Source organism: Lagopus muta, chromosome 5, assembly GCF_023343835.1.
Source record: "Lagopus muta isolate bLagMut1 chromosome 5, bLagMut1 primary, whole genome shotgun sequence".
Classification (NCBI taxonomy): Eukaryota; Metazoa; Chordata; class Aves; order Galliformes; family Phasianidae; genus Lagopus; species Lagopus muta.
In genome coordinates, this window is record NC_064437.1 from 33,445,678 (window position 1) to 33,509,309 (window position 63,632).

Consider the following 63,632-nt stretch of genomic DNA (forward strand, 5'->3'; position numbering starts at 1 on the left):
ATGGCCTGGGTTGCAAAGGACTACAGTGACCATCTGGTTCCAATCCCCTGCTATGTGCAGGGTCACCAACCACCAAACCAGACTGCCCAGAGCCACATCCAGCCTCAAAGTGCAAACTGGGCTGTCTAAAATGAATTGTCCCCCTACATTCACGCTACAACTAGCAATTGCTATTCTTGCTAATGTAAAATAATGGTTTAAAAAAAAAAAAAAAATCTTGTCTTTATAGTATGGCACAGTGAATCAATCTGCAGCCTTAGTGCTTGTCTCCATCAGCAAACCTGCTAGTGTATATTTGATTTATGTAAGAAAGCTCAGTTCCAAAGAAATCTAGGACATTTTTAAAACAAAGAGGCAAGACAGAAGTATGCAATCTTCCATCAACAAATGCTACTGAATGCATTATCTGGCACTGAACATAAAGACAGTCACAATGCTTTTGAGGGTTTAAAAAAAAAAAAAAAAAAAAAAAAAAAGATCAGACATTTGTTTTACTTCTCTTTCTTCAAGATCCATATGCAGAGGCAGTGAAAAAGACCGTGTAATTTAACTTTCGTAAGCTTTTGTCATAGAATAAAAGAATCTGAGCCACAGAAGCAAGAGGTCATGCCCCTGCGATTGCCCCCAAATCCAGAGGCTCAACCTCTCCATCTGAGCATAGCAGCTAATAGTACAGCAATCTGTAGGTGATGCTTGGTGAAAAATGGTATTGTTCACATGCACCAAGAAACAGCCATAGGTCCCAGCTTGGTGCACTCAGAGCAGCTTTGGTGTACCTTTGAGGAGCAGCGTGAACTTCAAGTCACCATAGAAGGCTGCAAACTAAGGACCTCCTCAGACTTTGTGTTCTGTTTTCCAGGAATGGAAACACAGACCTTCCATATATTTAGAGATAAGAGCCCAAAGTTCATTGTGCTATTTAAAAAATGTTCAGGTCACAGCTTCTGTCACCATCACTAGGAGATACATCAGAGGCCTTATGAATCACCCACAGTACTGTTTTAATTATAGTGTTAAAAAGCTATTATTTGATATCATGTTAGATCAAAACAGTAGTAGACCAAATCCTTCCCTTGATTGCATTTCTAGCCAGGATTTTTCCATCCTGAAAAACACTTTCAAAGCAAAATCAAGACAACAAAGCAAAAGCTCATCAGCTACAGGTGATGTATATTTGCTGTAGAGACCTGTATTTTACATTATTCACATGTCTTTTTGTGCTTATCTATATAGTCTGTGCACCAGGTTTTGCATGCTCATTATCTGCCAGTTCCACTCATCATATAGGCAGCTGAAAGTGTGACTCAGATGCACATCCCACCTTTGTTATGGTGAAATTTTTCCTCCAAAATTCACCACCTTCTGTTTTTCTGCAAACAACCTCAGAGCCACCTCGGCACACCGCTTTGCTTCAAAGCAATTATCCGAGCTTCTTTTATTCAGTGTGACCCAACGCATTCACACACAAATTATTTCCATTTCAACTGTAACATGTTGGTTGTTCCTACGGCTATAAAAATATGTTGTCCTCATACTACACATCCCAAGCAACAGCATCATCCTTTGGTACCATGCCATCATTTTCATCCATTGAATTATGGCAAGCCTCAGAAAATACAACGCATACAAATTGCTAGCACGGCCATTTCTGTGCTAATGCCTCTTATCAAATTTATCACCACCAGCTAATGATTCTCTGGCATCATTTACATGTTTATTTCTTTTTTCAACAGGCTTTCAATGAAGCTGTAAAGGTTTCTGTTTCCGTTATTAGACAAAAGAAAAATCTTTCCCAACGCTCACAAAATTAATGCAGTTTATTGCTGGTAATTCCAACTAACACTTCTGTAGAAGTACAATTACACAGTTTGTTTTCTTTTCAAATAGATTTTTCCCTCCTCCATCAGATACCAAATATGCTAGTAGACTTGAATATTTTGGGGGGTTAATATCAACAACAGATTCCCTTCTTCCCCCCTCCTCCCTCAATTCACAGTGCAATCAGTTCACTTTCCAGTAAGTATTTTCTTTATTGAGGTCTCTTCCCCCCCCGGGATCTTCATTAACCAAACCTTCCTTTTGCCTCCCCAGATGAGGCTCAGTATCTAAATGGAGATCAGTGATGAGTGGCATCTCTGAGGAGTCAGTGCTGAGACCAGTGCTCTTTAATATCCTCAATGATAAATAGTAGGATTGAGCACACCCTCAGCAGTTTGCAGAAGGCAACAAGCTGTGTAGTGCAGCTGACACACCCGAGGGATGGGATGACATGCAGAGAGACTTAAGCTGGGCAGAGGGCCCAAGAGAAGCTCAGGAGGTTCAACAAATCCAAGCGCAAAGGTCCCTACCTGGCCTACTGCAGTCCCCACCATCAAACCAGGCTGAGGGACAAATGGACTCCCTGTGCCTGGATTTCAAGCCCAAGTCTCTTTGCAAAAACTTGATGCTCTGTGTCTGCTGGGGTGTTGTCAGACACTACAGACATCTGAACATGATCCACGTATCTGGTGTATTACCAGCTTCAAAATCAGGTTGGACACAGTGATATTTGGCCATTCTGTGGTGACAATGCATTTGGGGGTGACTGAATGACTTTCCCATCTCTTCTGAATGAAAGCTAAGAAAGTCCTAACCACAAGCCACTGAAATGCTCAAAATTCTTAGAATTCAGTACGTTTCTATTCCCATTTAAGGAAAAAGAGCCATCACTCTCCAACTTCAGAACTCTTTCCTCCACCTTCCACATTATTCAAAAAATAGGACAAGTTCAGTATTTCGTAGATGTGATGAAAATCACTTCAGATCACACTTCATAATATTGTCTAAAACACTACTATTATTCTTAACATGGAAGAAGGGCAGGCTTTATTCTTGTTTTTAATACAGCATGTAAGACCAAGTTGACCTGGGAGGGAGCAGTAGTGGTGTTTCAGGGACAAATCAGGGACCTTTAATATCATACAGATTAACACTGTTCTGTCCGAACGCCATGCACATGCTGAAGGGTTTTATTTGTTGCTATGGTTTTGCTCCCTCACATACCCATGCAATGCATTCACACTCTTAGAGGCAGAACCTCCCCTAACCACAGCACTGCTGCTTTGAGAGACACTGAATCTGTGTTTCTCCACACCAATCTGAGTTGCAGAGGTTAAGCAGCCTATTGAAATGATGTTTCATCAATCATTTTGTTTCTCTACCCAATAATGAGAATTTAAGTACTTATTTAATTGGGGGTAAAAAGATTATGAACTGCAATTCTTTGGTGACAGGAAGAATTAAACACTGAGTCTGTTTCTCTCTGAAGAATTACTGTGCAACTATGTCTGCCATACTGCATATTACTCATCTGTACACTTGATGTTATCTGTCCCTTAGATTACACATTACAGATAACAATAGTAGCAGTAAGAAGCTTTACAGCATGTAGTTCCAAAGCTTACTTAACAGTTTATTGTTTTTAAGTTATCTACGTGTATCTGCACTGTGTAATCTGAAAACCAGCAAGCACCTGAAAAACATGAGATATCCGTCTTGCCATTTCTATGATTTAAACAGCTTTGCTCCCCGGGTTCCTAGCAAGTGAATGCATTTCTCTAACATGAAGAGCTTACATGAATCATACAAAAAAAAAACAAAAAAAAAAAACAAAAAAAAAACAAAAAAAAAACAAAAAAAAAACAAAAAAAAAACAAAAAAAAAACAAAAAAAAAAACAAAAAAAAAACAAAAAAAAACCAAAAACAAAGCGGACCACTTGCTGTGCAAAGTTTCAGTGATCCTAAAGAAGCCCAACAAGAATCTACACTTCTGTGGGCAAACCTGCAATCACGCAACAGCCATCTTACCATAGGCTACATGAACAAGGCAGCTAGCCTGCAGTGATAAGGTACCTTAAAACAAGTGAGTTTTCATTTATTCCTAACACTTTATTTGTTGATAATACAAATGTCAGTTCAAAGATAAAAACCAACTGCCAGGACATTCCATAACACACTTAGTCCTAATGGCTGTATTCCACCTCCTGTTGGGTTTGGACCACACTTAGTAAAATAAATGCTTTCTAATAAGTTGGTTCCAGCCATTAAAACATCATTATAAACATTAATGTATAACAGCTTATGCTATTAAATCTTCTCTTAAATGGAGAATTCATTTTACTACATAGCAATGCAAACAAGCACCACCAACGTTGCTATTTCAGATGCTAATGATTCATTACCACGCTCTTTTCAGAAATTACTTTGCAGCCATTTCTTCTGGGGTTTTCCCACCTTTATACTGTCTAGAGGTGGCAGAAATCATCATTGCAGAAGCACTTATTAACTGACTCAAAATAGTCAGTCACAACATCCCACTGACACACCACCTCTCCAGCCCTGCCTGCGGGGATCTCCCTCATTGCACCACAGCCTTCTAACCTCCCCCATGTCACCAGCCAAAAACATCCACCAACCACCCCAAAGAGGGCTTGATCTTATCCCAACACATTTCAGCACATTACTGATGCCATTTCCTGAGGAACATCTGATATTCTGTCTGCCCTTCCACGTTTCTGATCTTATTCATTGCCCACGTTGGCAGTCCCCTTGACATTTCTTCATTTCCTCCACTACAGATAAGACATTTTTCTTAGTATTTGTCTTGAGACAGACATCACAGACAGCTGGTGCATGAAACAGAGCTGAAGGAAGTCCCAAGTTTCAAACAAGCAGCTAGATTATTCATTACGTATTAGCAATTTCTTATCTGCTCTGAGGATATGGCATCAAAGTTTTCAACCAAAAAAAAAAAAAGTTTCTTATTAGCCTTTAAGTAAAATTTTTCTTCTGTATTATCACAGCGAGTGACTGAAAGTGAAGGAATTTAATAAGCACCTCCAAACTGAGGTCAGGTTCCTTGCTGAGCTCTTAATTGGAATAGAGTAGATCCCGCAGATGATCAAACTCTACACTCAGGATGCATGCATTTTGCCACTTCTGATGCATTTCACCACTTGATATAGGCAAAGTATTTTCACTAAGTTTCAAATTTATCTGTTTCCCAACATCCAGAAGGCTTTTTCTGAACACAACTTTACCTCCTCCCTGGCTGATCCTCACTCTCTCCCCTACTGTTTAATGCATGCCTAGTATGTCTTGCACAACTCAAACCAAACATCCAGCCATGAACCGAGTCCCTGTTTGGGGAATTTCTGCTGTGAGTAGAAATTCTCACCTGCAGTCATCATCAAATTGCACCATTATTTATTTGCTTCCTGAAATACAAACTTGAGATCAGTACAAGTTCGAAACCAGCTGGATGAGGAGAAATCAGAGATGACATGAGCTAAGTCTGGCTTTCTTCCACCAGCTTCTTACCCTTTTGTCCCCTGATCCTTAATCAGAAAGAATGGTTTCTCCAGATCCTACAACTGAGGAAAAGGACCTGAGAAGGTCCTTTTCTCCAACATAGTACGGGGATGAGACAATGTCTGACCATGGAACCATTTTGCCTGCCTGAGCCAGTACTTGAATTCTGTCATCCACTTTTGAGTGCATTTGTTGACCACATCCGAATGCCACTTGTGTCTCATGAAAAAATGCTACCATTCATCCAAACACAACAGTCTTCAGGTCAAGTACATCTCAGCCCAAGCAACTCAGCTATGGTAGTTATGTGGTAGTCACCATATCAACATGCCCTTAAGGGCATGTCACCATATCAACATGCCCTCAAGGAAGAAAAATTCTAAGATTGAAGGAAATTAGAAAATATTGCTGTTAATGCTTCATGTAAAAAAAAAAAAAAAAAAAAAAAAAAAAAAAGAAGTGCACAGGAAAAAACATAAGCAGCCCTTATTTCAGAATTAGACTATGCCTCAAGGACATTTTGCAGAGGCACCAGGAGAGGGCAGAGAGGCTCAGAGAACATACTGGACACATCCTTGCTCATACCTTAGACTTGCAGCTCCTCAGTTGCAGGGAAAGAACAACAGGGACAAGAGGAGCCGAGCTACCCTAGCTCTGATCCCATACTGCATGGAAACTAACACTCCAACAGCACAGTTTGAGGAGTGAACTTTAAGCATTCTTGATCTGATATATGCCCTTAAGCAAACCATATGGCATCTTCTTCACTAGTGCTCCCTCAAGTACTTCTCTGGCAGAAGTGCCTATAGTACACGATTGAGAAGAAAATATTGACAAAGTGACTTTCCTGCATAAAATTAAAAGCCAAGCAAAAACAGAATTGCATCTCCTGCAGTTTTTAAGACAAGGTTGAGGTAATCCACAGTCTTCTTTTATCAAGCCCGTACATTTTCAAAGAATACACATGCTGCTGTCCTCGTCTTGCTCCGGGCAACAAATATGCAATTGCATTGTGTCAGATTGCTGCGGAAGGCTCCAGGTACGCTGTGGCAGAGAAGCTTCAAGTCTTCCTTTTGCCTCTGCTCTGAACCATTACCATGCTGCCAGCACAACAGGAGGTTTGGGGATGCCGCTTTCATCCTCCAGCACCTCACAACAGGAACCTGCATATAACAGCCACCTTTCTGTTGTCATCTTTCAAGCAGCATCCATTTCTAATTTGCCCTGTCAAGATCATTAGTAGCAGATTTGCTAACATAGTGCTTTCCCCATTTGTTGCTGTGCAAAGGAGGCACCAGATTCAATGCTTATTTCTGCTTTATCTGGACTTCACACACCTGACTTTTCCACCTTACTTGGAACACATGCAGACATCCATTACTCTGGGATATGGTTTGCTGAATGAATTCAGCTGCACGTGGGCTGAGTTTATTTACTTACTGACTCCTGACAGCACACAGTGTTTGTTACTGGCTCTGTATACACGTGGCTGACAGCCATTTGTGCTGCTATGTGCACTAAGATCCTGTTTTAATCCTCATTTTTAAGGTCTCAACAGGTAACAATGATACGAACTAGCTCTACTGAGCCGTGCTCCTCTTTTTGATACTTAGCAACCTTTTCTTATTTACATAAGGCAGCAACTGCAGGGCTTTACTTTTCAGACCTGGATTAACCATTCATTAATATGGCAGAGTCCAAGTCACTCAGCACAAAGTTCTTTTTATTTTACATGTCAAACTGAGAAGAAATCACTTCCTGCATTGCGGAGGTTCTCTCAGAACAGCACCATTGGATAACCATTAAATCACAGCTAATAGAGGCTTTACAGGAAGCTTTTTTGTACATGAATGCAACACTGAAAAGTAATTGACCTCCACTGAGCTAGCAAATTCTGCACAGGTAAGAGATGTTTTACCAAGACAGACTTGATAGCTGCCAGAATATCCTTTTGCAAAGGGAAAACAACAGAAATAACCACAATAACATGGAACAGAGACCAAAGCATTGTGGGGATCCTCAGTGCGACAGCAGATGAGATGACAGGCTGGCTCTGCAGTGCTGCACCACCGCAGTGAAATTCCATATCACTGTGACAATGTGGGACATGCAGTCCCTGCAATCTTGCCCTAGAGATGCCTTTGGAATACCAAGCACCAGCTGGATCTCTTCCATTGCCACCTCCTCCCAAAAGATGGATGCTCCCTGGGGAGCACTCCACAGTTAATAGGCAACTTGAACATTTTTGTTGCAATGAAATGATCTTTCTCCCCTACTACTTTAGCCCACCCGTGCTCTGCTGGGCCCAATGCTGTAAGGAAAGATATGCTGTAAAGTAAGCCACTAGTTACAACACTGTGCTTCCTCAGAAAACTTCATTTTCCTCTTGTTTTTCTTAGCTCTTTTCCTCAAGAAAATGAAGCGAGCTGAAGTTTTCCCCATGTGTTCCTTTCCTTATTAGCTCACTTCTTTCAGTGAGGAGATGGCTTCACTTACCAACTCCCTCTGAGCACCCCCACTATCACTTTGTGCTTTACTTGCTTCCTATAGAATCATACTCTTAAATTATTGTGTTATTTTAGTGTTTACATCTCTACTATGTTTTCTCCTTTTTAAGGCATCCATCCTCCTTCCCTCAACACTTGCCTCTACTCCAGAAAAGACCTAAAAGCAGAAAGAAATATGTGTTTTACAAAGGGACCAGAGTGACTGAAGCTGCTTAAAGGAAATCAATGTCTCTGCAGCCATCAGAAATATCACACTAGTTATAGTCGCCCAGTGCAAAGCAATTGGATTTTTCCTGCTGAGCAGCTGCTTTACTGCAGACTTTCATGGACAGTACCTCCATGTGAGGAGCTGCACAAGAATATATTCTTGGCAGCAGAAGGAGGGAGCACGTGGTAAGGGAGGGCTATAGACTGCCAGCATTTGTTCAGTTTCAGCAATACAGCACAGTATTAGCTACATCACGCCTATACAGTATAATTAGAAGAGTCCAAAAGCTGGAGCCTGGCAGAAAGCTGCTGAAATTCTTCACAGAAATGTTCACTAGAGAAGAGTGAGAAGAATACCAGTCTCCACTAGATGCAGCAACAATTGCCCTACAGGTGTCAAAAACGTGAGCTTGTTCCTCTGTTATAAGGTTATTCCATCAGTTTGCTTTCTCACACCTCCTGCAAGAGCTGTACTAATTGCTACATAGAAAACTCAATGAAATGCTATCCTCTTTCCCCCCAACAAGAGCATCCTGATTGACTCGAGCAGCTGTGAAACCTTGGGTTACCCATGTACCTGCCCTTAAGGTTGGACAATCCTATAGTATCCATTGGAATGAGTTTGTACCAGAAGTAACTAAAATATTGCATTAATTAGTAAAATAAATAACCGTAGCAAGATGGAAATCTTAGAGTGACTCTCGCATCTTCAAGCTTTTTGCCACTACCTAACGTCTGATTCATCAGTGATAAAGGCATCATGGCTGCTAGATTGCACTGCAAGCTAAGGCCTTGGGGAAATTTCTGAAGATGTAGAAAGAAGCTGGAAAAATGGAGTCATTTCTCATGCAAACATTTTTCCTTTAGCAGTAAATGATGTTGCTTTGCAGATATCTTTTACAGAGTGGGCAGAAGCCCTACTCGACAATCTTCAAGAAAGTGCAAAACAGCAGCAACTGTCTTTTCTGACACAAGGCAAAAATGTACTAGAGATGGAATTCATCTTCTGACAGTCATAGCCTGCTCCTTGGAAGAAAAAAGATGACAAATGAAAAAAAGCAGCTGCCTGCAGGCTTTAACAAGGCATCAAAATAGATAATGAGAAGTGAAGGTAAGATGGAGAAGAATGAAGTAAGAAGGAATCTGGGGATAAGAGGATGTCTGTAGGAAGCAAGTTCTCCACTATTCAATCGTTCCACTCCCAGTGATACCTGAAGAGTCACGATGATAAGATGAAATCCCTGGTGACTGGAAAAAAAGGCAATGTCACATACATTTTTAAGAAGGGTAGGAAGGATGACCCAGAGGAAAAAAAGCAGGTGACTGCCAAAGAGAGAAGCAGTAGGATTAAGCAGCAGCTTATATACCTGTAGGAGAATAGGGAGAAACATAGGTGACCTGCAGGTTGCCAGCCTGAATGACAGGAACAATAGCTGCACTGTCACCTTTGCTAGGGGTGGGAGGGTCGGGCAGTCAGCCTCATCTCTTCAATTTAACCCAGCACAAAAGTACCTAAGGAGAAGGTAGAGAGAGACAAAACTGCAGAGGACAACAGAAGTGCAAATAATCCACCTCTGGAGGTCAGCTGAAGCCAGACATTATTTGCTTCACTATCCTTGCTGTCAGAAACTCTTCCCCAGCATCTTTCTCTAGTGGCTCCTTCTGTAGCTCAAATCCATCACATATCTTCCCTCTCCTAAAAGCCAGTTCCCACACTCCTACCCTCTCACACTGTGGGCCAATTATGCTGGTGAGAAAGTGGGGCAGGAACCTGCACAATTTCATCATGTCTGCAAGGCACAGCAGACGTTCTACAAGCTAATTGCAGCTATAGCCTACCCAGTGATACAGAAGCAAAACAAAACAAAACACAGTGTATCTACAGATGCTTTCATTCTCCAATAGTGATTTTGCATCACAGCAGTTTCAGTAGCACAGCCTCCTGAGAATCATTCAAATACCTCAGTGCCATCTGAGCAGGCTGTCCATACATCTAGACTGAAATGAACTAATATAATAACCATCACTGATCAGACTTTTACACCAAGTCTCTACAGACCTGCACAGAAAAATTTACCGCTGAACTGTAGTGCCATGCTACTTTAACACCACATTTTATTTCGGGTTCCTTTTTCAATCCCTCAGCATAACCCTGTACAGAAATAATCTTGACGAGAACGTTTAAGACAAGGTTTTCAACTCACAGATGTGATCCCACTTATTTAGCTGGGAAGATCAGTGCCAAACAAGCCTTCCCTATGAAGGATTTGAATTCAAAATAAAAACCATTAAAGATGGCATGGCCATCAGAGGAAGCCAAGGAGTCAAGAGAAAGTACTCTGCCTCTCTCATCTTGCTCTGAATTAATACTGAATAATTGGGCAGCAGCTTTCAGTACTTAACAGGGCTAGTTATCTCTTCAGAAGGAAAGCAATGTTCCCAGCTACCCTGGTATCAACTCCCTAAGAGCAACATTGTGGTTATGGGTTCCTGGTGACAGAAGTTAGGAAAGCCCTCAGGAGACCAAAGGAGAGCAGGTAAGGTGACTCTAGCAGATAGATATTGGACAAGCAATAGGAAAAGAGCTTTGCACGTGAAGATGAAGAGAGATGCATGGATTGCCTGGATTTGGGTGCTGCCAGGTACAACCACACTCCATAGATCAAAACCGTTCAATTAGAGACCATTCAGCTACATCCAGCTAAGGCATCTTATACCAAAAAACATGATATCACATTCTCACACCTAGGCCAGCACATCCATCACAATAAGCAACAATTTAACTTGCATAGATTTGTCAGCATCCATCCTAGTTCTAGTCACAAATCTGTGCTCAGATGAATCATCAGCAAAGCAACACAAGAGGTGAGTGCAAGCCAGCACTACTGGGTTTTATTCCCAGCCCTGCCACTGCCTCGCTGCATGACTTCCAGCAGTCAATAAATCTAACTGTGCTTTAATTTAATGATCTATAAAGTGGATATATTGCTCAGTTAGCTTCACTGTCACCCAGTGAAGTCAGTTAATATTCAAAAAATATTTGAAGTATATCCTATTACCTGTCAATCTTCTGCATGAGTATTTAAGCTGGAATTCTACCTATGATATTTCCCAGAACAACAAACACTGTCCTTCCTGAACACAACTAAACCTGATTTAGATTAAAAAGACTTAAATAAGGCCAAAAGAATTAAGAGGATTGCCACAAGGCACAACCACACGGATATGGAGCACCATCTAGTGTCACACAAAGCCCCTCTGTTTCTCATTCCTGTGTCCCTTCAGAGCAACACTGCCTTTTTCTTTTACGTCCTGTGAGCACCTATAAAAACAGATCAGAACCTGATCATTTTGTGTGCCTTCTTAACAAGTGTTTTCTTTGACTCTACCTTTGTGAATATTTTGAAAGGCAAAGTTGCTGGGTTAATTGCTCAGTTTGTTTGGCAAAGAAAAATTGCACTGAGAAGTTTTTGGTTGTTTTCAGGGCTTTTTTTGGCAACACACAAGGGTAGCACTTCAGATGGGAACTGCCAACACCTCTGCAGAAGCTCTCAAAGGTCCTGTGGAAGAACCACAGGACCTTTATCTCCTCTTGGGGGTGGCAGCTCTGTCCACAAGATGATGACAGAAGCAGTTGGGAACTGCCCAAGGAATATGTATATTCTCAGCCCCTGGGGCCTGAAAATCAAATGCAACTCTTTTTAACGTGCTTTTATCAAACACCCATTCCTGAAGCTCAGTGCAATGGCTTCTGTTTATGCAACAGAATGAATGGGCTGAACTAGGAGTTCCGCTGTAGAAAAACTGACCAGTCCCTGAAAACATCAGCCAGACTATCAGCAAAATGCCAGTTCACTTTCTCTGCTGATTTACTTCATTGCTCAGCAGTCCAGGAGCACTCCTGAAGCACATCCTGGCAGCTCAGCCCCCTCGTTCCTGATTAGATCCCCTCCACTTCAGCTCTGCTAACACCTCTGCTGAGCTAACCAATAAACGCCTTGAGGAAAGCAAGCTGAAACAGACAACGCCTGTGGCTGGAAATAAAGAAAAACATATACTATTCAGCCAAAGTACAATGCTAATAAGTTCAGCACAATTAATTTTACAAGGATTTTCAATTGACTTTTTGCTTTGCTTTAATATTAAGCTCTCTTTCATATAGGGCATTAAGAAAAAATTAGTGTTCAGCAGCCATCTCTGCTTCCAGGGAGATCATTCTTGCTCTCCATTATTTTAACAGGCTCTCATAAAAGCTAACAAAATGAGACCAGACAGTACTGAGGTCTGCTGACATGACACGACGCTCCTGCACACCCTTCTTACACTAAGGCAGATGCATGGAGTCCATTTGACACAAATCACTTCTTTTCAAAACCAGTTTCTCTTGATTTGTCACATCTGCAATGTCAAAACGTCCGTCCCCGTCATTATTACCTCCTTACAGATTAATTGTTCTGCCAGTCATCAGTTCCTCAGTATGCTTCTCATTACCCGCTGCTCTCCCTTATATGCAGCATGGAACAAGGAAGCCCTGACACTTCTCATCTGAGACTCCTTCTACAACCACTATAGGTGGAAAAGACGAACGAAGGATTCTCTGCTGTCCCCTACCTCGAAAAAATCTGTAATAAATAATATTCATTGAAGTCATCACTGAAGGAAATCCAATGAGCTATGCTGCGTAACAGTGCTTCAGCCTCAGGTTTCACCTTTCAGCACTCCACCAAGAGAAATAGTTCTAAAACCAGGACTGCCCCCAAAGCAGGATCCTAAATTTTTGAGATGAGTTCAGATGTCAGTGGGTCCTGCAGGAAAGCATCCTACAAATAAAGCTCTGTCTTAATACCACAGCATCAACATGCAGCTTTCTGTGTTGGTTAAAACAAAGAAATAAAGTAGCTAATGTTCTTATTCCCATCTCCACTGTGCATTTGGTTCCTGAATTTCTTCTCTGATTGTTTAGGTCCCTTCCAACTCTATGGATTCTATGATTCTACAACTGGCATTTATACATCCTCAATTTTGCTCTAAGAGGCATTGAGGGGCATTGTCATTGGCATGTTCTGAAGGGTGGGAGAAACAGTTATATTAGTTTAAGGCAGATAAGCACAAAACTGGAATTTCAAGAGCTTTCTAACTAACCCGTGCAAGATTCAGGCAAGGTGTGATAAGGACAAAGCATATATGGCACATACATCAGTGGCTTCTAAGCAGTGTAAAGCCAATGTCAATTTGCAGTTTGAAAATGGCTCTTCAAGGATGCATTTCAAACATAAAGAGAGTTCTCTATTAGCTGCCTACACCAAATCTCTGCACAGGAACAGAGGGGAACGCATGTACCCCAGCAGAAACCACAGCATATGGTCTAAAGCAGGTCTGAACCCTCCAAAAGCATATGGTTGCACAGGACTCTCACTTCCTATAACCAAAAGCAGCACCAAATCAACACCAACCACACAAAGTGGCCAACAAAGCAAGGATGTCAGAAAACAAGCAAAGCAATGCACCCAGGACAACCAAATAGTTGACTAGTTGCTGCCTTTAAATATCTCATTAAATGCTCGATTGTAGTTCTTCTTCTTACAGCTACAAGCCCTATGTTCTGCAGAACTGAAGACAGATTCCCTGATATTATTCCTTCCATTAAGTGGCACGTGATAGTCCGCAGGCCTAATGCTACAGGCACTAAGGTACAGACAGACTGCAAACCAAGGCAAAACACACTGCAGAAGCAGGAGGTACTGTATGTATTCAAGTTCCTAAGGAACCATGTGAGATTGCCTGCAAGGTAACATCTTGCTATCATCCCCCCCCCCCCAACAAGAATTTTAAGACCAAAAACAGATATTTCACATCCACTAGCACCAGCTCCAAGTGACAAATAACACTACAGATGAGACCCATGCTGCAACACTCCCAGGACACTAACAACCTCAAACCCAACAGGTCCCCAAAGGGGTACAAACATTAAGTACAACAATGCATGCATCTGATGCATGTTGTTCAGGAAGCATTTTTACTGCTTTTGATAGACTCAGGTTTATAATAAACATCTGGTAGAGGAAAGACCAATTTCACTTCTCTCTAGAGGGCCACCCTATAATTTTGGATTCAATCTCTCTCTGCATTTCATGTGCAGACAGGATTCCACATTGTATTAAAAAGCAGCAGTGGATGTGTAACAGACTCAGCTAAATCTGATCTGTTAACTATGATGTCTGTTAACAGGTAACTAGCCTACAAGCATGACAGGTTCATAATACTGAAACAAAACAGGAAATTCTGACAAACACATTCCAGACTGCCACAGTTTAATTATTATATAAAATGTAACACTTCAGCTTACATTTAATGCCCAGTGACTCTCCAGCTACCTGGTGAAGCCTTGGTATAAACATGTCTTGAGGTCACTACTGGTGAGCAATGCAACAATCCCAAATTACACTTAGAAATCTCAATGCTGTTTCACAACATCCTAAACTTAATACAATCCAGTTAGGGAGTTCATTTTCTTTAGACCACAATACTTTTTAGGGAACCCTTCAAGTCTTGCAGGCATAGTTTATTATCATTATATTAAAGCTAAACATTTGGTCTTTGGGAAAAAAAAAAAAAATAAACCTTCCTGTTAGCAGTCCTGCAACCACGAGGCATGGGGATAGAGGTTGAGTAAGCAGCTTAAGGGCATGCCCTCCTATCCCAGCTACAGCAAGGACAGTGCTGCTGCTAATCCCTACACTTGCAAGAGCTTCTCCCTAAAAAAATCATTTTGTGTTAAGATCGTGGCATATTTAAGTGAATAGCAGACGAATCCCTAATAACACACATAATACACACACAGCACACATTCAGCGCTGTTTGTGGCATTGTTTGCCAAGTACCAGTTCAGAGGATTTTCTATAATTCTCTCCAGCCTGTAGAGCAAAACCTGCTATCTCCATGCTTGCAGTAATGGCTTTAAAGCCACAAGTTCACCCCTAAAATGAAAACCAGCTGGATTCAGACCCTGAAGCTATAACCTTGCTGTGAAGTTCAAGAAACAAATCTTAAAATAGAATTCTAGAATGGCCTGGGTTGAAAAGGACCACAATGCTCATCTGGTTCCAACCCCCTGCTATGTGCAGGGTTGCCAACCAGCAGACCAGGCTGCCCAGAGCCACATCCAGCCTGGCCTTGAATGCCTCCAGGGGTGGGGCATCCACAACCTCCTTGGGCAACCTGTTCCAGTGCCTCACCACCCTCTGGGTGAAAATAATTCCATTGCTTTTGGTTACAGTTTTCCTACACAGATTGCTGCCCACATTTCCACACTGATTAAAAAAAAAAAAAAAGGCAGAAAGACAACAAGGAAAAAAAAAAGCAAGCCCACACAAAGGCATAGCACATGGCCTTTCCTTAATACACCACCACACAGACTGACTCAGAATCAGCAGGTGAAGCCCACAGGGGCAGGCACAGGACTGCATTTCCCTGCTAATCAACAGCAGGTGCCATGGCAAATCCCGCACAACCCTTTCACATCTCTCAGTCAGTTCATGAAAAGGTGAGAATTAAGAACTCAGCCCAATAATTATTTGCTAGAGTGGAAAAAGCTGGTCATCTCTCCTGCTCACTCCCAGTGCAGGTTTTCCTTCTTCGCCCCCAGGCAGGGAGATGTTTCCATCCACTGTCATCTCCTGCATCATGGGCTTCACTGTGAGATTTCCACCCTGACCACCTCAGCTGCTGCACTGCTCGTGTTCATTTTCCTGCTGCTCCCCACTTCCCAACCAGTCCCCAGCACAACCACCTCAGGTTGAAAACAGGTGGCTCTACCACCTAAGCACCATCTCCCCTCTCCCTCTCTACCTGGTGTATTTTTCCTCGTTTTTCTCACATTTCCCCCACTGACCTTTCTTATCCTTTTCTTAGTTAAGAAGACACATTTCAAGGCACAGAATCTGCCTAGTGAACACAAGTAGAGTCAGGAGGCAAAATTAATAGCTTTATTCTGGAAATAACACTGCTACAAAAGAACTCCCTGAGCACTCAGCCCCTCAGGCTACATTTCCTAGTAATTTTTCCTACAGTAGCTGTCAAAAAGGCTGCTCTGTGCTTTACAGGCAGTCTGTTCTGTTGTACAGAGAGACCCCAACAGTAAAACGGCTTTTAAGTCTCAAGATCCCACAGCAGGAAAGGGTTGGTAACAAACAGCAGATGACTGCTAACTGAGCAGCCTGGGTTTCAGCACAAGGATCTGTGCTTGTTTTTTTTGGGCTGATTTTGACTCTTCCAAGCTCAAGGCAAAGCAATACCACTTGGCCTTGGAGCAGCATCACCTGATGACATACCTAGTTATCTTTTGTCTACAATGCAGCCAGGCTTGGTTATACCCATCCAGCACTGTGGAGATTGCTACCTTTTTCACTCTTATCTAGCAAAAGTAGCAGATCTGAAACTATAAAAAACAGCATATTTTACAATTGAGCCTTTCCTCACCTGCCTTCACTCACAGGTGCTGCAGCACAGTGAATTGAGATAGCCATTCATCAGATGCTTCATTAGCACAGCCCCACAGCCCTCCTGGATAATACTTGTTTGGCTCTTACTGCTGGACTGACTCCCAAACACTCCTTTGCTAGACGTTATGCTACTAATGAACCTCTTCCAAATTTCTCTTGCCTCTGTTCTTCACTCTCCCCCTGCACAGCAAGTTGCTTTGCAAAATAATAATTCTTTACATGCAGAAAGCTGCTGCCAGCTTATTAAAAAAGAAAAAAACACTGAAGAGCATCACCTTCATCATAGCCCCCACACCTTTCCTGTGCATTTTATATGCCATTTATTTCTAAGACAAATGTGCCTGCAGTCTCTGGCTGAGGCCAGGGATGAACACGTGCCTTTGGGCAGGCTGGCCCCAATACAAAGGAATACTAACTACATAAGGTAGAAGATGAGAGGAGAAGAGAGATGGGAAGTCAGCAGCAAAGCCAGGGAGAAAACCTGCCACCATCTATGCGTCACTAACCTCTTTGCAGCCTCATTCCAAACCAAAAAAATTCTCATAGCACAGTTCATTCCTTCTCCCTCAAATTCATTTCTCCCTTTGAGGATAGATGCCTCTCTTCTATATAACTACTTCTAGGTCATTAGCTGGCAGAAGGTCTTAAAACTCTTTTTATCCTCATAGCAGCCAAAGTAGTGTTAACAGCAGGCTGACGTTGTTGCTGAATGAAGGTAGCACACCCAGATTGATTCTGGTGTGACTATGGGAAAGCCCACCAGAAACTGTACAACAGAACAGGAGGAATGGGGCACAGGCAAGGGAGCTGTGCTCAGAAATAGCAGGCAGGCCCTAGGACTAATTCTGGAAGTCATTAGCACAGTACCAAAGCAAACTTCATCAGATTTGATTTCACCATTTAACCCTTATGGGGGAAGAGGAAGTTATACACAAAATGGGAGTCAATCCCCTTCCACGTTCCAGCACCAACACAAGGGTTTTTCGAAGAACTTATGCCTATTCCATTCTTGCCTCATCATACAATGCATCCCATTTCCTCAGTATGAGAAGAAAACCATCAGTTAGCAGTAGGAAATGCACTAAAGGGATAATAAGATTATAGCAAGTGCAATATTTTACTTGAGGATGTTTTGAGAGTGGTTTAACCCACTCTGAGTTACGGAGTTACACAAGATACCCATAGTACCAACTTGTTCTCCAACTCATCTCCAATACAAAAAGAAGTATACTTCTAACATTATCTCCATGAACAACATGGCATTTTATATTCTCTATATATTTTTATTATCATATACAGAAAGAAGAGCTGAACTCACCCAACTGGTAACGTGGATCTCTGGCCGCACAGCACTCCTCCCAAGCAGCCCAAGCGATGCTCTCCCTTCAGTGGGTGGCCCTCAGATGAGCCCTGGGGGGCCCTACTGTGAGTCATAGCATAGAATCATAGAGTCATAGAGCCCAGACCTTCTGGTCACCTGGGGAGCACAGGTGCAAGCAATCTGCCTGAGCTCCCTGGGCAGGCCTCAGCCCTTCACCAGGTGCTCGATCACCAGTTCAAGCCATCACCTAACAATTCCCCTACAGATAGCAGCTCCTGTAATACAACCAGCTGAGCATACTTTCTTAATATTATTTGATACATAATCCATTCATAAGTAAATTAAAAAAAATAATAACTGAAATTTACCCACCGCTTTGCATCACGTTCATGTGAATTAATTATTCTCTTACAAAGTTTTCTAAGTCTTCATAAATGGGCAGTACCCACCCCTGAATTAATCACTCTTTAGGCTCAGACTGCAGCCAACAGTACTTCATCGTGCTAAGACACCACACACATTCTAATGATTTTTCACACTTCTTTACAGAACACAAAGGATGCCCTCCAAAAGTAAACACAGAAATTAACCTACCCAGAAGAGCAAAGCAAGCCTGGTACACAGAAACACCATTTTAAAAATCCCAGAAATTAATTAAAAGAAAATAAGCAGCAGAGGAAATACCTAGATTTTTCTCTTTCTCCTGAAAGCTGAGCAGCGTAACTATTTGATACAGATGGAATAACTACATCATTTTTCCCCTGAGAAACAACTACAACCTCCAGGAACTCTTCAGTAAAGAAGGTTTGGTTTGATAAGTTTTAATGTTAACGTATCAGATATTCATTAGGGAAGCAAGCAGCAGCAGTATAACTTGGCTTCTGTCCTAACATCAGCTACGGTACTTTTTATTTGGTGTGAGCTGGAGAACAGCCCAGGAACACCATGAAGACATCTCCTGCTTACAGTATTCCATAAGACAGAACGCCAAGTCCTTCAGCCAATTATGCTACTTCCTTTCAATGTGTGCTCTCCTGAGTTAAGACGCTTCATTAAAGCATCCATCTGACAGAGGATCTGGTTTGAGTTTAATAAAGGCACACAGCTGGCCCAGAGCTTTCAGACAAGGAGTATCTCTATAGAAAGGGGTTCTTTGAAAGTGTTTGAAGCACTTTTGAAGCTTTCACATCTGAGTTTCAATAAGCAGCTCCAACAAGAGTCACGTTTGCCAGATTATAAGCCTAAAATCAACTTCATTTTTATAGATTAATGAATGAGAACAGCCATATATAATGTACTGAAATGACAAAATGCATCATTTGTGCGAGTCAGTAACCCAACATGGCCATTCACCAAGGACACCAACGAAAGAGAAAATGCAATTCTGAAGGACAACGTATTTGAGCATGTTAAACCTGTGAAACATGCAGCAAGGAGAGCACATCTGTGCACCTCAGGCCAGCAGCAAATAAAGCCTTTATGGTTGGACACAGAAACTAGCAAAGCACTACTGACATCTAGTGCTACACTGCTGTTTGTTAGCATTGAACTGATCTCTGCAAATGCAGCTCTTTCAATTTCAGCCCCCGAGGGTCAAAACTAGATCTGAGATAATGCTAGAAGGAGGTTTTAAGATATTTCAGAACCAAAGGCAGGGCCTTCCCAGGTGTCACACCCTGCGTAGGAGTTACAGCACTCACTTTGAGAGCATTTTTGCATCTCTAGCATCCTTGCTAGCCTTGATATTGCCCTGCTACTGCTTTCTATCTCATGGAGTAACAGCCAGTAGCCAGTTACAAGCACACATTACTGCTCTTTATCCTGACGCCAAGGTAGCCATTCCCCAAAACAACTGGACAAAATCTAGAAAACCTGATCACTTTGGAATGAATTCAGATCAGATCTGGCTCCTCCACACCAAAAAGTTTTGTTCCATTGAGATTTTGGACAAGTGATCATTCCTACAGGTGTACTGCTTGGCCCACAGTGACTCATGGGAGACACTACTGTTCCTCCTTCAGTGAAGGAGGAACATTATGATGTCAGCATGCTTCACATCATAAAAGTGAGATCAGAATGCTGTCTGGGAGCTTCTTTTCCATAAAAATTACCACATATGTCGTAACGGTGCACGTGTCAGAGTGGCAACAGCTCAATTGTATGGGACTGAAAGCAAAAGACAAGGACAAAGTGGCCCATGGGGAAGCAGGAGGAGGTATCAGGACTGCAGACACAGCAGCCGGGAAGGGAAGGGAAGGGAAGGGAAGGGAAGGGAAGGGAAGGGAAGGGAAGGGAAGGGAAGGGAAGGGAAGGGAAGGGAAGGGAAGGGAAGGGAAGGGTCTTTTTTGTAGTGAGGGGGCCCAAAACTGAACACGGTACTCGAGGTGAGGCCTCACCAGTGTTGACTACAGGGGGATGATCACCTCCCTGCTCCTGCTGGCCACACTATTTCTAACACAGGCCAGGATGCTGTTGGCCTTCTTGGCCACCTGGGCACACTGTCGGTTCATGTTCAGCGAGCATCAACCAACATCCCCAGGTCCTTCTCTTTTTCACATTCACCCAGCCACTCATACGCAAGCCTATAACACTGCATGGGGTTGTTGTGCCCAAAGTGCAGGACCCGGCACTTGGCCTTGTTGAACCTCATCCCATTCACCTCAGCCCAGTGATCCAGCCTAAATCCCTCTGAAGGGCCGCCCTACCCTCAGGCAGATCAACACCACCTCCCAGCTTGGTGTCATCTGCAAACTTACTGAGGGTGTACTCAATCCCCTAATCTAGGTCATCAATAAAGATATTAAACAAGATGAGCCCCAGTACCAACCCCTGGGGGACACCACTTGAAACGGGTTGCCAGCTGGACTTCATTCACCACTACCCACTGAGCACAGCCCTCCAGCCAGTTCCTTACCCAAAGAAGGGTATGACCTGTCCAGGCCACGGGCAGCCAGTTTCCCCAGAAGAAGGCTGTGAGAGACCGTGTCAAAGGCTTTGCTGAAGTCTAGGAAGACTACATCAACAGCCCTTCCTTTATCTACCAGACTGGTCACCCAGTCATGGAAGGAGATGAGGTTGGTCAAGCACAACCTGCCTTTCATGAACCCGTTCTATGCTGTCTGGATGAAGCTCTCCCACCAACGATTACAGTATTAAATCAATAACGAGATTTTGATGAAAATGGCCATTTCCTTCATTTTCAGTACACCAACAGGTTAATGCAATGCTCTCAGGTGCTCTGGTGAGGTTTGTGGTTGAATTCCCACCGCACAGCTGTGCCTGCCGCTAACAGCAATCACTGCTGCCATCCTCAGGGCCAAGAGAAATCACTGCTGGTGCCCTCCTGCACAGAATCCTTTCTTTCTTGACCCTGGCAATGCAGCTGGTTATCGACTCATCTCTAAGCTGCTTTGGAGGGCCAGTTTACTCAAGAAACTGATTAAGGAGTTTCATCTGGAGGGCTGAGAGGATGAAGGCTCAATCGGAAGCAAAATCTGGGATCTGTGCCACATCCCATCTGCCAAACGTGTCCAGAGGCTGCAGCATTCCCCTCCCTCACCTTGTGAGGATGCACGGAGGATTTGGGGACTTTGTTCTCATTCACATCTCACTCAAAGGCCACAGGGTTTCCCCCATGGAGAAGCTGCCACATCCTATATTCATTTTTCTGGCTTCCAGAAGATCTCTTTTTAGCTATCTGAATTTGCAAGGTAGCATAGCCATCCCAGATCTTAATTTTAAAATCTAAATCTGTTTGGGAATCGTGGACTGGTGACTGATATCCAAAATGTTGTCTTTGTTTAACCAGATCTCTGCTGTAACCCAAGGGAAGCACACAGGACAACTCCATCACTCCCTGCCCCAGTAAACACAGCACTGGTTTGAGGCCATCTCACAGGGCAGCTGAAGGAACCACACAAAACACTAACTATGAAAAATGCTTTAGAATTATTTTCAATTGAAATATTTTAGGCCACAGGCAAAAAGCCCCATGGGGAGCAGCCAAAAGTCCCTACTAAAACCTGTGTGAGCTGCCAGGATTGGATCAGTCCCCAGAATCTAGCTATCTTTGTTTTGATTAGCTTTAAGAATAACTGGTTTAATGGGAAGTATGCACACGGGTCATGATTTTGGTTTCATTTGTTTTACAACACAAGCACAAAGAGAAGCACTTGTGCAAAGGACCCAGCTCATGGTCTCTCGGTAATGCAGCCCATTTTTCTAATTTGCTGTGATAATCACAAGCTCATAAAAATACATCTGTTGACCCAGACTTACCATTACTGCTGCTTTGATGCCCGCGTTGCTCTTCTTCCATTTTATTGCTTTCATTTTCCTTCTACAGACCACAAGATCAGTTGAGCTGATGAAAACTTTTACCTTTCCCCATTAAACTTAAAAATATGGGTCTAATACACAAGTTAAGTCAATATCAGGTTTAAGAGAAGAAAGCAGGAAGGCTGAGGCCACGCTGTCATTTCTCAACGTTATTCTTCCTTCTGAAGCTTGCACTATTAACAGTCATTACTTAAGCTTGTGCCTAGTACTGGAAAAGGTCTCTGGTAGTCAATCCAACTGCCTATATCCCAGAGCACCTCAGAGTGCTTTACAGAATAAAAATATTTTATTTTTCTTCCCAACAGGTGGATTAGAGCAGTGATATGGAGAAGCCACTTAGTCTACTTAGTCTACCTGCAGAAACACAAGAGCAGAGAGATGAGCTGAGCAGGATCCTGGGAGATGCAGCATCCCCAGCTGAGACACCACAGCTTTAAATGGGGTAAGACCTAAAGAGAAGGTGTGTGACTGCACGAGGGTCCATCCAGCTCTGCTTTCTGCCAGTATTTTGAAAACAGAACATTCAAGCAAAAGGAAACCCATTGCTCTTACATACTTACACAGTAGCTCAATGCTGTTTTCTACTTGGATCTCTATTTGTTCGATACAAATTACCAAGAGCTTTTGATTGCTACTAAACGTGATGAGCTCCTAGAATTACCTCTCATGCCCACTGAGTTACACAAACGGGTATTGGAGGAGCTGGAGACCATAGGAATGGCTTTTGTCCATGAAGAGAATGCCAAAACATCCCAAAGCAGACTTTGCTCCTGTTGCAGAGCCCCAGTATTTGAGAATGAAAGGTTTGTGTTGACCAAAGTCCAAGAAGTCAGTATTTTCACGGTAGCACTTCCTGGCTTGTTTCTGGCTTTTCTTTTATAAAGCAATTTTGAAAAATTGCTACTTTGGCACAGTATATATTTGATAGGTTCCCATTTGCTTGCTCAATTTATATCCAGTCCATTTGCTAACAAAATCAAGTCTTTATTGCTAGCCATGCTGCAAAGCTTACATAGCTGTAGGAAAATGGGCTGCACTCCATTTCTCCTTACACTTCATCAGTCCAAGCATGAGCTGGATGCAGCTCTCATGTCCCTGCTGCCAGCAGTGGGTACAGGCAGGGCAGCAGGCTGCCAGATGCCCTTCAGGTACTCTGCACAGCATATAGGTAGCATTCACTCTGCTGAGAGACAAACTAAACGTAACAACAACTAAAGGAAAATACATCCTGACAGCAGATATTTTACAGTTCCTGTTCTGGATGACACTTACCCTAAAATCTTGTGCAGAGATAGAAGATTGGCCACAGGAGATTCAATGTCTGATGTTAAGTTAAGCCTTTTTAGTGGCTCTCTACCAACCCTGCTCCCCTTCCTCAGCCACCAAGAGTCTGTAATCAACAGCGTACGCCATCCCTCTCCTGTACCTGTGTGTGTTTTCCAGCATGGCTTCTTATAGCATTGCAGAAGTGTTGCATACTGATGCCTCTTCATAGCCCCTTGATACGAGGAACTGTGATATCCTTTCAGAGACAATAAAGGGTTATAACCTCAGCAGAAATCAGCTGTGTGCCCACAGATTTATTTTCCTGTCTCTTCCCCCACTGGTATCCTGCACAAACAATTTAATTAGTTTACACAAAGGGATAGTGTGAAGTCAGAGCACTGTGTTCTATATTCCAGAATAACTAGCAGTCATTGTCTGCAAGTATCCCTTAGCTGGAAAATACTATTAATTGGCACCAACTGTTCAAATATAATTACGGCCACAACACCCATCAGTTGACTCACTTGTTTTTCACATCTGCAAAGCAATAACTGCCCTGACACAGGCAGCAAATTCCTTCCTGTGAATTCTGCTATCAGACAGAAGGCAAACAGCACTACTGCCCCATCCCCTATGGCTCATGTGGAAAGTTCCACCCACAGACCGTTTCATTTTCACAATCGTGGCCCTGTGATGCGCAGCAAGGATCTGCCTGCTTTGAATCCCTGACTCATTTCCATCTCACACTCAGCTCAGATTAGGCCCTCTGAGGACAACCCACGTGCTCTTGCTCTTACAATCCACAGCACAAAGATGAGGTGGAGCTTCTCCCCATTACCATCTCTGTTTCTTTTGCTGATTATTTGCCCTCTTTTCCAAGGACAAGAAGAAAATCAAGCCAGCCTAAAGCTGCGTAACGTGGGAGTTTTTAACTGCTTTCAATCAAACATAAAAGGTAAACTTGAGGTTTTATTCCTCTGGAGTAAAACAGCCACTTCTTACTCACTCACCACGGCCTGAACTGCCCCAAATTTCTAAAAATTTCTGTTTTTCTTGCTCATTTAGAGAGTCATCCCATGTTAAGTGACAACTCTTAGGTACTAAGGCAGATATTCCCAACAACCAATGGCAATGGGTGCCACAGCACGGCGCTAACCCAAATCTATTAGATCCAATGTACACACACAGCACGTAGGAAAGCGGATCAAGAAAGAGGAATCAGTCACTGTGGGTACATCCAAGAAAACACTTTCTCAATGGCCTTCCTATATTGAAAAGAAACCAATTCTTCTTGCAAGTCACTTGCAGAAAATTTTAATATTTTGCCAAATATACAGCTATTAGAATTACCCTAAGTATCAATTAGAATTAAATTACAAAAGTTGGTAGATAGCATAGAACAATATTCTATAAAACGAAGACATGTAATATTAACAATACCCCCTGCAGACCAATAATGGCAATGATAGCAAATGAAATCACAGTCCAACACAAAAATCAGAGGAGTCGGAGTGACGGCATTAGACTCTTCAACCAAAGAAACTGAGACCAGACTCGATACATTCATCCATCAAGCATAATAAATGTAGAACTTTAGATTTTAAAAACAATTAACGACACAGCATCAGGTGCAATTTCACATGCTTTCGTTTATCTTCCAGTACAGTTCCCAGAGCATAAAGTGCCTTTGTGCACTCTGGTTTCATCGTAGTCAGGTGCAATACATATGTTGAGAAGTCAGTTCATAAGTCACTTGAGTTATTTTATTCAGAAAAAAAAAGCTTTTTTTGTTTTGTTTTGTTTTGAGCCAATGTGCACAATCCAAACTAAGGCGTTTTATTTTCTTGAAGTACCTTTGATCTCAGGGACTATTTTCTGTTGAATGTCGCACAACACACAGAAATTAAATTCCAAATACATGGGGCCCATCTCCATCAAACAAGACCAAGGTAGAAGATGTTTCCTGAAGTCTGTTTCTGCCTTAGCTTTTTTTCATTTTTCCCCTTGCAAACAATTACGTTTGCCCTTCTGTAGACAACCTGTTCTGCAGCTTTCACTTGCAGATGGCCTCAAACACACTGAAGGCAGCACGCTCCCCATGTTCCCTTCTTAAACCAAACCCCAGCACTGATTGCAGTAAAAAAGTCGTGCCCAGCCTGGCAGTCACTCACCTTGCCCCCAGTATATTCACACACGCAAGCAAATTTCACAAATCCTACAACCCACTCTCTAATCCAAGCACGTTCTGTGCTAAAATGTCACTCCTACTTTTCCATGCTAACAAGGACAAAAGGGAAATAGCGTTTCCCACATTATCTGAGGCATTTTAATGGTGTTTCTCAATATCTGCACTTTTAAGAGCAGTGACGGGGCAGTAGTCTTGTTTTAAATCACTCCACAAAGATGCTACAGGAGGTCACCCATGATCCCAGGGCTCAAGAAGGCACTCCAAAGGAAAGCTTTATAGAAAAAGCCATGGGGGAGAGAACAAACAACTGAACTTGGAACAGCAGGCACGAGTCTCTAGCCTACTGCCATCTTCTTGTACTTGACAATACTTCACACCGTGAAGCGAAAAAACAGTGGCAAAGGTTTCTAGTTCAGGCTGTAAATGCCAGTGGTGATGTGGCAGAGCAGGTCATGCCTTCCCTTTGCTGCTACGTGTGACGAGTCCCACTCTTGGCCCTGCATGGCCCACACTCATCCCATCAGGAGCTCTTTGCAGGTGGGGAATGGTTCTCTCGGGGCTCCAGAGGAATAACACACTGAAATTCCTTTTAAGAACAAACCCACGTGCACTCTGTGAATGAGACTAAAGGGAATTAGCTAATTCCTTATCTACTGACTGAGACTTGAAAAATCCTCCACAAAAGTGAGTTACAGAAAAGAACAGCCTGACTACGCATGACAGCAGAGAAACAGAAAATGGTACAAGTTCAAAGTAAATCACACATATACGTAAAGTCTCCATTTTTGTTCTTACAGTGATTTGGTTAAAATGTTTCCAACGTTTCATAATGGTGTAAGAATTTTCCAATGTAATTTATGCAGCAAATTCCACCCATATCCAAAAAATAGCATATATGTAAATGCTTTTTTTTTAAATAAAAATGCATACAATTCAAACTCTCCTTAGGTAATGCCTAAGGAGCCTAAAATCCTATGCACAGTTCTCATCGTCACCTATGTAGAAAGTCTTCAGAAAAAGTATATTCTTAGAGAACACATGAACGATGACACTTAGACGAATCTTCCCTTCTCACAGTTGATTCTACTCCATCAATCTCTTATTGCTTAGAATGAAAACAGACAGCTTTCATCAGCGATGGCAGCACTCGAATTGCACAGCAGCCTGGGGAAGGGACCTGCTTTCAGTTCTGTTGGACAGAAATACACAAGAGCCTGTGGACACGACCACAGATCTGTCGCCAGTCCTGTCCGTGTCGCACGGACAACAAACAAGAGGTGTCACTGGCATGGAGGGAGCTCAGTGGCAATGAGGATGTTTAGTGCTAAGGTTGCATTTTCCTATCACTTCTGTGCACACAGCTCCAACTGCTACCAAAAACAATCCGATCTGAGCAGATACAAGACACTACATACACCAAATCTGAAGTGTGCAAGAACAACAGCAATAGAACACCACTGTGGGTTTAAACTCACATTTGGTACTATGCCAAAACACCTCTACAGCAAGCTTTATTTATACAACTTCCAATTAAAAATGCTGTTATCTCTCGAGCTATGCTTTAAATTAACAGAAATACATCCATAATAACTGAAAAAAAAAAAAAACCCTGATAAAATTATTTTACTTTTTTTATTCAAAATAATCTGACAGTTTAACAATATTCCAGGTGCATTACAAACACTGCCATAGTCAACACAACAATCAATACTTAAAGAGCATTCAAACACTGAAGACATTTATCTTAACGCAGAGACAGGAGAACACGCTTACACTGAGAGCATTTAGATCACTTTCAATAACTGACTCCTTTGAGGCAGATGTCCAATTTCTCTGGCACAAAAATGGATTCAAATCCAGTAGAGATGAATTACAGAGGAAAAAAAAAAAAAAAAATCAGGAGTATAAAGGTTTTTCCCTGTATTTTCTATTAAAGCATTGTGAGATTAAAGTTACACGGCTACTACCAGCCTAGCCTACCGTAGTGTTGACTGTTCATGGGATAAAACATCTAAACCATAATACAGAAACCAGCATTAAAGCCAACAAAACCACAAATTCTTTCTAGAATATGGCTAAATTAGTCCACAGAGAGTTGGGAACACATCAGATACACGATGCAATGGAAATACTATCTGGAAGAAACACTTGATCATCCCCATATTTTCCCCTCTGCCATCACCAAAACTTGCAGGAAAATGTTAAGACAATTTTACTGCCCATCCTGCAAGCATCCTCCCCGTCCTTCAAAATCATCACCTTGCTGTCTTGATTCTTCCATGTATTGGCCAGTGTTACCTCTGACATTTAAAAAAATGTTACAAGTCACATTATTTCTACACAATACCCTGTTTCTTTCCAATTAACCCAGGATCTAAAATGGAGCTTTAGCTTCAACTTCATTTAAAGCAGCGCGTTTGTTCAAAAAAAGAAACCAAGATGTCAAAACAAGAACTTGTAAGGACACAAACACAGTGCAGAACATCATACAGAGAGAGCAGCAAGGCCACACCGTCACGTCGAGCCCACATTTAAAAGATTCATGTTTCCAAGGACTAAATCCATTCTAGAAAGTTTGACTTGTGGGGCTTGCTTAAAGCATTAAAATCTGTCTTTATACCTGGCGTGACGTCTCCATCATCACTTTGGTATAGCTGCCTTTATGTGCACATTAGGACAGCCATGTGCAAAGTACAGAGAGGAGACACACCACCATCCCAATCTCATTCTACATGAAAGCCTCTCTTATTTGTTCCCGTGGGGAGGACAAAAAAGAAAAATCAAGAAGGAAGTGGGACAGTTTTCAAATCGTACAAGTTGTCTGTATGCCAAGTGGGGGAAAAAATAAAATAAAATGAATAAAAAAAATAAATGAAGATGGCTTGAGCTCAGGGTTTATTGGGCTGCTCCGGGCTGTGCTGGCTTTTGGCAGCACACGGCCCCTCGCGGCGTTGCTCCCAGCTGGTGCTCCATGGCAGTGGAAATCTGAATTGCTTCTTGCAAAAACACAAGTGGCAAACAGCTTGAGGACATCTCTGTATGCTTAGCCAAATGCTTCGTCTCTCCATTCAGTTAATTTGCTTCTAGAAGCAATGTTTTTGAAAAAGGACCATCAGAACAAAAGAGCATTTCCCTTAGTTGCAACATCACACACTCCATTAATAGATAGACTTTCTCTCCTAAACCAAATTATCTCCTGGAATATCTCACATTCATTTCTTTTTTTTTTTCTTCACTCTTTCTCAAAACAAAGTCTCTCTAGCAGTTGTGCAGCTTAAGCCTGTTACCACAGTTTAGTCCAGCATTTTCTTAGCACCTCACACAAATAACTCTGCAGCTTGTCTGCAATGACCATCAGCTACAAACAGCCACCAGAAGGGGAAGCACAGCAGTGCAAAAGCACAGCACTGCCACCTGCTACATCCAGAAATGCTTTTGGATACGCTGGTTCCTGGGTCAGACAACTGAATCTAAATGGGATTTCTCTCCAAGTAGGGTTAACTCCAGTTATTCCAATGTAGTAAACACAAGAGGGCAGTACTGAGGATGTCAGTCCTGTACTGCACAGTTTTCAGTCTGTTTTTTAAAGACCTGTTAATGGAGATATGGCTCAGTGTCAAGGCTAAGTGGGAAAACGTTATCTAAGTTCAAGTCCATATGGGAACTAACACAACCCTTGCCTATTGTACAATAGTGCTGCTTGGATTTAAGCCAACCACACTCACTTCACCCTGCTAATTTACTATCTTGCTCAATCACAAGTATCTTCACCCTTTCACACTCCCCGGTTCGCTATCATTTATTTTCCTGAGTGAGATTATAAAAAGTTAAACCCTTCTACCAAAAGTACAAAGACAAATTAGATATAGTAGAACAATACAAACCCAGTTATACAGCATTACAAGTGCAGAAATTCTTCACGTTGTTGCTCTTCTTTATCGTTGGCCCCCAGTAAAAACCATAGCAAAGAATCTAGTTATCCAAAATATTTTTAAGTACTGTGATTAAATTTTTCAGACCATAAACGTAGCCCTCATCCTTTGTGTTGCTGGGAAACACGTGAGCAAAATCTATCATTCGGACTTCCACGTTTGCACTTTCCTTGATCTCTGCTGGCATGTGACAGAAAACTTTTTCCAGTTGCGGTATAACGTTCCCATTCAGATGCTCCTGTGCAATGCAAGTGCTGCTTTTCCACATGTTGTCTTGTTCCAAGCTTTCAACTTTTAGAGAGATCTGGCTGTGGTGCCTCTTTGAGTATGCCTTTTTGTGAAGTGCATAAAATTTGGACAAGCCTTTACTGACAGAGGCCTCAATTTTCCCATTCTCTGTAGAACTTATGACATGAATATTGTTATTATACTCCAGTATGTCTCCACCTGATAACAGTCCTCTGGGCACTCCTCTCTTCTCCGCCAAGGTGACGTCGCTCAGCCGCACGCTTGGGGCCTGACTTGAGCCCTCATAAACAAACAGCAAGGAGCTCGCATAGAAGTTGAGCTGCTTTTGGCCCTCAAACCACTTCAAAATCTTTTCAATCTTCTGAATGCTGGCAGCGATTGCATCTTTTCTCAAGCAGTACCCGTTGTGGAAGAACTTGGAGACGCCTACAAGAAATAGACATTTTTGAGGATTATTTTCATCTCTGGAAAAGAAATCAAATGCTGTTCAACATCTGAGGATAAGAATAACTCTCCTATGAAAAAAAGGCAGAGTTGAGTTTCAAGCACAATTACTAAACAAATCAGAACCAAACCAAAGAACTCAGTACACCTTACAGAAATACAGGTTGGTGTTGGATTGCACAGGAATCCAGCGAATCAACATACCAAACTGCAGATAAACAAGGTTCCTGCTCCCCATGTCATTTAAAGCAAGCAACCCAGCCGTGTTGGGCAGGGACCCACTGAACTCTTCAGGAATAAACAAGCTGAAGCAGTTTGTTTATCATGAGTAGCAGAACTGACAAGTCAGTACCAGCTCTAAGGGCTTGTCTGTTTTCCTTCTGTCCCAGATGCCAGTTAATGACTAGCTGGAAATATTTATCACTAAACAGCCATATGAGGGCAGCACTTTTATTTCTCGTTAGTCTTGAGCGAAGTAAGGACAGATTTAACTGAGGAGGTCAGAGAAAGATGTATTTTTAATCTAAAAGACAGTGTTTATTCACAGAATACAATCAGAGATAATACAAAGCAAATTAAAAACATAAATGCCTCTAAGGGATTTCTACCTCATTACACTATCAAACCTCAAACCTGCAAGGAAGTTCTGTTCTACCACAACTACTCCCTTATCAGTAGTGAAAGGCATGTGATGACAAAATTCCTTTGAGACACACAGCTGTTACAGCCAACTTAACTTTGGGTCAACAGCGATTGATTCAAGGGACAGAGGAGGCAGCCTCAGACCCATCTGGGACAGGAGAAAGCGGGATTTTTACCATGGGGGCACACAGACTACTTTTACATACAGTTCTAAAATCACAACAATAATAGCCAAGAGTACTAAATTCTGGCACACACACTCCCTTACCATCCTTCACTGTTTCCTTTGTCAAGCTCCTCCCGTAGTGCTGGTTTTGCGTCTCGTAGCTGTCAGAAGAGACATGGTAAACCTGCAGGGAACAAAAAGGCAAGTATGTACTTCAGAGCAACCATGGTTTTCTGCAGAGCTAGGAGACACCTCTCACACAGGTGATGCTTTCCGGCCCCATCCATCCCTCCAGTAGCTGAACAGCTACTTAGGTAAGTCAGCACTGCCCTCTAGTGCTCTACACAACATCGCTGCACATCTTGGGGTTTTAAGCTACAACTTTTATATTTTCTGGCATCAGAAAGACATCATTGTATCGGCTAAAAACAGATCAACCTGTTCATAGCAGGAAGCATTTTGCACAGCACATGCCTTGCAAATCAGTGCTAAGACCTGAAACCACCATGTTCCTAGCAGCGTTACTACAAGGATTCCATCAGTCAGACTGAGCACACTCAGAGGAACTCACTGCTAGTGTTTTTCAGTTCTTAAAACTATAGAAACATATACTGCAACATGTAAAACAGCAAGCAATGCTGTGATGTGCCCAGGAGGGCCCAGCAACACGACGCACATGTGCAATGAGGGCTCAGGGTGTGAGTGAGGTTACACGAAGTAAAGCATGGCAGCACCCAGTGCTTGCTACTTGCCTGGCAGGAAGGCAGCTCACACGGGCACAGCTTTGTCCATATCAGGAATTGCACAAGCTTAACAACTTAATTCAAAAGTGCTTTCTGCAGAGACACATTTTCTCTCTACCCAAAATAATTTCCATTGTAGAGGCGTGCCAGCCAGCCACGCCGAAGACTGACTTGTTTATGAGAGCGCAGACAATTCCTATTGGCAGCAATAACTCTGGCAGAAGCTTTCTGCCTGGCGCTCACTCAGACCACCCAGCCCTACACAGCCCCAGTATGAAAACGCAGGCCTCAAACCCCGCTCTGCACAAACTACCAACCCCACATCGCACATATTTAACTATCTCATGAATAAGCGAGCAGTCAAGACACCCCTGGTTACCCAGAGACCTGGTTGCAGCTCTTAGGCAGTTTTTTCTTCAGGACGACGGCACTGAAGGACAGCATATTTAAGTAATGATGAAACTATTCCCCACATTAAGCAAAGAGCTGTCTCCTCATTCCCCTCAAAGCCTTTTCTCAGCAGTACAGAAGAGGCTGCCTGAGCCATTCCTGGAAAACCATGCAGAAACATCAATACATTCATCCCTGTGCTGAAAGCAGAGAACAGGAACCCAAGTTCAGTGTGCAGCCCCTTCTGGATCCTCACCTACCCCCCAGAAACAGAGATGGAGGAGAGAAGGCTGAGCAGCTCACGAGGTGCTAAGCTTCTTGCTGCACCATGCTTCACTCACATCGTCACTGCTGCTCATCTGCTGCTCACCCTTTCCAAAAGGATACTTGCCTTCAAAGCACTTTTCTTCTGTATCCTTGTTGTTGCAACTGCCTGCACTAGCCCATTTCTGTCAAAGCGATGACAAGTCAAGTAACTCATCTGTAACCTCAGCAGCAGCCAAGAAACTATTAGACAGGAAAAATCTCATTTCTTGTCCACCTGCCATAGCTCATTACATGTTTGGTCTGCATTCATACAAGTCTCACTGCACAGCACGAGACAAAGAAAACTCTTTATGCGACCCACCAAGCAACACCTTCAAGAAAACTCCTGCGTGACCCTGAACATCCTCACCAGTAGAGAAGAGGGCAGCACACGTGCTCCTCCACGTGCCTACAAGCACTTAACTGAGTTTTCTGCATAAGCACAACTGGAATCCAGCACGTTACCATGTTAATTTTTTCTACCTGTTAGTTGTTAGTCTGTATAGGCAGTTTGTCGAGCAATCCCGGTAATTAACTAGCAAGGAAGATTCTTTTTGGTCTTTCTCAACCTGCACTTGGCTTGTTTCCTCACATGGTGTTTATTACAACAAAAAACTAACGCATTTTTGCTTGTATCTTTCTTCATGACAGTTTTTATGACTCACACATTAAAAAACGAAGATAACTGCATTTCTTTTCTATATTTTATTTTTGCTGGCTCTCTCACTTCACAGCTTTTCTGAAATAGAAATATAACAAGTAACCCCATATATTCAAAATAATGAAGAGACTACAACTAAGATCTCTACATTCTGGATTGTGCTACACCACATTCTGTCCAGCAAACACCAGCATCCCTTACCTAGCACATACACTGTGATGGGCAGACAGCACCTGGACAGGAAGGTTTTCACATTATAGCCTGAATCTTGCAAAAGGAAAGCAAGCAGGCAGAGAGCACCCCACAACCAGAAGGAGGCAAGCTAAGCAAAGAAAAGCCCTTATTTGTCAGCACGCGCTTTGCTAAGTGCTGTGTGAGGGGAGGAGGAAGCTTCTGAAATCTTTCTGGAAACTGACTTCAGCACACAATTTGGTTCTAAATTCACATGACAAATCTCATCTAGTTAAACACCGGATGGAAAACTGCAGTGCATGGGAAAATCATCATTATAAAGAGGGTTTTAATAAGAGAATCAGATGAATTTGCTGCAACAGGACAGACTTACCAATAAATGAGCACGTTGCAAACAACAGTTACAAGCACAAATAACATAGATGCAAGCATTTATTTTACGTGAAGACACAGGGAACGTGAAGTACGCTGCTGTACAGATGTGATAAGGAAGGTTATGTAATGATATAAGCCAAATCCAAAGCTGTAATCTTCAGCCTTTCCTCTCGATCTAGACTGTTGGACTGGTTTTTTACTTGACTCCCACGTTCTCTCTCATAGGCTTACATAATTACTACTCATGACCACTATAATTTATAGCTGTAAAAGCTTATCTCAAGACAGAGTTACGGCTGGGAGCCTAGGCAATTAACTGAAAAACATTACAGAGATATTAGAATTATTTCAGACAATGGTGCAATCTAGGTGCTGTTGCTATCTGAGCGATGCAGAGCCTTATCTAAGACTTCAGCCATTTCTGTTTGCTGGTGCAGAGCTCGAGAAGCCCTGGCTGCATCTATGTGAGAACAGCAACAAACCTCAAGTCACAGAATCACAGAATGGCCTGGGTTGAAAAGGACCATAATGGTCATCTAGTTTCAATGTCAAAACCAAAGTCATCCTGTGTCAGTTGAGGCAGAAAAAAAATACTTCAAATGCACTGCATCAGAAATTAATTACTGACATTAACACATCCGTGTTACCAACTCAAAAACATTTTGTACAGCTTTTATGTTTAAGCTTTAGAGCAGCCAAGACACAAACACTGAATCTTCATCATTCTTCACATGTAAAACACAAGGAAACGTAACAGAGTTACTGTGGGCCTCTAAGGGTCCTCAACCATCTCCCAGTAACCTCATGCTGACATTTGTTGCTTGCGTCCAAGGTGTTTTCTTTGGATGCAAAGCTTTGCTCTGTGCAGAATGTAAGCAGCTATTTACAACAAAGGAGAGCAGTGTTTTCAAACATACTTCACAGGACATTTGATGTCACTCCCACCAACACACTCAGATAACACTTTATTTACACAGAACTCCAGATATTGTCACTTGCCAGGTAAACTAGCTGCTGTATCTGGTATTGGACAACAGGCCAGAGCACAAGCTGAATTTGAAACCAAAGCAAGTTCTCACCCTCATGCCGAGTACCAGGAAGCCAATCTCTTCCATCAGTGGGTACTTGCTGACCTGCTGCTGGATCTTCTCTGCTGAAGCATACGGATCATAACTTTTCTGCCCTATTTTTACATCCATTATGCACGGCTTATTAAATTTACGGGTCACGTCTTCCAGTTTCAGATACGTATCTGTTAGAAAAACAAAACCTGGGTTAGCGGTGGGTCAAAGCAAAAGAAGCAGCAAAATAGTTTCTGCTGAGTTTCTGTGCAGCAGGGAGAACAGTCAAAGGACTCGTGTGATGTCGGGGCTTGCCTCCGAACACAGCCTAAGCCACGGCCGCTGGCAGCCACAAACTCTGTTAGCATTAAATCCTAAATGCCTTCTGGTTCAGAAAATATCGTATAATTTAAGTGTGCTAGCCTAGCACTCAAATTCAAATTACTGCCCGGATGAAACTCATGAGTACCTTTTATTAAGCCATTAGCATATTTTAAATCACATTAACAAGCACATACAAACAGTCTCTGCAGTAGAGATGGTGATCTCTTTTTATGTGTGAGAAGGCTAGAATTCAACTCCCTGGTTGCCTGATTTTTTTGTTTGTTTTGTCATTTTGAAAAGAACCAATGTTCCACAGTGCCTCTCTGGAAAGGCAGAAATGCACTCATTTTTCTTTTTTCCTCCCCCCTCAGAGCACACCTATTGAGGAGAATGCTCCTCACACCCTAGCTGCCTCTAAACCATTTCCCCAGGCCCTGGGGGGGGGGAGAGGAGGCAGAATCAAAAACCCCCAATCCCTCGGAGCACCTGAAGACTTAAATCAGTGCTGAAGACCTGGTCAAACAGGTTTATGTTTTTCTCCAACATGGGTAAGAGGTTTTCCAACATGATTTATGTCACTGATTATCAAAGCACAGCAGGAAAGCCAATTCTTCCAGTGACTGCATTCAATTTGCAGGCAGAAAGCTTGCATGGGTCTCCAGCCATTGCCAGGGCACCCCATGTGCTAAGACAAGACAGAGCATCAACGCCCTTCTCCTTCTTCATATCAGCTTCTGAAAGCCAGCTTTTATCACCCACAAACTTTACGGAAACATCCATTTTTCTTCTCAGTGCTGACTATCCCACGAGCTTTTTGTTATTGTTGTTGGGGGTTTTCTGCATTAATGAGATCTGAATGCACATGAACACTGTCTTCTTCTCCATTCCTTTAGAATAATCTAAAATGGGATCACACAAGAAAGCCAGAAACTCTGCTGTTAAAATATAAAGAGTAAAGAGGGACAAAGTGCTTTGATTTCACAACTGTACAGATAGGTAACAAACAAGATGGAGTCCAGAAAAAGGGAACCAACAACGTTCCATTCCCACTCAGTAGGCAGAAGCTCCTTCTTAAGGATAATGAATGAAATTGGCGTTTATTACTTTAATAAGTTCTATTTAGAGCTTCAATTTTTACGCCATTATCATGATGATGAAACGATCCAATTCCCCAAAGCACACAAGCATCAATCTGAGAAATAGATTCCATTTAATCCCTAGATACTTCTCTGTCTATAAATGGGACTAAGCATGTTTTTAAATGTATAACCATGCACAAAAAACTCGGTTAAATCAATATACTATTGTAAAAACCCAGCCTTGTACTAACTCACTGCCTGGACTTACATTACTTTTCCACATCCTTAGGGCTACAGAATCAATGTATATCCACAGCAAATAGCTTAGTTACTGACCAGCTCACCCATGTAACAGGTCTGTTAACTGTAACCACAGGGATACAGAGGCCAAAACAACTCAGGTTTAACTTGCAGTAGCCACAGGCCGCAAACAAACACAACATTTGCTCATTAGATGCTCCTAAGGAGCCAGGAGACCAATACTCTCCCTGACAGGGAGCGCACTGTATCACCTGGACAATTCTTCTATTCCAAGTTTTAATGTGCAGGTCATATTCAGCCAGATAGCATCAATGCTTTTTTCAGGCTTATGAGAACCACTGCTGAAATGCAGGAGTGTCCATACAACCTCTCACCTCTTCATTATTACAACTAGAACTGTACTTATGTAAGCATCATCCTTCACACCTGCCCTTTTTGCTTATTACTTGCATTACTGGATCCAATACACCTGTGCCAACACTCTAAATCAATTCAGGAAACAGCAACAAAATGAAATGCAAGGTTTTCAGAACTTAGCTCTCCAAAGCACAGAGCCAGAGATAGGGCATGGGATAGGGGCAGGGGATACAAGAACACCTCAAACTGCCTGCAGCCCTTCTGTTCTGACTCCAGACGTTACACTGGGAGCTGCTCCAGACTCAAACTTATCAAACTATAAGAAGTGTAGGTTACCACAAACGACTCAGGTTATCTCCATGCTGTTTCATCAATCCTGAAGTCCGTGTATACAAAGTCCTGCAAAACGTGTTTCCATTGAGCTCCTTTCACCAAAGGCACGCAGAAAATCTCATGGGAGTTTGTCATCAGCTCCACTTGCCCAAATTCTTCTTTTTAAGCACACTGCACCAAAATTCAGCATCTCTCAAGATATTTAACTTTTTATTCCTCCTTCCATTTCAGGGCTGTTAAGCTAGAGTATCCCCCTAAGAGCTGCTAAAAACATAACGACTATTTTTAAAAAATTAAGCACTAAAATAACTTTGGAGCTAACACTAACCCTGGGAAATACTGATTACTTGGAAAAGCCTGCGTATTATTCAGAAATGACTCCTCTCTCACACATACGCTGGAATTATAATTCAAGGGTTCATCTTTAGCTAGCTGCTAGCTCAGTTAGGATTCAGCTCCATCTGCTCAGTGCACACCCCCATGCTTAAAAAGCTTTCTGTCTTGTGGGAAGGGCTCTATTTTTCATTGCATTCGGTATCTACAGTCAACTAACCCTAAATCTACAAGACTGTGGTACACCACAGCTTTGGATACAGCCCTACAGTACCTTGTGGAGTATACTAAGGCTGAGCTAAAATAAGGACAGATTCAGATACACACGGGTACTGTTGCTTCACCTCTTGTAAAGGAAGCTCATTGCTCACCTGCTCTTCAAGAACTTAAGGCCAAGTTATCCTTCCCAAGGTCTACAGCAAGCGTGCAGCTGAGTAGAGATAACCAGAGAGCTCTTCTTCCTCACTTGTTAAAAAGAAAACTGCCTATTTTTCATGCACTTCGGTTCTTAAAATTATGTAGAATGCTACCAGCCCAAAGTGCTTCTGAGAATCATGTATTCACCAAGAAAAATAACCTTCTACTGCACAAGTGGATAAAAATCTCTGATGCAGATATGCTTTGTACCAATGAATTAAGTTTCAAGCTATCAAAAATAAGTTAAATTAAAATCCTCAGCAGAAAAAAGAATTCATAATAAGGATCTAGGCTTTGGGAGAAAATCCTGAAGATATATTTCAAGGCATTTAAACAAATCATTCCTCAGAGCTTCTCTTCCCCTCTTCCTAATTTTGCAGTGCAGAGAGGCAGGAAGATGTGGTCTGACATATTATTTACATAATTTATTACAGCCCCAAAGGAGACGAAGCAAAAGACCACCAGAATTCACAAAGTATGCATGGCACGAAGCACTGCAGACGTCAGTACGTACGTGCAGGAGCATTCAGTCATTGCTGGAGTCAGAAGTGAGAAAATAACTCCAGGCATCTGCCTTCGTTTCATAATTCACAAGACATCTCACAAAACATACGAATAAGCAGGAAAAAGCATCAGTTGCTCTCAGCAACGAGAAAAAAGTTTGATGTTGCTTGCTATTTATCTACCCTGTTCTCAGCTTTGGCAACAGAAACTATAGCCCAGCACTCAGTGAGCCACAAGAAGCTGCTTACAAGAATACACAGGAGCAACAAGTACACAGCAATGACAGAACTCTCAGCAGGAGATACAAGAAGTATAACATGCTCCTACATATCTTTAAAACAACTTCTCAACTCTTCCATTTGTTGATAAATAAATTCCAGACGCCGACAATGCCACAAAACCCAAAGTTGAAATCCAATTGCCTCTCTTCAATTTTAGATTCACTTCAGGAAAGACAGTCATACATCATCATACATCTCTCACTGGCTCCCATGCAGTAGCACCAGCTATGTAGTCCCTCTGTAACAGCACAGTGCTTTCACAAGCTTCTACTGATACAGTGTTTTGAATCACTCCACCTTTTCTGCAGAGAGGACTGAAGTTCAGCAGAAGTAAAATAAAATATGCAGCAGAACCCTCCTGCATATTTGGGTACGTGCTCTTGCTCTGTGCCAGTCAGCAAACCCTAAGTGAATCTCATGAAGGGTTGAGGTCACCCTTCCTAGTTTCTGATTTGCACCACCGCACCATTCAGATGGCAATTCCATCCACCCACCTACATTTTATAGCACAGCTTCCTCACATTTCCACCTAAACATCACTCTAGGAAAATAAATCCACCTCACCCACAGTAGCTCCTGCTTCACAGAATCACAGAAGGGCCAGAGTTGGAAGGGACTTCAAGGATTAAGAATCTCCAACCCCTCTGCCACAGGCAGGGCCACCAACCTCTCCATTTAATACCAGACCAGGCTTCCCAGGGCCCCATCCAACCTGGCCTTGAACACCTTCAGGGATGCCTGGCCCCACGGCGCACAGTGCTAGTTAATCCTGGCGGTGATAGATAGATGGTTGGACTAGATGATCTTAGAGGTCTTTTTCAACCTTAATGATTCTATGATTCCCCGTGTAAACTAGGGATGTGTTGAATTGCCATATCTCAGCTAGACCACACTTAATATTTTAAGATCATACTGTGAGTAAGAAAATGCAATTTGCAACTTGGAGGGAACACTAAGTGAGCTCCACAACACATATAAAATTAGGAGGGCAGGAAAAAGATAGCTCTGGTAAGGCTATTTGAGTTCATGCCAAATATGAAAGTGTGAAGGCAAATTTGAGCCAAGAACATGTTAGGTGCTACCACAGTCCTCACTGCACTTCTTTTTGCAGAGTTCAGACAGTGCCTTTGGATGCCAACTTACTGCTGTCTTTGGATAACAAGTCTATCAGGGACAGCATATGCAAAAGAAGATTGAGTTATACTGTAAAGGAGCACAGCTTCTAATTTTGGTGTGTTTGCATTTAAATAGACTTGCTGGCATCTTTTATTTCTGTATGTTCCTGAAGCTCCACTTTCCCAGTGTGAGTAAGAAAGAACAGCAGAAAAAAAATGTTGCTATTTTAAATGCATATTGAGAATATCCATCTTTCCTTGAAGAATACCAGATACCAGGACTTTGTTCCACTCCAAGCAGTAAAACAGCATGACCAGAAGCGCTCTTAAACAATGAACCTACCGAAAAAAATGTTTTTCTGTTATATGGCAAGGCAATGGGAGATGCCTTATGAGATGTGGCATCAGATCCCAGTTTGAATGCCTTGCTTTAGACCATCCCTTTTCTTCCTAGAGTCAGTTTATCAGACTCTGGCTCTGGTAAACTGACCAGACACAAACAGGCACTCAGCCCACCCCTCCAGCATGGTCTAGACCAAAGCAGCAGCTCTGGGGCCACAGCATCAGGTTCAGCTCATTAGGAAACATGCCATATGAACATCCATGCCCCATCACTCTCGGCCCACAGGGATTATCCCAAACACCAAATCCAGCCAAAGGACTGCAAAGTGGAATGATCACAAAGACCAAATCCAGCCAGGGGATTGCAAACTGGAATGGCCCTAAAGACCAAATCCAGCCAGAGGACTGCAAACTGGAACGCAGCGTCAGAAGGAGAAGCCTACAGAGCTTGTAACTGCCAAAAATCAGGCTCCAGAGGATTTTTCCAGGAGGTTTAGATTAACAGATAAAATTAGAACAGTACCATTTGGTGCAGTAGGTGGTGACCAGACACCGAAGTATTTTGGCAGATACTCCCGCAGCTCCAGAAGAACGCTGTCGCAACAGTCAGAGTCATAAACCTGAAATAAATTAGAGAAGGGGGGGGGGGCAGATAATGAGTTTATAACGTTCATTTTATACTTCCTGTTGTCCCAGAATTAACATTTCTTACAGCCTTTGTTTTCCAAACTTTTAGGGTTTCTCTTTTGCCTTTAAAAAACAAACAAGATGAGAGTTATCAGTTTGAGATAAGCGAGCGGAATCCTTTCTTTCAGTTTTTTAAGTGGAAAAGATACATCAACTTTAAGAAAAACTCCAATGTGCTTGTTTTCATTTGCTTAACTTTTTATTTATTTACTTGTTTACAATTACTGTAGGAAAAACAAGAACACTGTGGGCTTAGCAGCTGCCTTCCTGAAAGAACTGTTTCGTCACCATTCAAATGCAGCTCTGGACACTGTTACAGAATTACTTCCACCAGCTCTCAGTGCTGTTGTTTGGAGGGTTTCAAACTCCTTCCCTGGACATTATTTTTACCCCACAGAAGGTCAGGTAACAGATACTGGAGATAGCCCACAGCAGTTCTGACTAATGTGGTTTCCAGATAAACAGATCTGTACCCATACAAGTGCAGGCTGCAATATTATTATGGCACATAGGAGCCATCCCTCTGCTCTGATGCTATCAGACTGGCGTCCCACCCTGCAGCGGCTGCACACAGCAGCCCCCAGTTCTGCTCCCACTTCAGCATTCAATGGTGAAGGGTAGTTCTAACCACTGGAAGTGTGGTTAGAACATGCTGCAAAGTCAGAAGCAATGCAAAACCAAGCGCCTGAACAGAGTGCTGCAGCATTGGCTCAGCTCACTGCTTCACAACCAGAAGTTAGTCATGGTGGGGGAATACTGGGTGACAGAAGCAGTGCACATATCAATATTAGAAATCTAAGGGTTTGCATTTTGACACTTCAGGGGGGGGGAAAGCCCCAGAGCTGTGCTCCTGTTACCGTTTTATCCCACACAGCCCCAGCCACCAGCACTGCTGCAGCGTAGCTCCAGGCGGAGCCTCACACAGCAGCAATACGCTAAAATTAGGCAATGCAGGTTAGTGCTAAATTTAGTTTTCAGCACAGAAACCTCAGGCAGGGCCAACTCCAACCAGCACCACGCTACAAACACAAGGTGCTGCACTCAGCATGCCTACAGGCTCTGCTGGCCCAGTGACCAGCCCGACTCGGGGTGCTGCCATACCACCAGCACCGCGCAGTGACCGGGCTGGCACAACCACACGTGCACTGACTTACACTGAATCATCCAACAGCACCCATTGCTTGGACTGGAGGCTCAGGGGAGACCTTACTGCTCTCCATAATTACCTAAAGGGAGGTTGTAGTGAGCTGGGGGTTGGCCTCTTCTCTCATGTAACCGGTAATAGAACCAGAGGGAATGGCTTCAAGCTGTGCCAGGGGAGATTTCGGCTGGATATTAAAAAATATTATTTTTCTGAAAGGGTGGTCAGGCACTGGAATGGACTGCCCAGGGAGATGGTGGAGTCACCGACTCTGGGGGTGTTCAAGAAAAGACTGGATGTTGTGTTGAGGGATATGGTTTAGTGAGAACTATCGGTGATGGGTGGATGGTTGCACTGGATGATCTTGTAGGTCTTTTCCAACCCTGGTGATTCTGTGATTCTGTGACTGCCTCCTGGTGTCAGGCCCATCTCAGAGAACCTAAAGAGCAGGCAGAACCTCCAAAGCACACCAACACACACATTATGACACAGAGCATGGGCACACTATCACCACACCCTCTGACAGCCGCTATCTCAAGCGCACAGGCTGTGGGTTAACACAAGCTGGTATGCTGATATTCCTGGACATTAAGGCAGAAAACTTTGCTTGCCTCTGAGCTCAGCACTGCTGCTTCTCCTCAGTGACACAACACACCTTTGATAAGTGTCAGGTGCTGCCAGCAGAAGACAGTGCTCTCCCCGGGAGACCACAGCATACCTCGCTCTTACCATCTTGAAGAGGCAAAGGAAGAAAACAATTGAGTTGAAGGAGAACAGCCCCAGACAGATGGCGAGGCACAGCCCCAGCCAATACCACCTTTCACAACAGCCACACTGATCCCATTTCTGGGTCAGGACTCGCAGCACAGAGCACAAAAGCAACTTCGTGCCATGCTTATTTTCAGACAACATCGCAAGCCCCACTTCTGCCCACTGCAGGAGCTCAGTGTGGCAGCAGCTCAACCAGCTGATGGGGATTGCACTGCACCCAGCACTAATGCTCTTCTCCGTGGTGAATTTAGATATCACCAAGGCACAGTCCTGCCAGGGAAACTGCACACAGATTTAGGACAGGACAAGAAAGAGGAGAGACTCCTGCTCCGAATTACTTTTTAATTCTCTCCCCAACAGCAGGGTTCAGTTACTAAAGACTGAACAAACAACTAACAGTATGCTCCTGGACACTTCAAGCAGTAGGATATGATAAAGACTGCCAGACAACTGGGTGTAACTGCCCAAAGTCAAGGTCAAACGGAGGAAAAGCTGCTATCTTCTAAATAGACCATCCTTAATACACTGATATCAAACATTTTTAAAGAAGGAAAACAGTAATTATTCCTTCAGTATCATCACTTCAGCATAACAGAATGAAGTACATAACCTCAGTCGCTCAAGAAGTTATCTTGCCCCCGGAAGCAGTAATAAACTCTCTTTATAAGTTTGACATAACATACACAAAGCACTTATTTGACCTTAATATAGACCTCAATCTCAGCCCGTAATATATTTACATGTCAAACAGGAATAAGCACTCAGCTAATAAAGATCAGAGCAAGTCATTTAGCATGGGCAAAAGCAAGGAAAACAGGCCTTTCAGGAATTACACCTGATCTTGTGCAGGAGAAAAGAACTTCTGCTGATGAGAAAGGGCCTCAGACAGCAACAATGGGCATTTCTGCTCCCTGCACCCAACCCAGCAGCAAGCTGCACATTCACATGCCATTCAGAATGACAAACGTAAGTGGATTTATGACTACACAATAAAAGAATCATGCATCCCAGACCCCAGAAGGTATTGCTGCTGGCAGAGCTGAGAAACTTGTTGGAGAAGAAAGGCTATCACCCACCCCAGGACAACCTTTAGAAGTGAACCACTGTACTTGTTTATATCAGCAATACTCCAACGTTACTAGAAAAGCAGCTGCTGTTTTCTGAACGTAAGAACGCCCGTTTCTTGAGCACACACTGATAAACATATGCTATTTGTTGCTTTACTGCACATAATATCTTCATCCAGCAGATCCAGAACTGCACAACTCTTCAGTGTCAGCTCAGCCAGGGTAGGTATCCCTCCTACACAGGCTACATTCTTTCAATAGCACAAACTGGAGACATAAAACGTAATCGCCTCTGGGCTAAAAAGCAAGTAAACAGGATGCTGACATTTGGAGGGCTCACAACATGACCATTACAAATTGCTGCAGCCAGCTCGTAGCAAGAACGTGCCCCAGATACGTTCCATGGTGTTCAATAGTCCAATAGACACCATGAAGTCATAATTTCCAGCCACTCAGAATGTTTCAATTCCGAGGCAAATTCACCATCCCTTAACTTTTAATCCAAAGTACATTCTGTTTTGGTAAGTCTGATCCAACAGATTCATCTGCTTTTTAATGCAAACAGGGGCTGCTTGGGAGAATGCGAATGTTCTTTTCCTTACTTAACACAGCAGCACAACATCGGCTCTTCTTTGTTTTGCAAAGACTGCTAATCACACAACTGGCTGAGGGAGGGCAGAACCAATGTTGAAATTCCAACAGGAAACACAGGCTGTACAGACCTGGCTCCAAGTGCCCAGGCAGAAAGACACCACCATGACAGAAACGCAGTTTCAGCGCAGTTTGCTGAAGACCGTAAGAGTTGATTTAGAAAAGATTTATTTTTAAATGTGCATTTATTTTCAAGCCATTTGAACAGAAACCATGAAGTGAAAGCAGGCGCATCTGTGTGACACAGCACCTTTTCTTCTTGCTCTCTGCCACCAGCTGTCCCAGAGGCAGCAGTGCTGCTGCCTGCAGAGCCCCAGGGTGCACACACAGCTCAGCTTCACAAGCAGTTTTTGAGGGCTCCCAGACAGCAGAGCAAAAGGAGTCACATGCTCAAATTAGCAAGTGTAAGACTTACAGATGATAGTGCAGCCTTAATTCTGTCTCCCTATGTGTACGCATTAGAACACTAACTTTAATTACCTGAGTGCACACAGCATTTCCCTTCGGACTCCTGCATCACCCAGTTATACCAGGCGAGCACGAGGGCCAGAAAATTGAGGTTGAAACAGCAACTGTTAATTGAGCAATCCTTAACTGCATGGCTTCACAACTCAAAGCTCCCACTTCTTCAAAGTAGCAGCACCACACTTGGACTTTGTGTCTGCAGGATTTCTTTCCTTCACTACCACTGGATCTGAGCCAGCTCTGTTTATGTTCAAAAATTCTGATACCAGAATACCAAAAGTAAAGCATTTACAAATGCTGTTACGCTACATGCTATTATAGTGAGTTGCTTATTTTACTATTCAAAATAGGGCTGTCTTATACATTATATTATAATTATTCACAGAAGATGCCTGAAGAAAGAAAATCAGGACATAAAACAAACCAGGACATATTTAAATTTCTACAATCTGACCACGCAAATGAATTTGCAAATAAGAACAGCATACACCCACAACAGTTATATTCTTCTCCTCACATTCAAGGAAAAAAAGAAAAGAGTTACAGACAGCAGTCAGCCACCTTAACTTCCACAAAATGAAGGCTATGAAAATGAGCTTTGAAATCTCCCCCAAAATATATTTATTTGGTGATGTTTGTCAAGCTGGCCATTTTCTAGCAATGCCAAAAAAGAATTAGTCATATTTTATCCGCCTCCACATGTTTTACATAAAAACATGGCTGACCCTAGCAAGAAGTGCAGCCTTGGGTACAGAATAATCTTCACAAGAAATGAAGTAAACCCTGACCAGTTTCTGAGGCTGCAGCAGAGCTTCAAACCTTCAGCAGGCAGCAGAAGCTGACAGGCACCAGTCAGACTCAATGGCAAAGCTGAACAAACCCCACAGCACAGCCATGACAAACAGCAGTGGATGCCACGTGCAACAAGGTGCTCCAAACCCATGGGAGGTGAACTGGGTGCAGACAGACTGCCTGGTCCCCTTTTCTTTCCAGTGAGCACTTCTTACAGAGGCAAGGCAAGAAAGGTTACTTCCCTCTTCACCAGACAGCAAACCTGCATCTTGTCTTTCAACCCACAAGATTCCCAGGCAATAAAAGATTAACAATAAAGCAAGATTAAATTATTTACTTTACCCCCCCTGTACTCTTTGCATCTGCTGCAAGCCACCAACTGAGCACAGAACTGGGCAGTGGGCATCAGGACCTTTGCAATGAGAACTGCAAAATTAGAGGTTGTGTTTCCTCACAGACCTCTTGCAACAGAGCTGAGCTTCCCTCTGCCCTCTCAAGTTCAAAACTCCTTAACACAACTAGATGTTAAGTTCAATGTCTCTTGAGGAGGAGTTGCAGTCAACGAACTAGAGAGCTCTCTGAAGTCAGAGATAATTCTTCTTTCAGGACATGGCACTCAATTTCTCAAGCACTGTAACCAAATGCAGCTTTTGGCTTTATTTCACGCTCTTAAAGAAGATATCCAGAGAAGTAGAGATGGTTGTATTTGCATTAACATCATGAACATCTGGTAAGCTTTCTAAGTAGGTCAAGAGACTCTCACATTGAATATAGTTCAGAAATACATAGCAAAATGCATATGAAGTTCACTACTCCAAAACCAGTTAATATACAACAGAGACTGGAACAGAATTCACACTTGGCACTCCCCACCAGAAGCTGAAATTAAAAAACAACAACAACAAACATTGCCTAGCTGATAATCTGATAAGGAAGTTTCAAATCTAACACACTAAATACTTCTCCCTCTGGGGAGGGACTTTTTACAAGGGCACGTAGCAACAGGATGAAGGGAAATGGTTTTAATCTGGAAGAGAGTAGATTTAGACTAGATATTAGGAAGAAATCCTTTATGTGAGGGTGGTGAGACACTGGAACAGGCTGCCCATGAGGCTGTGAATGCCCTCTTCCTGGAAGCACTCAAGGCCAGGCTGGATGGAGCGTGAGCAACCTGGTCTAGAGGGAGGTGTCCCTGCCTATAGCAGGGGTTGGAACTACACGATCTTAAAGGTCCCTTCCAACCCAAACCATTCTATGATTCTACAGTCCTACTCAACATTTACTATTTGCCCAACAGCACTGTAGTGATGCTGTTCTGGAGTTACTCACTGCAGCAACTCAAGCCACCAGCAGCCAGAGAAATCCAGCAAATCTTAAGGCCAGTCAGTCCCTCAGCTAATTCAGACTTCCTTTGAAGGAGGCTGGTACAAGCAGTTTCTCATCTATCTTTACAGCTATTACAGCTCTGTTACTGCAATACATGAAGCAGCACAACATGATTACTGCTTTGTGTATTAAGGGAAGACACCGACCTGGTGAGAAACCAAGACCTTGAGGCATCTAAATGCTGCTAGGTGCAAAACCAAGCTGAAACAACGGTAGCGAGAGGCTTTGCTCCAAGATTTTTTTTGGAGTAAATCCAACTACTTAATGAGTTTATCACTGGGAGTACTGAAACAAAAGTAAAATGATAGAACAGGACTAAAAGGAAAAAAAGCCAGCATCACTGCCCTGCTTTCTGTGAACACTACCAAGCATCACCCTTTGTTTCTGAAAAGCAGTCTGATCATAGCTGAACAGCCATGCTAGGCAGTGACAGATAACTAGGGGTGGGAGGAACCCCGGAGCAGTTACATAGGCAAAATTTAATTTTGCATTTCAAAGAGACAGAAAGGGAAGACAAGTCCTGACAGTCATAAGTTGGATTTCTCTAACACTGCAAGAGGCAGCCCTTGCAAAGAGCTTACAGTAGCACTGCCCTGAAGGTGAAGCTTCACAGTGGTTTAAACCAAATCAGGCCTGGGCTGCCACAACCCCAGAATCATTTTCATCCCATTCCTATAGCAGCATTTGGAGTCCCACACACTTCTGCCCTATGCGAAACTGGAAGTTACAGAACCAGCCCACGTGCTCCTTTCACTCATCTGCTGGATGAGCTCATCAGCTGCTTCCCCAGCCTCCAAACAAACCCCTGCTCACCACTGGCAAGAAAGGAAAGAAGCAGCGCTGCACCTGGGACAGAACACAACAGGAAGGGGGAGATAAAACCAAAAAAAACCAGTAATAACAGCATTTAAAAACCCCAGCAAGCCTTCCAGCATAGTCTGTTACAGTAAGGCAGAGGGAAAACAAAATCCAGGTACATGGTGAGCCAAGTAATTCACTTTGCTCTGTCTTCAAGAAGAAGGGCTCTGTTCATCATAAGTGAATTGAAACTTCTCTGAAATATTTCATTAAGTCTGAAAAAGTTCCTGCTTGCACAGCCCTCTAGCACAGCAAGAACATCATACTGCAACTTAACCCAATTTAGTATCCTGTGGATCTGCACATTAAAACCATACTTTGTTGCTTCATTTCCAGCATTATCTACTCTCAGCAGAAATCTCCCTTAAAATCAAGTTGATGAGAGAATAGGACTTACTTTCCTGCTTGCTCATGCTGCATGGACTGCAGACTACTTGGTCTGTTACTAACTCCACCCAGTAGTGCCTTGCTAGCATCAAATTGCAATAATGGCCTCTTACTGTCTCCCCTTATGAGTCTTTCTTAGATTTATTAAAGGGAATTGTAGATTATTGCGTGACACACAATGTAAAAGGAGTACAAAGAACAGATGCTCAGCAGACTCTCCTGGGTTCATTTTCTACTGCAGAGCATGTCCCTCCCAGACTTGTTTTTGCTTCAGGGTCCAAGACTCACAAAAGTTTGTCACACTTAGTAATTCTTACTGTCCTAGTATAGGAGGCTATGAGTGATCTGAAATACAAAAAAATCTGAGAGCTCATAAGATAGTGGGAGGAACTCAGCAGACTCTCTGTGCTCATCCTTTGTTCTCCTTTATTTGTTGTTATTTAGAAAACAAACAAATACAAGTGGCAAGTAGTTCATAATTTGGTCAAAAAGTCATTTCCTTCTCATTAGGTCAAGAGTACTGCATGTCCTTCCTCTTACTACAATGCCACTGCCTAGGCTCATGGTTTCGAGTGCAGAAGAGATGGACACAGTCAGGTCAGTTTCACACATTGGCTGGGAAACCTAAATTTGCTTATATCCTCAACAAAACAGAATGCCTCCAGGACAGCTTCACAGCTGGAGATGATGCCAAAGGCAGAAAGGGAGTGTATCAGAACATGTCCACTATATTTGCAAGTAGCTAATTTGTAATACTATACTCCAGTATTACAAATCACCTCTTCAAAAGACACAGAAGACCCAAATGAGGCCAAGGATAACAGCTCAGGATACTGAGCTTCAGCTCTAAATGCAATAATGAAAGGTTTGAGCAAGGCACTGTGTCGCTCAAATGCAACATTAAGAGAACTGTGCATGCTATTTCTTGAAGCTTTGTCCATACAGAACTTGCAACCAGAACCTTAGCTGGAGACTCGATCACAGGATAAGGATATTTTAGTACACAATAGCTGCACTACAGCCATCACCCACTCCTTTTTCAGTCAAGAGTTATCATCTGAATCAAGACTATAAAACCAGTTAGCTGAGTTTACAAAACAGGGTAATTCATCCTGAAGCAAGGCATAGTTTCCCTCCCTGATCCCCGTCATCTTCTGTCACTAGCAGAGAACAGTTTACAGAACACAGGCTGCCTTATCGTGATTTGTGCTAGATAGGCTGGAAGAAGGCTGAGCATTATGAGTCAGTTCTTGCAACTCTGTGCAAAAGCTTCCAGGCCAAAACACATCTTTCAGGCTGCTGGCTTGACTTTATGCCATGGAGGGGGAGGGAAGTTGCTAGAAGTCTTCTGCACTGCCTGAAGCTGCGTGAATGCTAATTAAAATTAGGCAATGAAAAAGGAAGAAGAAAAAAAAAAAAACAAAAAAAAAACAAAGCATCAAGCTGCAATGAAGAGCTCTATCAGGTTATTGAGAATTAAATAAGGATAAGATTATTGATGGTGGTCCGAACGGGCAAAATTCCTGCTTCTCCTTCTCTGTAACCACAGGAGCATGAGGAATTCTCTAACACTCACGCATTATCCTCTGCTCACAAACTCAGACTAACAGTTACAAGGGAGACAAAAAAGCTGCACAAACAGTATCAATTCTTCCTTGTGTCTAGGCTGTAAAAATGAGTTACTAAGTTCTTCAGAGGAAAGAGCACACAAAGACAGGTCATCACCCTATTGAAAGTTACACTATAATGCACCCAACAAAAGTTCACAATAACAATTGTGCAGGCAACCATGAAACCATGACTTCCTAGCTTTCAAGCGCCGGACTCTAACATAAACTTCTGTTACATGTTGGAGTTATTTGCGTCTCTTACATCCTGGCTTTGTTTTCAAGACATGTAACAAGAGTGAAAAACAATTTCTATTATCTACAGTGGTAAATGCTTCCTTGCATTCACATTATATGACAGCAGGGCTTGAACTCTGAACTTCCAGACAACTGCCAGAGCAGTTAGCAGAGTCTTGAACTAGCAATGGGATGAAGATCTGTTCTCCAGAAGGGCCAGATAACCGCTGCAATTACCTTTTCCCAACTCTACATGGGGTCAATCAGCAATCAGTTCCCAGTCAATCAGGTAGAGGTAAAGAGGCGACCGGATTGGAGCTGGGAAAAGGAGAGCTCAGCCTGCCTTTTACTCCAATCCCCCAAAATCACAGACGTGACCTCTGGGACAAGAGCATGTGAGAATTAGGGTGGACTTGCCTTACCACAGCCTTGGAAACATATGTAATGTAGGTAATGTTATATGGAGCCATGATGTGGCAACATCACAAGCACCAGCTATGACAATTCTGACACGCATCTGCTAGCAAAGAGGAAAAAGAATGTTAACTGTTGGAAGTTGTCCAAGCTGCAAGAACTTTATCAGATAGGACAGTTTTCAAAAAGCAGAACAAGGGGAGGAAGGTATACTTCTTGAACCCCAAGCACCATGCAGTTACTGTAGGAGAGCAAAAGGGCACTTCAAATAAAAGTTTATGGGCACATTTATTGATCCATTGACTATAAAACCCTTGTTTATTAGCTAGTCAGTTACCAACCTTTAAAACTTCAGTACACCACGTTCAAAGCAGGTACACATGGTAACAGAGGTCTATGGCCAAATGAAGCCAATGTCAGAAATCAGAACTGAAGGAGCTCTCACTTTAAATCGCCCAGCAACCTTCCTTTGTCCTGTCGCATGCAAGAAGAGAAGCTCTCCATCTCATACTGCTAAACACAGAGCTTCTAGGAAAGCGTAGCTGGGAAGCTAGCTTCAACAACTGTAAATTCTCTTCCTCAGCTTTAAATATTTGCTGTCCAAGATCTATCCTTCTGGGCCTACAGAAGCAGCTGCCCTATTTAAAGCACGACATTCCAGCTTCCTCCCCCTCTTCACGGCACCAACGGGACAGCGGATTCTGCAGAGCTACATTCTTGATGTGACAAATGAATAAAAACCCTCTACTGAACATGATAGCTCTTAAATAGTAGAGGATAGTTATGTTAGCACACAGTGCTCTTGGGTACAGCCTGGCACTTTGAAACAAGAGCTGTGTTCCGAGCAGAGCACAAAGATTTCACCTCACCCAGAGACTGTGTTGACCTTTCCCAAGCACGCTTGGTTCACAGATCCCAACTCACCTGCCTGAAGGGATGCAGTCAGAGGTTCAACAGGCTTCTTCCCTTCCCTCTGCTAACACTGCTGAATTAAATCAGACTGTTTCAGCACGTACACATGCACTGGCATAAAGCAGGCTGAATTAAAATACTGAAATAGACTGAGAAGTAGCCTGCTTTTATGGATTCCTAGGTATGCACGCGTAGGCAGCCAGCACGATCACACGGTGCCTTGCAGCAATTCACTTTCTTCCTGGAAACAGGTCACCACTACATCATCTATTAGGATGAATTTTCAAGCACCACTGTGTTTCTGCCTCCACATCTGTGTGCTGCAGCCTCCCGAAACTCCTCTAAAAGCAGTCCTTTGCAGCACCTCTGCCTACACCTCCTCAGCAAGCAGTCTACATTAGACGGAAACAACCCATCATCGGTGCAGACACTCCTCAAAAAAACTGCAACCACTCTCTTACAATTACTTCTTGCTCGTGTCTACAGAAAACAAAGTATTTGGTGGCTTTTCAAGGCTTAAAAAAAAAAATAAATTCAATCAATTCTTTAACCAGGTAATGGTACTAGAAGACTTGCTAAAACACTTAGTGGCTATGACGCATACTAAGTTCACACTCTCAGGTACAGGAAGGGAGTTTGCAGGAGCAAAAACAGATGTTATTAATCTGATAATTATTGATATTTACAGAATTCAATACCAAGTGGCCATTACTACTGGAAAATCAAGCTCCAATGATAAGTTAAGCTTACTATATTTATCAAATTATTAGCAACAGCTACAAACAGCTTTTTACTCTCATTTTATCACAAGAGCAACTCATGATGATAAACTTGTTATAGTCTATTTTTCCCCTACCTCACAACACAGAATTAATTACTTTTTTTTTTTTATTATAAGGGTGGCAAAGCATTGATACAGGCTGCCCAGAGAAGTGGTGTCCCTGCAGAGGGATCAGGCTGGATGAGGCTCTGAGCTCCTGATGGAGCTGTGGGTGTACCTGTTCACTGCAGGGAGTTGGACCGGATGGCCTTTCAGGGTCCCTTCCAAATGTAACCATTCTACGATTCTGTGATTTCCCCATCAGTAGAGAATATCTGTATTCCTCTAATAGAGGAAAAATTTGGTATATTTGATCAAATAACCTTCTAAGGAAGAAGAACAGTATTTACGTTTACTTTTTTTTTTTTTTTTCCTCCCTCATCTTTTTTTTTAACTGCCGAACCGAAAACATCAGGGAAACAGAAGGATAAACTAATGGCAGTCTGAGTAGGGATTATTAGAGATTCTCCAGTTTTCCACTCTGACAGAAACAGATTCTTCCAATGCCATCCACTTCTGAGCAGGCTGCCATAAGCATCATAGATTCAGATCACTATTAGCATTCTGCACCACAGAGTTTTGCTGAAGTTTCCCGTAGCTCAAGCACACAATACTGCAGGGAGCTCATCCTGTTGGGCTGTACCGGCTAGCACTCCACTCTGTGCTCAGAAGACAATATCCCTCACGTGCCCAACAGCAACAAACTCCTGGTGTTTTGCTGATGCAGGCAGCATCATCTTGCTACATGAACTGCAACGGTTCCCAATGGCTCCAGATGAGGTGGTTTGCTTCACCTACAAGTGAAGAAGTGCTTCTTTCTGGCCCAGGTAACTGATCACATCAATACAGAGAAAATAGTTAAATGCGCCTATGAAGCCATAGGTGCTGAAGTGAAAAGGTAGCATAATTAACCTGCATACAGTCAGAGGGAACTTTCTGGTATGATGTTATCAACAGACTCGCCATCTAGTCCTGGTGAAGTGACAGTCTGGGACTCTTTTGGTTCACACACCTCATGGTGCAATAGATACAACTAATGAAGGCTCCAGCAGAGAAGACCTGAGGAACAACTTTCAGATCTACTCCAGCTCTGCCCTCACAGAACACATCAACTTCCCCACCCCAGCAGGCTTTAAACAATCTGGAAAGATTTTGCCCTCCAACTTGACACTATTTCTATTCCACCTGCTTCCAGAAGATAACCTCAACGTAAGTTTATCTAGAAGCGCTCTTGTTTCATTTCTGCACTGCTTCTCATTACCTTCTCTACCTGACTGCCTTGTAAACAACTCCCTGTCTCAAAGAGTGGTAAAATTTTCCTTCCCCCATTCTCTGGAGGCTCATTAGCCTATCCCAGGGTAATCAAGTCTCCTCACAGACCAGAAGTGCAGTGAGCTAAGTCACCAAAATGGGGCAGTCCTGCTGCTGTTCTTATTGCTTATAAGCTTAACTGACAGAAAACTTCCAACAAGTCAACAAGTATTCATCCACATCTGGAAAGCACCAGCACAGCGTAAGATAAATGGCTAAACAGGAGGAAAAGCCTTTCCCTCTCGGCAGCAATAAACTATTGTATCAACACAAGCTGAATGCAAGACTGCATACCTTACACTGAAACCCACAACCTGCAGTAATCCTCATCTTGTTAGAAATATATGGAGTGCTTAGGTATCTACACTTGGCACCATGTGGTTCTAGCCTGAGAGCAAACATGAAAGCAATTAATCATTGAGGAGCTGGAAATCCCCAAGATCTTTCTCCTGTACTTTCACCTATACAGCACATAAATATTTTCTCTCCTTCCCTTCTCCCACAGAACTGCATCCTAGTCCTTGCACAAGCAATCGTGCACACAGCCTTTCCTCTCCCCATCATTCCTCAAGAATTGCCCCTTTTCCAGATGGCTCACAAACAAAAAACATTCAGTGTCAGAAGTGACACGGTAAGGCTCCAGAAGAGAAACTCTCAGTAGCATTAAGACCCGATTCCTTCCCCTACAACAGGCTCTAGTAACAACAGCACCCTTACTTCAAGTTTTTGTCAAGGGTCTTGCTCACAGCTTGTCACTTGATCTAAGCAACAGGCAAGCAACAAAGCTTGTGCTGAGAGAGGTTAACATCTAAGTCATGGTCAAGCTTACTGCTCTTGCTCTCTGGCTTTAGATAGCAATAGTACTTGAGGATTCCACAGATTAGTAACCATCCTGGCACTCAGAGGCATCTGTTTAAGCTTTCTTCTTCTACTCAAGAGTTGCCATTCAACCTGGATTGTATGATTCTCAACCTGACCTAAATGAGAGTCACCAGGAAACCTCAGAGAAATATTTACTTCTAGGTTTAACTGGCTCCCGCTGAGCTCCTTACTAACTCAAGAGCTGCTGTTTTGTCTAACAGTCCTATCTTGGAAATTATCAAGTAACACTACTATGCAAACACACCGTTAGCTTACAGTATGTAGCTCAGCCAGTTTTACATGAGATATTTCCACAAAACACATAACATCTTCAGTAGCTTACATCAATAACCTTCCAAAAAAAAAAAAAAAAAAAAAAAAAAAACCCCAGCAAAAACAAAAACAAAAAACCCACAGAACAAAGAGAGTCTCAAGGCTCCTCTTTCATCTTGCATGAAGATTTCTGCAGTTATTTGTACATGTAAAAAGGGATGACGTATCAAGATAATAATAAAAAAACATGATAAACTGCAATGGGCAGATGGCTGGTAAGGAAACAAGACCATAAAAACAGTTCACCTGCAAGTAAGATAACCAGCAACAGCTTTCCTGGTGTGTGCTATCCAAGTTACTGATAAAGCCAACTGGAGACAAGCAACAAACTTGGTTCACAAGGAAAATACAACAAACTGAAGTTGAAGCAGTTGGAGAATTGCTCTTTTTATTGACATTTTAAAGGAACTGGGTTTTAACACGGTGAACAGGCAATACTTAAAGCAATAAAACCAGACTGGATGGGCAGGTAAAAGACTAGATTTTAGATGCAACCAAATCCAAGACAGTCAGCAACATGAGAAAGAAAACAATGGGATCCCACACACCATTCCTTATTCACAGATGAAGATCACACGAGGCTTTTTAATCAAGTCTCGGATATTATGAAAACTCTGATGTCCCATGAGCAAATAAGCACAGGGATATAGATTGAAAGGACAAAGTTCTAGACAGCGTAGACACTGTGACAAGACTGTCAGTGACGTACCATTCAGATATTCAGATTACACTTCTACAACAGCAGCAATAAAATAGACTCAACATGAAGAACAGCCACCTCAACCAGGTGGACCCTCACCTTGGTGTAGAACTCCTGCTCTCTGGGACCTCGAGGTGGGGGCTGCAGCTGCTTCAGAACAGTCCCATCTGGATGCTGCAGTATACCTAGAAGAGAAGCATTTCCTTTATGGACAGGTTTTAAGAGAGAGAGCTTTCATTTCTTTCAGAAATGGCAAACGCAGATCACAGACAGCCTATTTGTTCAGTTGTACTGTATTCAGTAGAGAACAGCACAGTAGAGAAGAAATTGGCAGCTCCCACACAAAGCCCTTAGCAGAGGTTTGCTTGCATTCCTCTTTTTCTAGCCATCAGATGACTTTCCGCATCTAACTCTGCTCAAGGCCAACACAGTAACAGGGAACTGACATGAACAGTTCCACCCAAAAAAAACATTCAGTTGACTATGGAAGATTATACAGACACTCCTTTTTTAAATAACTGATAAGTTCCTTTTCCAGCAACACTTAGAAGTTAAAGGAGCTGGTACTAAGTTTAACACATTTCTCACGAGCTTACACTACATGGCCCATGGACATATTTCTGTACAAGCAGCATTGAAAGAGCACTTCTACCTTAATGGCAGTAACATCCCTGTAGCACTTCACACTAGCTAGATACTACTGTTTCTATCACCCATACTTAGAACACAACATTGAGAGCTTAATCTCAGCCAGGCAACCATTTTCTTCACGACCCCAAAGAAGTACATCCTCCCCAGCCAGCCTTGGCCACTCTGCTGCATGAGAAACTCAGTATTGGAAGAGATGGACAACAATGGAGAAAAGCAATTGCATCTCCATGAAACATTCTAAGTTTCAGCATCACGAGGCACAGGGGAAAAGGAAAGTCCACTTCTGGAATAGAAATTTCCTCCTTAGATTTAACCATAGCTTTTCATAGAGTAATTTATTTTGTTTAAAAGGAAGATAAATATACGTCAACTGTATCCAAAATAAGTTTCGTCTCCAGCTTACCACTTGAGAGGAGAAGCAGCACAACAAGCCAGGCACTTCATGCCCCCAAAAACAGTTTGCACTTGTAACAGCAATTATTTTCACCTTTTGGAAAGCATAATATCTGAATGGCCTCTGTTGTGCAGTCTTGCAAACAAAACAAGATCTGCAGAGCCCCAGATACTTACTGTAAAACAACCGCAACGTACAGAAGTTGTTCATTAGTTGGCTAAGCCAACCGACAGAGTGGTTTTAAGAATTTGTGTAGAATGACACTCAAGTCGCTTGCCAAAAGCTGGGCTTTGTACTGTTTTTTCAGTTCTGGAAACCATACAACACTGTCACATCTTCAAGACACAACAGCTTCACCCTGCACCCTTCCACATGTGCCAGAAAGCACTTAGCAAAGTGCACAAAGTTTCTGCATGACATGACATGTTTTGAATGAGTTACTTAAAATCACAGTGCTAAAAAAGGTTTTATAACACACCTCAAACATTAGCACTAGTGATAAGACAAGGCAGAAAGACCAGGCAAACGTTTCTAGAAGTAGAACCCCTACACTGCCCTATTGGCAAAGAGAAACCCAGACTCTGAAGACAAATTAGTCTAAGTACTTTCCACCAGAACACTGTGCTTTGGATCCAGGTGGATGACAAGAGATTAATGTAACATGATGTTGGCTGAAGTCCTCTCGTACTCTGGATTTCTTGACAGAATAGAGCTCCTTCCCTGCATCTGCAAGAGAGACATGCTGGAAATCAAAAACTCATCTTTCAGCACCCCCCTCAAAATCCAAAACTTCTCCTGATCTACAACAAGAGATACCACCACCTGCAGATCATGGTAACATAAGCACACCGGTTGTGGCTCCACCTGTTTTGCACATATGCACTCTAAAAGGTAGCTCATCTCATCAGCTCCTGCCTCTTTCTTCCTGCCTATGGAATAAAGCCACAGCCCAAAGCCCGGTAGCTTAAGTACTACAAGATTTGCTCTCTTTGGAGAAGGCAGTATTGAACAGTGCGTTCAGCCACAAGTCACTCCTAATGCCCAAAAGTCTGATACATGTGGTGCTGGGAGGATGCCGGAGCCCTTCTTTTGCACAGCAGTGACAGTTACAGCCACAGAAAGTAAATGGAAAAGGGAAAGGTTATTAGAAAGGAAGAGAACTGATGGCTGAGACTTTTTAAGGTGTACTTCAACAAACAAACAAACAAACAACAAATAAACACTGTGGATACCTTTAAGTCCTCCATATGTTTGTATGTGGGGACAGTAGGGAAGTCAACCACAGAGAACAACAGTGACACACAGGAAGAAGCTTGGCAAAAGAAGGAAGGCTCTGAGTTTCAACCAGCAAACAGTTCAAAGACAACTGACAGGGGTACATCCTTCAAGGCACATTTGCCATGTTTTGTAGTAACAGAGGTATCCAAATGAAGAGGAGTACTGGTTTTATATTTTTCATTTTTTAAAATGGTGAAGTTTTAATGGGGTAGGAAACAGCAGAACAGAAAACTGGAGGAAGGGCAACTACTGCAGGAAAAGACAAAAAAACAGTAACGGAGAAGGTACAATACACACTGGTCTCCTTACACAGGCTTTCAATCATCACAGATTCCAGTGCACAGATCACAGCCCAGATCATTGTGGCTCTGCGTGTGGTAGGGAAACTAGACACACATGATCCTTGAGGTCCCTTCCAACCCAGGCCATTCTGTGATCATCTGTGATGTTCCTTGTCAGTGCTATCAGTAACTACACACATCTGGCCACTAGCTGCATAACAAAGACACTACGGGAGCAGCACTGTGGAATTATATATGACCCTTTATCTTTAGTATCTTGACTGCCTGTACTCCTACAAACATCATCTGTGAAGACACAGAATGAGAAGATTCGGTTACAAAAATAAGAGGGTTGTGCATATCACAGAGCAGCTCTGATCTTCACTAAAACATGAAACTCAAGTTCCTAAGGTGAGATCAGTGGGGGTAGTACCCCTGCAAGGAAATGTGAGCCCAACTCTTAGGCTGTGGCTTTATCTGATTCATTTGAGCTGTGCCCACAGTATAGTTACCGCACCACCCAGGTGACAACAGTGATAAGAAGTGACGTGCCTAAGGTGAGTCCTTTTTGCCCGACCCCACCCCACACTACAGAATACAATAAGTGAAGCAGATGTACAAGAACCTCTGTGCCCCCTTGACATCTATTGCAGAAGAGGCAGGGGATGAGAATTACCCAGCTGTGCAAATTACTGGATGTGCCTTGAGCATAAGCTGCAGATAAGGCCAGCTCACGATGCCATCAGCGCTGCAATTCCACGCAATGACAGCAAAGGGCCGGAAAGTTCAGCACTTGGCCTGCTCAGCTTCTACGGGCAGGGTTCAGAGACAGCCTAACAGCGTGTTCCCCTTACAGCTGTTTTCAAAGGTCACCCTGGAAGCTGAATGGATGCGTAGTGCGTACTCCACTCCAAAGTGGCTCAAAGGCAGGAGTTATACCCGACGTGATGTCTGGGAAGGGTGAGAGCACCCTTTGACAATGCTGGCTCTGCACAGACCGCTGCCTCTGCTGAAAAGAACCTTTATCGGAAGGGCCAGCGCCTCTGAAATCAGAATGAAAATCAAGAGCCGGTGGAAATATGCTTCAGTAAACACTATATCATCACAGCATCTGTACCACCGTGCTGCTCTGGGTTTGCTCACAGCACCGAGTCGGTAAGCACCCCACAAGTCGTCCCTTTCCACCTGAACTCACACACACGTTCGCAGAGCAGCGCTTGGAAGCAGCTCAGCCACTCTGGACACGCTCCGGCCCGGAGGCCGCTTGCGGCCGCCGTTCGCATCTAGCAGGCCTGCAGCATGTCTCCCCTCGCTTCCACCTGTTAAGGCATCAGCTCAACGCGAGCCGAACCACGGCCGCCAGGAGCCCGCCGGCTCTGCAGAACGACCAGAAGAGCGGGGAACCAGCCCGGCGCGCTCGGATCGCCCCACCGGAGGCAGCACCGCCGGCACCCCGCGGCCCGACCGCCCCGCCGCCGTTACGTAACCGCGCGCAGCACCGACCCCGAGATGCCGCGCCGCTCCCGGCCGCAGGTGGGCACCGACGCGAGGAGAACGGCGGCCCGCCGCCCCCCGGCCCCGCTCACCGCCTTTATCCTTGCCGTACATGTGCCCGGCCACCTGGTGCGACAGCGGCACGCAGCCGTTCAGACCCCGCCGCCGGCCCCCCGCCGCCGCCGGCAGCACGGCCACCGCGGGGCTCGGGGCGGCGCCTCCCGCCTGCTGGGCCGCGGCCTCCTCCGCCTCGCCGCGCCCGCCGCCCGCGCAGCGCCCGCACCCGCCCTCGGGGTGCCCGGCCGCGGGCGGCGCCGGCCGCGGGGGCTCCGTGGCCATTTCCCGAGGGGGAGGCGAGCGGCCGCGGGGTTGCGGCGGCCGGGGCTCAGCGGGCGTCGCGTGTCGGGGCGCGAGCGGCGAGGGCCCGCGGCTCCATCGCCCCGCTCCGCTCCGCGCCGGCCGCGCCGAGCCGTGCCGCCCACCCCGGCGCTGAGGCAGCGACTGGCGGCGGCACCGCCCCGCTCCGCCCCGCGCCGCTCCGCCTCCACCCAGAGGAGCGCCGGGGGCCGCCAGGGGTCGCCGCCGCAAGGGGAAGGCCGCGGTCCGTGCTGCAGCCCCGCCTCAACGGCTCTCCAAGCAGAAACGCGCCGCAAAGCCCTCTCTGGATCGTGCTGCTGACGAGGTTGCCTCTCAAAGCTTGTTTTCGATGGGCCCACGGAGCTCCAGGCAGACCGAAGCACGCAGATGGTATCGTGCCTCTCAAGTGGATGAGAACCTTTAAAATGGCTTGGAGAGCTCTGGGGGCTCGTCAGGCTCGAGGCACAGATAAAGGTTTAATCTCCATTCTGAACGTTACCCCCGTGGGTAGATGCAGCCCTGAGCCCAAGGCTTTACTGAGCATCTCTCCTCACCGGTGCTTACATCAACTGTTTGCCACCCTGTCATTCCTGATGTTCCTTTTTGCCATTTGTTTCCTTTATAAATGGTATTGAACTTTACAAATATTATGCTTGCACTTTTGCCAGTGTTTAGTATTAGCAGGACACGGGAGTGGGAAAACAAGGCCAGAGATACAAAGCAGATGAACATCATTCCTACTGGTCTTATCCAAACTGATGCACAGAGGATCGGCACTGACATTTAGAGAAGGGGCGGTGTGCTGAACGCAGGTAGCACACGCCACATCTTTCCCATCACATAGCTGGGAGATGTGGCAGGGGACTGGGAGAGCTTGCTGGGGGACTGGGGGATCTGCTGAGGAAGTTCGAGTATCAGAGGAACAGGAAGGTCACAGTGGAAGTGAGAGTGCTGAAGTAAGCTGACAGAGAGGAAGGAGGATGGAGTGTCAATGTGTGAAAGTCAAGCTTCATCAGCCCCATGGACTGATTTGTTTCACTGTCTTCATTGGCCAAAAAAGCAAGGTCTTTTCTGATGCAACAAGACACAGGAAAGTTATGTTTCTCTCTCATCACTCAGTAGCATCCAGCTTTTAAGATCAGGAGTCAGACAGCTGCAAGGGCAAGCTCCCAGTTTTGTTTCCCCAGCGTCGGATTTTCTCAGGGGGATGCAGGAGAGAAACACCTGCTGCAGCTTGGTCAGCCCTTGCACAGAAAGAAATGTACTGATAGGCACTGTGAAAAAAAAGGCACAAGTGGTTGGTGTCTGACAGGAAGAACAGCCCTGGCAATGGCTGCAGCAGCTGCCATAAGGCTCAGATGTTGACTTGAGCCTCCGGAAAGATCTCCCTTGCTGTACAAGATGCTTTGGCTGATCTGGATTTCAATGCAGAGAGAAAAAACACATCTGGCAATTTCAGACTTCTGGTGGTGCCCATCTAAGAGTGATCTACGTGAGCTTGAAGTCTTAGTGGGAAAAAACAAAAAGTAGCATTAAAAGGTTAAAAAATTGGAATTGCAAGGCTCTTCAGAAATCTAGTCCTGAATGAACACCTTCTGCATATCCTTGGGAGCTAACAGAAGTGGAGCTGGAGGGGATGAAAGAAATACAAAAGCATGAGTAATTGGAATAAGTAAACACTGACTAGTTCATTTTTCCTGGTGTTTGCTTTAGTCAGATTTGTGCATATAGAAAAGTGACGTGGGACTGAGCTCACTCATTCCACCCTCACACTTCAGCACATGGAGTTTGCTAATCTAATCTGGAAGCTTATCCTAAAATAAAACAAGTGAAACCAAGAGAGTATCAGAAAAGGGAAATAACAAACTAGTTCACAAAGCACGATTTCTGTAGCAGCTTGCCCTAAAAGCTGAACCTACCAGCAAGATTCCCAGGGAATCTTTTCAGCTCAGGGCTCTGCAATTGCACTCAAAGAGAAAACAAAACGTGGGCAGGAGATTAGGAATCTACCAGCAACCAAATGCATGTGGCATAAAGTACGCTTAATTCTGGACTGCTCTCCTCTTTTGCTGGAGAACAATCTTACCTCACTCAGCCAGGTGAAATGTACATACCAAAAACGTTTAGAAAACATTACACATGCGTTGATTTTGCACAAGCTGCTGTGCGCTGCAAGAGGGTCTGTAGATTGCAAAGCTCCCCCAAACTGTGAAAGGAGGAGCAGAGAACTGCTTCCTGCTGAAATAAAGCCCTTCAGAACAGCTAGTTAATAACTAACCGCAAGATGCATGGTAGGTTAGTACAGGAAATAAGCTCATTCTCCGTGGAAGAGCAGGGGGACATGAAGTAAACAGATTGATGTCGTTGGATTTTGGCCCAAATGCTCACACTCTACAGGCATGCTGACCACTGGGTTTTTCGCTGGCACGGCTCACTGCCACTTGTCCTCTGTTAGCCCAAACCACCACTCCTCTACCAGGGCCATGTGTTCATGGCAAGGTCTGAACGAGAGAAGCAAATCCTGCTGCCCGCAGAGCCACTTCCTGCAGCATGCGGCTGCAGCTTGCATAGCTTCTGGCAGCCAAACAGATTGCAACAGAGATGACAAGGACTGAGTGAACGTGTGCTCCTGATAAAAAATGTCCATCTGTGAAAGCAACACTTGTAGACAGATGAGAGGATCTGTGGCAGTGCTTCTGTCAGCAGGAGGGGGCCCAGCCTGCTCAAAATGTAGACATTGCTGCACCAGCGTGGAAGTTGTAGCCGCAATGAATTTCATCTCTCTTTCACAGCAAAGCACACCCTCTTAAAATATATTAGGGTTTTTAATCCTTTGGTGAATTTATAGTACTTCTATGCTCTTTTCTGTTCTGAAATCTCAATTGTCCTTGTCTGTGGTAACTCCAAAACTCATTGCACTACCCCATTTTCTTTCCTAGCTATCGACTCTTCACTTCGGCATCAAGTCCCGCAATAGGAGCCTCTCTCATAAATATTTCACTTGGTCGTGACTAATGCAACCTCTCCACCCTAGCAACCAGGTATGCCTGGGGTTTTGCAGTTTGAAAACAGAGCAGTGTTGTCATACAACAGCCTACACTCTCCAGAGATAATACAGAACACTTCAAAAACCACTTTGACATTAATTTGCCACATTTGTGCATTTTCTGGATCATCTTTTTTACAAACTGAGCCACAGCTTTGGATTCTGAGAAATCTGTTTTGTGCTAGAAATCAACAGGTTTTCTAACATAACCTCATATAGCTGCAGACGAGGACTCACAGAGCTCATTTCAATAGTTTCTTCCTTCCTCAAAGTTAGACATTTGTTAATTGTTTGACAACCTTCTGCTGTTGGCAGAAGAACTTCCCTGTGGATCAATGTAAGATAACACATGCATGGGAAAGTAATCCAAACCAAAGCTCCTTGATGCTGAACCTGGAAGTAGCTGTCACAGCCCACGGAAGAGATCCTGAAGTCACTGTTGACAGCAGTCTGAGATCATCAGCTGAGCGTGGGTCAACAGGCAAAAAAAGCCAACAAAGTGTTGGGCAACATCAGAAAGAGTGCTGAGAAAGACAAAAGGCATCA

General features: G+C 43.5%; 1 protein-coding gene across 2 annotated transcripts; it reads right to left on the bottom strand.

Annotated features, from left to right (window-relative positions):
* Positions 1-27,271: 27,271 nt before the first annotated feature.
* On the bottom strand, positions 27,272-60,022 carry IPMK (inositol polyphosphate multikinase). Of its 2 annotated transcripts, XR_007377044.1 has the most exons (7): positions 59,776-60,022; positions 55,685-55,770; positions 40,709-40,805; positions 34,858-35,030; positions 31,214-31,295; positions 29,563-30,285; positions 27,272-28,761 (listed from the first exon to the last, which is right to left on the bottom strand). XR_007377044.1 is itself a non-coding variant. In XM_048945056.1 (6 exons), the coding sequence occupies exons 1-6, from the start codon at positions 60,020-60,022 to the stop codon at positions 29,651-29,653; spliced, it is 1,320 nt and encodes a 439-aa protein (XP_048801013.1). In that variant the 3' UTR covers positions 27,272-29,650. The 2 variants fall into 2 exon arrangements, 1 of the variants encoding a protein (XP_048801013.1); XM_048945056.1 differs by having other exon boundaries at positions 27,272-30,285.
* Positions 60,023-63,632: the final 3,610 nt, after the last annotated feature.

What these genes read in the sequence shown, in the direction of transcription:
- IPMK (XM_048945056.1), bottom strand. Translation starts at nt 60,022, where the DNA reads ATGGCCACGGAGCCCCCGCGGCCGGCGCCGCCCGCGGCCGGGCACCCC. An exon ending in GTACGGCAAGGATAAAGGCG is followed by an intron (nt 55,771 to 59,775) that starts GTGAGCGGGGCC and finishes CTTCTCTTCTAG; the next exon opens with GTATACTGCAGCATCCAGAT. An exon ending in TCCTGGTACTCGGCATGAGG is followed by an intron (nt 31,296 to 34,857) that starts GTGAGAACTTGC and finishes TGTTCCCTGCAG; the next exon opens with GTTTACCATGTCTCTTCTGA.